The sequence below is a fragment of the Dipodomys merriami genome, unplaced genomic scaffold (assembly GCF_024711535.1).
Source record: "Dipodomys merriami isolate MVZ:Mamm:240054 unplaced genomic scaffold, mDipMer1.0.p SCAF_4, whole genome shotgun sequence".
Classification (NCBI taxonomy): Eukaryota; Metazoa; Chordata; class Mammalia; order Rodentia; family Heteromyidae; genus Dipodomys; species Dipodomys merriami.
Genome location: NW_027205603.1, coordinates 83,948,745 through 84,020,833, shown reverse-complemented (window position 1 = coordinate 84,020,833; position 72,089 = coordinate 83,948,745). Strand labels below are relative to the sequence as shown.

Here is a 72,089-nt window from a genome sequence, read left to right as displayed (position 1 = left end):
GGCTGGCTTCATGATGGAATCTTGAGGTTTATCTTGAATAATAAACAAAGGCACCGGTAGACAACTTCAAAAGTCTACCAACTGTACTCCTTTAGGAGATGGTGGGGCTAAGTAGGTGTCAATCAACAAATCTACACATCCCATGTGCCACACAATCAGGCATACCGAAAGGAAGAGAATGTTTTCCTGCCCTTGAAGTCAACACAACTTCTTTCTTAGAAAGGAAATAGTGATTCCCCAGTATGATATGTCATTGTAATCAGTCTAAAAAAGTATCTAGCAAGGACAGTGAGGTGGAGAAATACTTGGGAGATGTCTCTCTACAAGGCTCCACAGAAGGGATCATGCACACTGGCCTTGAAGGATGGGTGAACTGAATGAGGAGGGTAACACACTGTCCCAAGACTGAGAATGTTGTGAAAGATAGCAATGTTGGAAGAAAATGGGAGGCATTTAGGTGCAAGAAATTCACCTTGACTGTGTGTCCAGAATGGCAGTTGACATCTGGTGATTGCCTCAGCGTTGTTGTTGTTGTTGTTGTTGTTTTAATGAATGAAAAGATAAGCAATGGCATCCTGGTGGAGGAGATCAAAAGGGACAGCTGATGAAGGCTCTGGGCTGCATCATCTTCCTCCAGGGGGGACAAGGAACACATCACATTCTCTTTGAATCAGAAAAAAAATGATGTACAGATTCGAGAAGTGATCCCTGCCGCTGTGTGGAGGGGGAGCAATGGTCTAGGATAAGAGGCAATGGAGCCTAGGCAGGGAGGGAGGGCAAGAGATACTTCAGAGACTCCGTGGGGATGGGTTCCCAAAGGAAGCAGGGGAAACAAAGGGCCAGGGAGGGTGGAAGCCACAAGTAGTGCTTGATCTCATTAGGCACTGGTTGTAGGGCATGGCCTACAGCATTTGACCTTTGACCCAGTGCCTTACGACATACTCATGGGAAATGAAATGTAGATGAGCTTCTATCTGTCATATGTCAGCACTTATCTGTCCAGCAGGAAGCCTTAATTGGAGATGGAGATTTAGAAAAGAGGCAAAGACAGTATTTAGAAAATACCAAGGTGTGTGTGTGTGTGTGTGTGTGTGTGTGTGTGTGTGTGTGTATGCTTAAGGCTGGAACACTTAAGAAATCTCTTTTGGCAGAAGTGGCGGACAAAGAGTCTTGGGAAATGAAGTTCTTTTTAGTATAAATGACTCAGTGCTGGAGTTCATTCATAGGAAAGCCAAGTTCTGGGGATATGGGGTGGAGAACGAGAGGTCCCCTTCTTATGAGCACACTTTACTCAGCTCACTGGGTTTATGGTTAGGGGAAAGGCCAAAGCTGAGGGTGTGGGGAGATTTGTGGGGTCAGAAGTATCCTTATCAGTCAACTGAGGTCCATAGATCTCTCTTTGTACTGTCCCCATGTGTTCTTCTCAAACTGGCAGCTACAAGCTGCGTAAGGGAATTGGAGCCCCCTGATTCTTGCCTCACTGGTTAAAGCATTGACTTTATTTATGCCTTTAATTTTCTTTTTTTTGGGGGGGGGTCTGGTAGTGAGGCCTGAACTCTGGGCCTGGGTGCTGTCCCTCAGCTCTTCAGCTCAAGGCTAGCACTCTACCACTTGAGCTACCGTGCCACTTCCAGCTTTTTTCTTTTTGCTTATGTGGTGCTTTATGCATGCAAGGCAAGCGCTCTACCACTGAGCCACCTTCCCAGCCCATGCCTTTAATTTTCTACTTAGTGAATCATTGCTGCCTTACATTCTGTCTCATGAAATGTCCTGGAATTGAAAGGCAATTCTGCTCTGGAGTATGCATCTGTGGTTGCCTTTTGGCAGTGTCTGTGATATCATACTTTCTGAACTCAGCCCTTTTCTGAAGGTCCAACTTTCCTGCCTGGTGTCTTCCCCTGTCTTCTCTCAACTCTATGCTTGTTCCTCTAACACCTGGGCTGTACCTTCCAGTCAGTCAAACACCAGAGAGACTTTTCTAGAGGGGAAGGAAAGCAAACTTTGGGTGTGCAACCTGGCTTTGTCATGTGAGGGCAAAGCCATATTGGGAAATCACTTAACCCTGTGATATGGGAATAGAGAGTGATTATTTCCATTGATTGTGATGATTAAAAAGGAGATGGAGAAAGAATAAAAATGTGGAAAAGGTGCCTGGAACAGAGCGAACCTTTGGTAAACATTGAGTATTGCCAAGTTTATAATAATTGTAAGTGCGTCAGACAGTGGGGGAGGGCTGGGGGAGGGTTTGGGATTTTTCATGAAAGGATTCTTGGAGGAAGGAAAACTTCCCTTGGATCTTGAAGGCTCGGAAGACTTCGCCGGGAAGAGAGTTCTTCCTGCAAGGGGCTGTTGTTTTAAGGCTCTGTCTGGACCATGGGTATGGGCTGAGCTGTCAAGTGTGGCATGTCGTCTCTGGGAAATGATTCTGCTGTCCAGGCAATGCAGCTCAGGCTTTCTGAAGAGGGGTAGAGGGTTGGAGTTACTCTTCTGCCTCCACCTCACCACTTTCTTCTCTCATGTTACATCTCCTGCCAATACATAGCTTCTGATATGTTCTTGGTGGATCCAAACAATAAGCTCTCAGACCTTAAAATATGGGTGTGTATTGTAGTTTGTTTTTATTGTCAGTCATGGGGCTTGAACTCTGGGCCTGGGCACTATCCCTCAGCATTTCAGCTAAAAGCTAGTGGTCTACCACTTGAGCCACAACACCACTTCCAGTTTTCTGGTGGTTTATTGGAGATAAGATTCTCACGGAGTTTCCTGCCAGGGCTGGCTTTGAACCACGATCCTCAGATCTCAGCCTACTGAGTAGCTAGGATGACAGGCGTGAGCCACCGGTGCCCAACTATAGTTTATCATTATCTTTTCCTCTCTTCCAGTTTTCTATCTTCCCTCTTTCCCTTCCATCTTTCCCTATAGAGTGGGACACACTTGGCTTTGGATTTTTTTTTTTTTGGTATCTGAAGACTTTAGATTCCCTTTTTGTAAAATGAGAAAAATGATTGCACTTCCTCTTAGAAATTTAGGAAAGATTAAATTTACTAGTACACACCAGCATTCTGTCCCCAAATCAAAAGCTCCTATAGTGACTAATCAACAAACTTCATTGAAAACTTATGTCTATATATATACACACATATATAAATACAAGTGTATGGATACATACATACATACCCAGATAGATAAGTATTGATAGATAAGTATTGATAGATAAGTAGATATTTACAAGAGAAGAAGATCTGAGGCCATCAAAGTCCCCAGGAAGGAAGCTACATAGGGTGAGAATCATTGCTTGCTCACACCATACTCTTCCCCATGAGTGTCACACTTACTAACCTTGTCTCCTCACACATGCTGCCAATACTTCCCAGCCTCCTTCAGCTTTCCATCACTGCCGAAGCCTGTCCACCCTTCTTCTCTTCCTCCATAGTGCATAAACCAGCACAACTCTTGCAAATAATAGAATTCCCATGAAAACCTCCCCAACTTCATGAATAAAGCACCAGAAGTAGGAATCAAATTGCAGAAGATTCTATGTTACATTGGATTGATTAAAAGGTCTTAAACACATCCTTTCTCCCATGTTTTCTAGTAGAACTCAAAGCTGTGCTGCAAAGGAATTGTGATAGGCTAGTTGAGAGAAAGAACAAGGAAATTTTAGCCAAGAAAATCCCAGGATCGTCTCCGAATCCACAATGGACAATAGCCTCCATTCTGTGCCATTTTATGTTTTCTAGTAGTAGGATACATTTTATGTGGAAGAAGATACCATTTTCCCAATTATAACGTTCATTGCTGTATCCTGTGGACTGTGTGGATAGCCCTCCACACTCAATGTATTGCCAATAGACTCTAGCGAATGAATGAATGGATGAATGGATAGAATAGGCAGCTGGAGGAGAAGGAACTAGGCTTAATAGAGCTACTGAATTTTCAAAGCATCTTTATGTGTTAAACACTGTAATTGCAGTTGACTATCATAACAGTACATTGCGTGTACGTGAGGATGTATAACAATAAAGCTCTTCTCGTTGCACAACTAATATGTGTTAAAAATAAAGCGAATATTTGGAACAAAAGGACATCACGATAGGTTAATTATTCTTTCCATTTTACAAATGAAGACATGAGTACTTAGAGAACTTAGACCCAAGACATACAATCAGGTCTGCTGCTTTTTTTTTTTTCTTTTTGGTCAGTCCTGAGGCTTGAACTCTGGGCCTGAGTTTTGTCCTTTAGCGCTTCAGCTCTAGGCTAGCTCTCTACCACTTGAACCATAATGCCACTTCTCATTTTCTGAGTGGTTTATTGGAGATAAGAGTCTCACAGCCTTTCCTGCCCTGGCTGGCTTGGAACTGAGATCCTCAGATCTCGGACTCCTGAGTAGCTAGGATTACAGGCATGAGCCACGGGTGCCTGGCAAGATCTGCTGCTTTTAACCAACACAACGTACAGCCAATCTCTTGCTGGACTTTCACCATGTGATAAAAGAAAGAAACATCCATTTCAACATTGCAATTCAGTCTAAACCTGACCAGCTCTCCAGGGGTTACACAGTGTGCCAGAAGATTTTTTTCATACTCCATAGGGCCCTCCCTCTATTACTTTATTCATACTTTTGGAAGTGACAAAGCTTATCCCTTCTCCAGGAGGCTGTGTGATTGAATTAGGGCAATGGTTATAAAAATACTTTGAGGTTGGGAAGTGCTTATTAATATCAGGGCTCATGACTCTGTTTCCAAATAGGATATCCTTGTCTTTTAGAGCCAGTTTTCTGGGATGAGCCCCAAAAGTCCGCCCAGAGGGAATGGTAAGGGAGCGTTAGCATTAGACGCCTAACTCGGTGCATATGTTTTGCAGTGATTCAGTAAGTGAGGAGGAGAGCAAATCATTCCACTGCTTTAGCATTCAAGTGTGGGAACATTTAGAGTTTGCTCCTTAATGAATATAACATTTAAGAATTTTGGCACCTTTTCTTCCTGACTTCACATTATGAAACCCAGGGTATGTTGAGTAACAGGATGTATGTTCATGCCATTTTTCAGTTTCTTTGGGGGTTCATTTTGGGAAAACTTCCTTTAAGCTTGTTCGATTCGGAAGAGCCCTTTAACCCCAGGTCTGTTGCCTCCAATGTGGTACAAAGGTCCTGATGTGTGGAGTAACATTTGGATTCTGTTCCTCATGTATTAGGAGTCATTGCTTGCAAATGTACTCCCTAATGAAAAAGGATTAAATCTTGGACAACAGGGAACATTATGTTCATGTTACAAAATCTTGATTTGATCTGGCTGATGGGGATTGATAAACCATTCTTCTTCTTGGCAGAAAGTGCCATTGTAGAACTCAGTACTCCATGATAGTCCATCCCACCCTCTTGTTCTTTACAATAAAGGAGTACTTAGAGAAATCTCTTTGGCTCTGTTTGAGTCGAGACCCAGGTCAAAAGACAAATTCTGCTTCTCTATGTGTTACTTGGGCAACTTGTTTTAACTCTGCAGCCTGTTTTTTCTCATCTGAAAATGGGAACTTTAGTATACATCATTTTTTTTAATTTCACAGAGCTATTATTATGATTAAAGGAGTCTATCTCTTTACATTTATCTATCTATGCAGTTACTCAGAGACATGGAAATGGAAGGCAGTGTAGAATGGCCACTATGATATGGATTCATATTCCACATAGCCTTGAGAAAGTGACATGATCCTGTAGGCCAGTTTCTTCTGGAAATGAAGGGGAACATGACAATACCCACGTCAGAATGGGTGAAGAACTTAACACAAAACTGGGCACATTGTGACCTTTTAATAAGTGTAGTCATGGTCATTATCTTCATCGTTATGAGGTGCTATTTAGAAAATTATAAAAATATTACCATCCTTCTAAAATTTGCCCTTTGGCTGACAAAAAAGCAATTCTAAGGCTTACAAGTCAATCTCTGGGAGAATAAATTATTCACCATGTCGTTGACCTTAGCACAAGTCATCCTCAGCAGGAACCAAAGAAATAAAAGAGCTTCTGGCTGCCACAGTGGGCTGCTTAGAGGGGTAGACTTGAGGAAATTTGGCACAGTGAGAACCTAGCTGAAAATTGTTTCTTGAGATTAGAATCCATACAGCAAAGATGCCTCAAAAGTGAATCTCTGTTATTGCAATCTATCTTTTTATTAAATTTTATTAAATTTTCTCATGAGTATACAAACATGTTTATTGAGAAACAGATGTTAAATATACTGGGAACTATAATCAATAATGTCAGTCACTTCTTCGATGGATAAACGAATAGTATGTGCTAATAAGCCACAATTGGACAAGAGGTGGGCTTTCCATTCCATGTGGCATCTTAGCACCTACAAGATATAATTTCCATTGACAGAACAGCACAGTCACCTCTGTAGATCTTAAAAAATAGTTGCTTTTATACCCGAAGGAATGTATTTTGGCATATAATAAATAGACCTGCGCAACCATGTTTTTGCATCACTATTCATAATAGCCAAGCTATGGAATCAGCTGAGGTTTTTACCAATGGCTGAATGGATTAAGAACACATGATGCACATACCAACAAAACACTATTCTGCCATAGAGAAGAAGGAAATTATGCCATTTGCAGGAAAATGGATAGAACTGGATATCACCATGTTTAAAAAAAAGCCAGATTCAGAAGTACAAAAACCACCACATATTTTTGTTCACAGGCAGAATCAGCCTTGACTACATTTTATTGGTCAGTCCCTCGTTTCTAGCCCTTACTTTAGAACTGAGTTTTCCTTTCTGTCTCGGACTATCTAAGCTAATGAGAAGGAGATGTGGAGGAAGAGAACAGGTGGCGGGAGCATAGAGATGGGAAAAACAGAGAACCCTAATTAACATACACAGAATAGTTTGAAGAAAATGAAATAAGGTTATATTTTTGGAACAGAAAAGAAGCAAGTTTTCAGCTAATGAATATTCAGACACTGAATTATAATGGCTTGACATAAAAGTTTTCTATCTTACTCATGTGTGACTTGTAAGCTATGATTGCTTAAAAGAAAAGGCAAAGCAATGTTTGCTCTAAGTATTTCCTGTCCAGGGGATAGAAGGATTGAGAACCACAAATGTGATTTCCCTGCAGAGCTCAATGGGCTGTCTGTATACAGGTACAAAGGACATCTCCAAGATGGTTACCATCATCACTGTTGCTCATCCTGAGAGATGGAGCCTTAAATCTGGACTGACACCAGAGATTGCTTAACTAATAGGATGTGGCAGAAATGATGCTTTAGGGCTTTCAAGGCTGGGTCAGAGAGAGCCTCACAGCATCTGCCTGCATCTCTTTAAGCACTCTCTCTTGGGGTAACTTAGAACTTGGCTGTTGTACCGGGAGAAACCCAAGTAACACGGACATGACATATCTAGCTTTGCTTGTTGACAGGCAATAGCCAGTATTAACTGTTAGCCATATTAATGGTCCATTTTGGACATTGCTGTTCAAGTTAGCCCTTCGAGGACTGTAGCCATGTTGGCATTCCAATAAATATCATGTTAGGCAATAGTCTACCCAATAGACTCATTTGATTGCAAGAGATAATCTTACAAGTCTGTGCTATTAAGTTTTGGGCTTGTTTATTGCACGGCAGTAGATATACGTGGAAAGAATATGCTTGTTACCTACATTTGAAAATAATGGTGATAGAGGCTGGGAAGGTGGCTCAGTGGTAGAGCGCTTGCCTTGCATGCGTGAGGCCCTGGGTTCAATTCCTCAGCACCACATAAGCAAAAAAGAAAAAAAGCCAGGAGTGGCACTGTGGCTCAAGTGGTAGAGCACTAGCCTTGAGCTGAAGAGCTGAGGGACAGTGCCCAGGCCGAGTTCAGGGCCCACAACTGGACCCCCCCCCCAAAAAAAAAAAAGAAAAGAAAAGAATGGTGATATATTGAATTAACTGATTTAGGATAATCATCATCCATCCATCCATCCATGTATGCATCTATGGAAAATGAACTGGAGAGCAGAAGACTTGAGTAAGGAAAGCAGGAGAGAGCTAGTAGCATTCATTGGCTGCAGTAGAGGTGGTGAGGGAAAGTCCTGATGAGAATGTATCATGGAGGCAAAATCAACAGACATTGCTGATGCTTTGGGTGGGAACTGTTAGGAAGAAAGAATAAGAAGAAACAATTAGTACTGGAACAAAAAAAAAGAGAAGAAATAATTACTACATTTTATGGTCTAGGCTGTCTAACTGCATTTGAACCCAGTACCACAAAAAGTAGTTCTTAAATTTATTGATTGAGCAACTGGGTAAATAGTGACATCATTAAAATTTATGGGGCAAAGTTAGAAGCAAGTGTGAAGTGGAGGTGGGAAAATTCTGTTTGGCTCTAGAATGTTCAGTAAGATTACTGGATATGCCAATGGATCATCTGCAGACTCAAAGCAGTAGATGAAGTGAGTTGTAAAGTTCAATAGACTGTCATGGGTATGTTTCCTAGATACACTTAGTGTGAGAAGCAAGCAAAGCAAACAGATGTTACTTAATAGGTGTAACTGATAGGGATACATAAAAAGAGATTCAGACGGAAGAGCAGAAGCAGGAGAAGGTGTAGTCCCAGATCCAAGGAAAGAAAGTGTTCCAGAAGGGAGGTGTGCACACATCAAATGATGCTTAGAAATGAGCATCACGAACACAGGGAATCTCCCATTGGATCAGGCAAGATCGAGAATGCAGGTGAATGGATTAAGAAAACATGGTACACATACCAATGGAGTACTATTCTACCATAGAGAAGAAAGAAATTATACCATTTATAGGAAAATGGATAGAACTGGATATCACCATGTTAAGAAAGAAAAGCCAGATTCAGAAATTTAAAAAACACATATGCAGAATCTGCCTTGACTACTAATTTTATTGATCAGTCCCTCTTTTCTAGCCTTTAGAACTGATTTTCAGTGGATAGTGTAGACAAAATTAATAAAAGTTGGTTAAAGGGGGAAAGGAAGTGAAAAATTGGAGGCAGCATAGGTAAGCTTTTTGATGAGTTTGAAAAGAGCAAAAAAAATGAGACAAGTTTTGAAGGAACACATGCATTAATGGAGATACTATTTTTCAAATGGAGGATAATATTGACCTGTTAGCATGTTTGTATGTTAATGGAGTGATCATTAAGAGGATAAGTTGTTGATAAGAGGACATAGGTGAGATAGTCTCCAAACAATATCCTGCAACAAGAAAGGATGGAGTCCAGATTATGCATCATGAAGCTGGTCTAAATAAGAGCAAAAACCTTTTGTACCAGTAAACAGGTAAGAGGGCACAGGGGTCAGAACAGAAACTTGTAAGCTGAATAACCTGTAAGTTGTAAGTTGTAACTTGTAAGTTAATGAGAAGAACGAACATTTCTTATCTGATCTGACCTTTCTTCTAAGTATTCTTGCCTTTATAGAAACTCAAATAATTTACCTGGGAGATGAAAGTATACAGGTGGAATAAAATGGGAATTCATTAAGAGGGGACATAGGTTGCTTCTGAAAGATGCTTTAAAACAATAGATTTTTAATTTGTTTTTGTGTCAGTCATGAGGATTGAACTCAGGCCCTGGCACTGTCTCTAAGGTCTCTGCACAAGGCTCCTACCTCTTTGAGCCACAGCTCTATTTCTGATTTTCTGGTCGTTAATTGGAGATAAGAATTTCATGGGCTTTCTGTTCCCCTCCCCCTCCCCAAGCTGGCTTCAAAGCATAATCCTCAGGTCTCAGCCTCCTGAGTATCTAGGATTACAGGCACAAGCTACCAGGTTATTTTTAATTTTTTAAGTTTCAGAAGTTTCAGTTAGAGTCAGATGGAGTCAGGGGACACCCAGGAGATAGGTGATGATGGGTGCTCTGGTGTCAGTCCTGTGTCTCACCACACATCAGACCTGCCTTGCACAACCCTGGGCAGCTGGTTAAATTCCCAGGGTTTGCTTTTCCCACATGGAGTTGACCTGCCTGCTTTGACATCGGCCCTGGCTGGAAGAGCCACACCCACGGAGCATGACGCCTTTCTCCTTCCTGTGATTTCTTTCTGTTTGGTTGCTTCTGTATGGATCCTTAGACCTGTGCGAAGGACTTGTAAGTTTTATTATCTTCTCTCCTCCTCATGAGTCCGGTGCTTGGTGATGGGGAGATGAGCTGTTTTTATCATGGCTGTTTTCTAGTCACCATCTTGCCCAACTTCCCACTAGACTCGGAGGGAAATCCTTCTCTTACAAGCATTGGGTGCAAGGAGACGTTATTTGAAAAGTTGCAAGGAAATGGACTCAACTATAAAGAGATTGGGGGAGGAGGCATGTCACTCCTGGCCTCAGGGAGAAAGGCTAAGTGCAGCTGGAGAGAAAGTAAGCCTAGCACTGGTGTGAGGGACCTGGAACAGAAACTGTGGTTGTCTTGGTATTATCATTCCCTCTTAATGTATCTGAGTTTTAAATGTTTATGAATGGTCAATTATATTTGATTCTTTGATTTGCTATCAATATTAATGAGAGGGACATCATGCAAGTAAAGGGAAAAGCAAAGAAGGAGAGAGCATTTTCCCAAGCGAGGGCTAGAGGGACAGCAGAGACTTGTAGGGGAAGCCCAGATTCTGTGCCCAATGGAGCAAGTGTTTTCTGTGGGCAGAAAAAGTGGACAAGAGTAGTCTATGCTTTTGCATAGATGAGGTGACTAAGAAATACTCATTTCTGGGGCTGGGAAGGTGGCTCAGTGGTAGAGTGCTTGTCTTGCATACATGAGGCTCTGGGTTTGATTCCTCAGCACAGAAGCAGAAAAAGCCAGAAGTGGCGCTGTGGCTCAAGTGGTAGAGTGCTAGCCTTGAGCTGAAGAGCTGAGGGACAGCACCCAGGCCCAGAGTTCAGGCCCCATGACCAACCAAAAAAAAAAAAAAGAAATGCTCATTTCTGCAATAAAGCAATGAGAAGTCTATGCCATCAGAATTTAGGTTACACTAGTATGGTTTCATTGATTTGACTCAGTGATAGTTGATTGGGAATGTCCTGGTGTGTTCCCCTGGAGACATTTGGCAATGTCTGAAGACCATTTTGGTGTGGGGTTAGTATTGGAATTCATTAGTTACATGCTCCCAAGTATCCTTCAGTGTCCAAATCTCACACTAAAAAAGAATAATACAGCACCAGTGTCAATAATGCTGCCTTAAATAGTTCCTGACTTGAAAGAAATGGCATAAAGAGAGCGTTGGGGTCAAGGTGGATTCAGCTGCCTTCGATCCATTCATGAAATGTCTGCTCAGCCTCTGTCATCCCCCACAGGCTGCAGAAGACGTTGCTTCTTAGGAAATTTGGCTTCACGATGCCAGAACTGAATCTAGAAGCTGCCAAGCAGAGATCCGACCTTGTTTACATTCTTGTTGGCAGCCAGCGAAGAAGCTGCTGTGTACGCAAGCCATTATCTGAACCAAAAATAACACATGAAAATGATTAATTTCATCTAAAAATAGACAAGCTCTACACTATGTCAACCGTGATAATCAGGCGCTGTGCGCAAGGCGCCGCAGCACTGGAATAGAAGCTAGGAGCAGATGAGGGACACAGCAGAGCTCACGGCAACTGCTGCTTTCTCCTGCCTTCCTGTTTCATTTCCTACCTTATTCCTATTTTGCTCTCTTCTCCATATGTTCTTTTCCCCATGCTCTCCTTGTTTTCAGGATGTTTTTCTTCTCTCTCTCTCTCTCTCTCTCTCTATCCCTCCCCCCTTTGAAAAACACCCTTATTCTGGGTTCACTGTCACCTGTACCCTTTCCTTCTCCTTCACCTGAATGGATGGATCTCAGGTGTTCTCAGCACAGTTTCTAATAGCAGAATTGGTGTGAAATTAAGACCCAGGGAAGTGGCACCATGACTCAAGTGGTAGAGTGCTTGCCTTGAGCTGAAGAGCTGAGGGACAGCACCCAGGCCCAGAGTTCAAGCCCCATGACTGACCAAAAAAAAAAAAAAGACCCATTATATAATACTAGGCAGTACATGGGTTACCATTGTTAAGAATCACAGTTATTTTAGCTAATGCTAGTGGTTTACATCTATAATTCTAGCTACCTGGGGGTCTGAGACTGGAAAGAATTGTTGTTCAAAGCCATCCTAGGCCGAAGAAAAGATTACTAGACTTCATCTCCAAAGTAACAGGAAAAATGGGTCTAGAAGTATGGCTCAGGTGATAGAGAACCAGCCTAGCAAGTACAATGTTCTGAGTTCACATACCAGATACCAGTACTGCGAACAAGTACAAAAGAAAAAATCAGTATATTAACCCATTATCTTATGGAGGTTAGTGCTTAAAATGTGCCAGAAGTTAGGTGTTGAAGTTTTAAAAAGCATTTAAAGAAAAAGGGCTAGGCAATTGTTATACTAGTGTATATGTTGGAATGAACTATATGCAATTTGCTGATTTTTACTTATTTTCTATTTACAAAAGTAGCAATCTCATGGGGTTGGGAAGGTGGCTCAGTGGTAGAGTGCTTGCCTTGCATGCCTGAGGCCCTGGGTTTGATTCCCCAGCACCACATAAGCAAAAAGAAAAAAGCCGGAAGTAGTGCTGTGGCTCAAGTGGTAGAGCACTAGCCTTGAACTAAAGAGCTGAGGGACAGCACCCAGGCTCAGAGTTCAGCCCCCACGACCAGACCTCCCCTCCCCCCCAAAAAAGTAGCAATCTCATGTGCTTTGACTGAACAGAATGATCAGCATGCTCCTTCACATATTTAAAGTCATGCTTTATCATGCTCCAATTTATCTTCCAGTGGTGAGTTTCCAATTTTCCCACCAACGGACCTTCTGCTCCACAGCTCGTCACACAGTTACCAGGGGTCCATTGTATACTAGGCACTAGGTAAGGCCCTAGCAAGGCAGGTGTGTTTGAGACCAAATTCTCATCTCCTAAGGGAATTTTTGTGGCTAAGAGGAACTCACGGTTTCTAGCCAAGCTTTAGGTATAATATGTGATTTTTAACTGAGTGTGGGGACTTGTCCCACGATAGGATGTACCATTTAGATCTACAGAATGGGAGTCAGCTATGATAAACTTCCTGACACCCACTGTAACGGGCCTGCTTAATTGCCAGATAAATCACTGGTCAACCTTGAAGGACAATGGAAACCCTATGAAGGCACTGATTAGCTCTCCTGGGAGCAAAGAGGACTAAGAGACAAGATATCACCAACTTTAGGAACTGAAGGAAATCTCTTTGAAGGATATTGCATCTTGACTGAATCATTTGGTTTGTTACTCAGAGAACAGAAGCCTTTTAGGTATCAAGAAAGTTAAGATCCATCAGGTGGTCTGTCAGTCAAACTCTTTCCCTTTTCCTCATCTGGATTCCACTTAGTGATGTCATTGTATGCATCTACTCCCCTGTTGAAGAGTTCAGCTCAGTCTACAGAAATTGCTCTTATCCTTCAATAAGTGGCTCATGGTGTATATCCTTTATAAAATTCCCTATTGACTCAGTTGGGAGTTATTTATTTTCTAGGTGTCTAGAACACAAAGGAACACACTTGCACGTCTTCCACTTCATCTATTGGGTTGTAATTTCTGTAGAAGGAAGTGATGTTTTATTCTCCTCTTCATGTACTTGCCAAGTGGCAATTGATTATAATATTTAGCATCTCTTATGATATCTCATGATGAAACAAATTCTGTTCCTTTTTAAGCATAAAACATATTTGTCAATCTTGCTCTCAATGATGAAATTTTTACAAGTCCTCTAATGTTATTGTGCAGGTCAGTAGTTCTGAGAAGGAGACAATTTGATGTCCAGGGAACACTTGGTGGTGTTTGGAGACACTCTGACTCCTACCCCACACCCCCTCCTACGCCTACCTGCTGCCTTTTTATCCAGTGGCTAGGTTGTTTTATCTCATCCATGACATTGAATGCATGAAAAAAAACTCTCAGATCTTAATATGTTACCTATTCATAATTAATGAAATCATCGCTGCAGAGCAGTGGAGAGATTGTAATAGGATGCATCAAGTCACTTATTCCTTACCTGAACTAGGTGAGTCAGGAACTGCTCCCATTTTATATATCAGGCAACTGAGCTGCAGGGAGATAAACATGTTTTTATCAATGCATCACAGTTAGTTAGAGAGAGAAGCTGGGATTGGAACTCTGTATCCGTCAGAGTGCTTTGCTCTACACTAGGGGAAGTATCTGCCACATGTTCTTTTCTCTTCCCCTTCCCTCCCACCATTTTCTTCCTCTATCCCCCACCATCAAATGGTCGCAAGATGCTGTGGGGAGAAGGTGCCAAGCACACTGCTTACATTTCTCCTTTGTCCACTCTCATTTTGGCCAAAGGTGGGTTTCCAATCGCAAGATAATTTCTTCTCCTTCTCTGAATCCATAAGCCCCAAGCTATAACAATTGCAGCAATCCAAAAGATACTCAAGGATAAATAACCATCTCAGATTCACTCATTAGCCATAGGGTTGGGGAAGTATACATTTTCCTGGGGGCTGAATTATACCCAAACACTACACACTGACTGGCTTAAAAATGCAAGACCTTATGATTCTGAAGACTGGAAGTCTAAAATCAAGTGGTCAGATAGGCCCTGCTCCCTCTGATACTTGTAAGAAGAACTTTTCTTGGACTTCTCCTAGCTTCTGGAGGTCCTATCACTCCGTCTCTGCTTCTGTTGTCATAGGACGCTGTCTTTCTTGCCTGTGCTATCACATGATATCTTGTGTGTGTGTATGTGTGTGTATGTGTAGGGATGTGTGTCGTGTGTGTTCCTCTTTTCATAGATTAGATGAACAGACCACCTGACACTATTCTAACTTCATCTTAACTAATAATGTCTATAATAATCCTGTTTCCAAGGAAGATCACATTCTAAAGTTCCAGAGTTAGGACTTCAGTATATCTTCTTTAGGGTTGATATGAGAAAAATATGATTGAATACATCACTCAGGACAAACTTCTCTTGCTCATGATCTGTCCCATGGGAGCTGGGCTCTGCCCCAGGCTTGGCCACCTCTGAGTCTCATTCTGCTCTCCCCAGAGGACAGATACTGCAGCTTCTTAATCTTCAAGGAAATGAGGTATCACATGTCCTTGTCAGAATCCCTGCTATTTCATACATTAGTTGATCCAAATAAATGAGCCTTTGAATAAATACCATCTGGCCCTGCTGAGTCATTTGCTCAGTGGCCCAGTGTCTGCCTCCCATCAGGGGCATCCGTCTCTATTGATGTCACGATTACTGGAGTTCATGGATAGAGCCTAGCTTGCATCTTCTGAGGCTCCCTGCATTTCAGGCTCAAGAGATACTCTCAATGTGTAAGGTCTAGCCTCCCCCAAACATGGTGCTATTTTTTCAAGGTCTCTAAAAGTGATGATATTAAAAAATAGGATATATTCTTCTTCTATCTCTATCTCTCCTTTTGTAGAAATGCGAGCTTATTAAGTAAAAGAATGCATTTTTTCTTATTACTACAAGTTTCATAGAAATTAAAACAGGAAAATATTCACTCTCATTATCCCTATGCCTAACAGAAAAGAACTGTTAGGAAATTCATATCCCATGTTTTAGTCAGATGCAGGAATATTTTTGCATTCATTATAACACATATACAGTGGTTTGTCCTACTTTACTACTTGAAGATTATTTTTACGTAAGGAGCTTTTTTTTTGTCTCCATTGCATCAGGGTCATTTTAATGAATGCAGGGTATTTCCATAAGATTAGTTTATTCAATTAATCGAAACATCTTATCAGAAGTTTATTTAAGGTTTAAGGGTTTTTTTGGGTTAAATAATAAACTATAGTGAATTTCTTTGGCAAGTCTTTATTCATTGCATTTGTTTTTTTGAATGTGTGTCTTGGATGAGTTGCCCCAGAAATTCTTTTGCCAAAAGGCATGTTGATTACTCTGGTTTGAAACAAACAAACACAAGGTTGGAAAGTGTGGCTTAATGAGAGGTGATTACCAGTAGGCTTCTTCCCAGGAACAAATTAATGGCATATTTCCTATGTATGTATGTATGTATGTATGTATGTATGTATGTATGTATGTATGTATGTATGTATGTATTAGTGTCCCCAGTCACAAACCCAAATACCCTAGCATCAAAAGGAAGGCATATGGAGATAGAATACAGTCATACTATTCAATGTACACATATAAAATTGGAACCAGGTAGCCTGAAGAGATGGATGAAGATGAGATAGATGAAAGGGAGTGGAATGGGTGGTATTGTTTATGATGCATTGTACTCATAAGTTGATAAGTTGAATCGAAACTCCTTTGTACAACTATCAAATGACAATTATACACACAAATATATCACAAGTTGATAAATTGAATTGAAACCCACAATTACTCAAAGATAACAATAAGTCAGCAACACCAGCAACGAAAACCAGAAGGGAAGCATATGATTTCCACTCAACTCTAGGGTGAACACAAATCTATAATAAAGCTTTCCTGAGAAGAAGGAGGATGAAGAGGGTGAAGGACAGTGTGACAGAAGGATCTAGGTAGATACTGAACACTTGGTTCACCAGGAGTCCAAAATGTTTCTATAGAGAAGAAGACAGTTTGCTGATATCTTGGTGTTATACTGTCAGAGAAGAAAGGATGGTTTGTGGAGTACATTTATATAACCATACCAGTATAATAAATGGAAATAGCACTGCTGTGATTAAAAAGGGAGACTATCTTTGCTTCTTGGCCTCTTCTCTGCTTAGGACCCTTCTTACCCCTAAGACAACCTCTGGATCACATCTGCTTGTGGATGGCTGATGGACTTACAGATCCTGAGCCTGTCACTCCTCTGCTGATCTGCAAGCTTTGCTTTCCATTGCTGCTCACTAAGTCCATTAATTGAATTAATGGGTAGATACCCATTCAACAAGTAGTGAGATCTTGGAGAAGTTCCATAGCTCACTGTTTCAATGTTTTATTCCTTCAAGATCAAGTTGGAGGTAAAGAGGAAGGATGAAATAATCTCTGACATGCCTTCCTTCCATTCTGTGATTCTAAGTTCTGTACTTTTCCAATATTGGAAAGGTCCTGGCTCATTAAATTTGATACATATAAAGCACAGCCTTTCTTCACTCAATTAATTGGTACTTTTTCCCCTCAAATTCTTGCTGTAAGGTTGATGAAACGTAATTGGAACTCACGTAGGGAGAAACAGTAGGTGTGGTAATAGGAATGTATTTGAAGCTAAATTACGCAGCCGTTATTTTCTTATTCTATTAATTGAAAGCCAGAATGTTTCTTCAACTGAAAGCTTAATTCCATGAAATTATAAACAATGCACTTTTCCTTTTGCATATTGCAGGTAAGACTGTGAGCATAGTAGGTGTTCAGAACCATACCTAATCAACATTTATGATGATGGCTACACCTCTACTATGGCTGAGCTAGTCAACTTCCTCTTCTTCAAACTCTCAAGCACATTTCTGTCTTTAGACCTTTTTGTTTCCTTTCCCAGGAACTCAGGGCTCTTTAAAATCATTATGTAGTTGACTGTTTATTTAGCTTCATTTGCATGTTGATTTTCACAGCAGTCTCTCAGAATGCTACACAAAAGAATCACCTACATTTCTTGTCATTACTATGAATGGCAGGCAGCACCCAGTGATCCCGTGGACTCACACCCTCCTGCTCCCCTCCCACAATGACTGAGGGGTGGTATGGGCTACAGCACATTGCAAAAGTGAGTAAGTCCTAAGATTAGGTTGTAATTGAAGACATTGGGGTGTACTCATGACATCACCGAAGAGGGCTGTGGATAAAAAAGTGGGGTACCCAGACTCCCTATAGTAGGTTTCAGGGGAATGTAAACGGCCAAGGTAAGTGCAATATCACTAGAATTATAATCATAGAGAGGATGTTTTTACATTAAAAAGTTATTATAAAAGTGACTTTGTTCTCCAGAACGGCAGGAAGTCTTCCCAGCACACTTGACAACCATGTAGGTGATTTCCAAGAGAAGGAAGAACGCAGAAAGTTCCAGGCAGAGGGAACTAGGTGAGGGGAGACCCAGAGGTGAGGGGCCTGCTGTGAACACACCGAAGGGTCATAAGGTATGGGCCGCAGCAGGCAATGAACCTGGAAATGTAGGTTGGAATGAAATTGCTGCAGGCTGGGCAAAGGACCAGCATGTGAGCATCAAGATGAGCCCAGACTTCTCTGAATTCTACCGTTCCGAGTCCAGATGGTACCATGGCACGCATCTCTGAAGTGGCAGGGTAGCACCTGTAATGGGAGGCCACCCAGGTGAGGGGGGGAAGGCGAGCTGTCCTTTTCCCCTTCCTTGGCGAGGGAGCTTGCCTTTGTCTGTGCAGATGACAGGCTCTTCCAGTCCTTCAGGCAGGAATCGCTGACAGGTTTAATCACAAAGGGCAAGTTGTTGTTGGGATTGAGAGACAAAGAAACTTCTTTCCTTGTGCCCAGAAGGTAAATCTTGCTTCTCACAGGGAGATTGCTTTTGCCCTTGTGTCTCTCCCGGGCACGCTTTTCTGCAGCAGGAAGGAAGCCTTCCTTGCCCTTCCATCTTCTAGTCATTTGACAAGACACATTTGATGTTGCCTGGCCTTTGGACTGGAGAGCTGGGATTGACTTCTCACAGCACAATTTATGCATCCTGCCCATTGCTGAAGTCACTAGACTAAACCATCTATTGTATTTGCAGACTGAGGTACTAAGCATAGCTCAGAGCGAGTTTATGCCACAGGATTTGTCTTTTGCATATAGGTCTGTGGAGTTGTGTTCCTGAGGTGATACCTGCTTTCTTTTTTGGTCACTATTCATTTATGGAGATGCTTTGTGTCCCAGGATCTAAACCATACACTGTCTCTACATGCTTACTGAAAAGACAACAGACTACCTGACAATAAATAAATGGGTGAATAAGTGAGTGTCATGGTAAAGAACAAAGTTTGAATGATGGAGCCAGAAAATAACTAGTGCTTGTCATGTACGTAGTTCACATTCAGTATGCTCGAATACGGCCTTTTAGAATGTCTGTTCTTTGTAAAACAGTGCTTTTATTTTATTGGGAAAGCTATTCTTTTTAGGGAACAACAGATGAAATCAGACATGAATGTGCCTAGCAAGAAATGTAGCATTTGGTACCATCTTCAAAAGGAGGAATTCTTGGTAAGACAATGGTTTTCAACTTTGGCTGAACATTCGAATCGCATGGGGAGATTTAGAACCTACTGATACCTGGATGGCACCCTAACCTTGTTGTATTGGAATGTCAGTGTGGAGCATTGTCATTGGCCTTCTCCTGTGGTGAGTTGTCTGCGTGAGCATCATTTCTACCACTGGTAAGTAGGAAAGGTGACTGGCAACCTTGGCCACACAGGAGAATCCCCTCTGAAAGTTCTGAAAGATACTAATACCTGGAACCTTCCCATTAGGATCTCCTTCAGTGCTCTGTGGTAGGAGTTTTGTCATTAGAATCATTTCAATACTGCCAGATGATGCTAACATACATCTGAGATGGAAAACAACTCTCCTTCTTATTTGTCTACTCATGTAACATAATTCACTTTGTGACAACAAATTAATAAAATTATTCACAAAGCAAAACCAGTTTTTCCATTTTAGCTCTTATAACATTATTTTCACATAGAGTTTATAGACACTGTCTTTAGAAGGTCATGCCTATTAAAATTGTGAGCTCCTTGAGATAAGACATGTGCTCTTTGTCTCTCGAGGGCCTGGGATACGTGAATAGGTAGGCATTCATTATTGCTTGTGGATTATCTGAGTCCAGGTAGACTTCACAAAAATGTGATAGTTGTTCTTATCCATACATGCAAGAGGAATGACAGAAACCTGAGCTATACTAAGGTTTCTTTTCTGAAAAGAAATCTGTTAGGACTATTTGTATTGCAAGTGAAGAATTTTATATAGCTCACTTAGCATGTGTGCACACACACATACACACATATATGTGTGTATACATAACCATATGTAAATGCAAATAGATATAAAAGATACACAGATAGCCCCAGAATAGTGTCCATTTACATTATTTCATTTAGAAACTGAAATAATGTTATGACAGCCCAGTCACTCTTTAGTTCTCTCTATTCTCTCCCTGTCTCTTCTCTCCTTTCTCTCATTTTCTTTGAGATAGCATCATTCTCATACCAATTTTTTCCTCACCATGGTAGAGAAATTTTATATTCTCTCAGGTTTACTTTCAGAAGAGTTGGCTGGGTGCCAGTGGCTCACACTTGTAATCCTCAGGAGAGAATTGCAGTTCAAAGTTAGCCTGGGCAGGAAAGTCGCTCAGACTCTTATTAATTAATCACCAGAAAACCAGAAGTGGTGCTGTGGCTCAAAGTGGTAGAGCACTAGCCTTGAGGGTAAAACTTGGCACCCAGACTGAGTTCAAGCCCCATGACCAACAGCAACAACAACAAAATTCTGAGTCTCTTAGAAGTCTAAGCAAAATTTGTGTAGTATCTTATTGGCCTTTACTGAATCACCATCCCAGAATCAACCACTAGGACTGGGATAAAGAAACAATGTGATTGTCTCAGCTGGTGACTGAGTATATCTCTACAAGTCTGAGGCTGCTAGGGAAGATGATTTACTAGAGAGCCATCTGAACATGAGTATCTGAAAGACAACTGGGTAGTGAGTACCAAAACTAGGATAGTTAGCACTCTATTTTCTGATCAAAATCTATTTTGATAATTCATTTAATTACAACCTAAGTAGAAAGCTTAATAATGTTTTAACTCAAAGAATAAAGGTTTTGAATTATATAATATTGGCTAAATATTCTCATATATGGTTTACATTTTAATATCAAAGCGAAGTCAACATATAACTTCCTCACTGACTACATGTACACTTAAAAACACCATCTACCACTATAATTCGGTTATTAAAGACAAGGTATAGTACTAAGTCTCTATTCTTCCTAATCACTGTCTGTGTTTAAGGGATCCACAGACCATGTGTGATTTTAATTCTTACAGAGTACAAATGCAATAGATTAATCCATCCATCCCTCCATTCATCTTCCAACACACATGACCATTTATTTATTTAATGAAACTATATGTTTGGGTTTCTCAGGTTTCTGAGACAAAAAATATAATTCCTTTCCCGGAGAAGCCGAATCTCAAGGACTAGACACTTGTGAACTCACCACAACAGAGTGTGATAAATGCTTTGCCCAAGGGATAAACAAAATTCTTTGAGAGCACAGATTCAAGTGGAAGGCTTGGTGAGCAATACAAATGATCAACTTGGCTCGCTGAGGAACAGCTGCTGAATGAAAAGGTGAGGATGTGACTCTGTGTAATGTCTTACAATCTCCTTAATGTGGGGTTCACTTTCCCCAGGAGAGCTCTAGCCTTCGCTCACCCCATTAACTGACTTGTCCCTGCTGAACTCAGAACCTAAGCAAATTAGGCAGAAAATGAGAAAGATGGAAGAAATCTTTTATCAAAGGAGTAACGAGTACAAAATACATACCGCCGGCAGATTACACGGTTTATGTTAAGTCCTAGGATGTACTTGAAAGAAATCAGAGTTTATCTGAACACATATGTGGTAGAGATAGCAGGGACAGAGGATCCTTCTTGTGGATATACATACCCACAACATGATTTTAGAGGATGAGAAAGGCTAATTCCTTAAAGTTACTCCTAACCTTAAACAGCTTCTTTAATATATTGATGTATTCACAGTTGTGCCTGGAAGAGACAGTGCTTTAAATGTCTTATCAGTCATTTCTACTGTAGTGTAACTGAGCGACCAGATTAGAGGGGAGTTTGGAAAGGAAGAAATGTTTTTATTCTACTCAGTTAACATTTCCTTTAGTGCCTTCTAAGTGTTAAACCTTGTCTAAAATATGGAAATGAATAAAATATAGCTGTACTCTCAAATAACGGTTGGTCTGATGTGGAAATTACAGCACAGTGTTGGTAGGTGATAAGATAGAGGTGACCCAGTGTAGTTGCAGGGGGACTTGTCTTCTGCCACAGGGCTTGGCTTATTGAAGCCAGTGGAGTAATTACTTGTCAACACTGCTGGTGGTTCCCCTACCATCTTGTTGTGGTTGAGCTTTAACCATGAGCCTGAGTCCCAGGCAATGATTTGTATAATTTTAGAATTTTTCTCAAGGAATGATTGGGGTTTTCACATATTTTATTCACAGGTGTGTTTTTCTGTGAAATAATCCTGAAAATGATGTTGTAGTGATGTATGCAAATATTAGTAGATTGGAGGTTTTGACTAGTGAAGTCACGTTATCAGATATCAAGATGGAAGCAGAACTAAAGAGATATCAGAGAACCATTTTTAATAATTTACAAAGCTTGTCTTTCCTTAGTAGAATATAAAACCATCCAGATCATATGGGGAGATGATTAGGTGTGAGGAGGGAAGTTTGAGATGACTGATGAGAAGCCATGCATTCTTTTCTAACAAGGTAGGTTGGTCCCTCGTTTCAAGCCAAATGAGAGAATGTGTTCATGAAAGTGTTCAGTATGTATCCGGGGTGGGGGTTAGGGAACAGCACTAGACTGATATATGATTCCTGTCAGACAATTCTAGTGAACAGGATAAAAAGACTTGAATCTGGTTAGCCTCAGCAAGGAAGAAGCGTCAGTGAATTCCTTAGTAGGTGTGTCTGAGTAAAGCTTACAAGAGAGTTGTCTGTGCCAGATGAGGCATACAGGAAAGAGCTGGCTTTAAGCAACTTTGCTATTTACTCATGGACCTACCTCGGTATGTGTGTGAGAGAGATTGGGAGTAGAATGAAGGAAGGGTGTAGACTCTGTCTGTATGCTTGGGTGTAGCCAAGTCTCATATGACCAGTATATAGAAAAGCTAACACAATTATGTTCTTTTTTTAAAAAATATTGTAAAGATACTGTACAGAGGGGTTACAGTTACATGAGTAAGACAATGAACAATTATTTTCTTTTTGGAGTTGGTCTATGGTTATGTTTTGAACAGGAAATGTTCCTACAGGCCCATATAGTGCATTCTTGGTCCTCAGCTGAGGATGCTATTTTAGGAGGTTCTGAAAACTTCAGGAGATGGGCACAGTTGGAGAAAATATGTTGCTAGGTGTAGGATCTTGAGGCGATCTTGTCCCTGGCCTTTCCTCTGCTCTTTTATCTCTCTTTTTCTCTTCTTTCTGTCTTCCATGAGGTGAAGAAGTTTCTTTGTCGTGTTCCTACCACCATGATTGTTTTACCCGATTGCACAGGACTTAACAACCATGGACTGAATCCTCCAAAATAAATCTTTCCAAAACACATCTTTCCTCCTTTAGGTTGCTTTAGGTTAGGTATTTAATTATAGTGATAAGAAAGCGAACTAATGCAGAACACTGGTAGCAGAAAAGTAGGACGCTGTTGTGACTACCTGGTTGTGTGGCTCTTAAACCTTTGGAGTTTGTTCTGGGAAGAATTTAGAGGAGTTTGGAGAACGGGGCTGGGAAAAGCCTAAAATACATTGCTTAATGGGTGATTCTAGTAAGAGCACAGAAGGCCAGGCTCATGGCGTTTCAGATGGGAACAGGCAGTGTATTGGGAACTGGACTAGAGGTCATACCTATTACATTCTGGACGAGATCTTGTTTACATTTACTCAGTGTCTTGAGACTCTATGTGAGGTGCAGTTTAAAGGTGACAGAAGAAATTTTAGGTAGTTCATAATTATGGCTGTGTCATGGCTATTGCCAGCTCTTCTTTAGAATAAGAATTGGGAGAAAACAAAACATAGTGTAAAGATTTGAAGAACATGCAGTTTGGTAAGTAAAACTATGCAGTTCAAGTTGCAGAAAAGGAAGGTAGTTATTAAAGAGTTACTATAGTTGTTAAAGAGATTAGCACTAATAAAAAGAAAGCAAGTGCTTCTTTACTGGGGCAACAGAAAAATGACAGAGGACATTTCAGGAAATTTCCTGACCTCATCCATCACAGAACCACGGGTATAAAGGTTTTAACTCATTTAAAGACTGTCTTCTGAGAGGAGAGCTCCTGAGAGCCATATATGCGAGAGGCCGCCAAGAGATGTAATTTGCAAGATGCAGCTTTTTAAATACTCAAAGGCTATTGAAGGCATGATCCAAAAGATTCTAGCTACTGTTTGAACTGGTAGCAGACCTTGTTGGATTTGGAGTTTTAATATCTGAATGGGGATTGTACGAGAGTAATCTGAAAAGCTCAGGAGTGATCTGATCTTTCACCCAGTATCAGGATAAAAATGATTTCCATTGGGCAGCTATAGAAGGTAAATTGGAGACAAATGCAACAAAACAAAGAAACAAACAAATAAATCTGATTTTTTTGCTCCAACTTTTGCATTTAGAATGTCCAGTGTTCTCTACACATATTCCCACCCGCTGAAAGAGGACCCATTAGAGAATTAAAGTTGCTCTGGAACACCCACAAGGACGCCCATGTGTAATGAATGGTGGGTGGGAGTTCATCTGGACTGCATTAGCTGACTTGCAGAACTGAGCACTGGAGCAAGAAGTGATTCTTAGAGCTACCTCCTGGGGAAGCTGTCCAGAGAAGGAACTCTTCAGGTTACCCAGATTATCTTGACTCCATTAACAGCCAGCTCAGGTCTTCCTTGCCTGAAGGGCTTTCTCTGAGAGGAGGAGATTCATAATTCATGCCGCTAGCTCACGTCAGGTTTGTCATGCAGAATATTAGACACAAATTCCCCATTTCTTTCAGAATTCCTGTGCCATTCAACACAGAGAAAGAGGAGCCATTCTCCTCAGGGTAGCAGATTTAAATTTTTAGAGTTCATCAGTATCAGATGGTGATTTTGTTTAGGTCAGACATGGTATTCTTTTTATTTTTTTAAAGACTTTGTTTTTTTTAACAAAGTCTGGACTGAAGCTTTATAATCTGTGTTAGTAGCAAGTACTTCTGCATCAGATGGCCTGGTGACCGCACCTTGGAAAAACCCTGTCTACAATCTGGGTCCTGAGCAAGTGTAGCTGTAATCCAATTGGATCTTATTTGTAAAAAGTTGTGACCACAGTAGAGCCCTATTGTTCAGAGGACATTTCCACTCTCCTTCCTTATTGATCAAGATAGGGGGACTGCTATTCCCATTCCCAGTCCCACTGTCAGCAAAGATAGGTACTGTAATGATTTGTAGAACAATTTCTTGTGCATGTAACCATCACGAGAGATGTGGGATGCTTTATGATACAGAATCTTTAATAAACTCAAAACCCCTGCCTTTCCCTATCTGCAAGGTTCTTAGTTTTTACTATTGTAATGAATTGTAAAGAATGGGTACTCATGGTAAGTGAGGAGTTTCTTCATAACCTAAAATTAAGAAAAGTGATGGAAGGGTGTGCTGGGGGGGGCGGTGGGTGAGAATGCTAAAAGGGGTGAAATTGATCAAGAGGCACTGTATTTATAAACTGCTCGTTGAATGGTAACTCCTCTGTACAACTGCCTAAAGAAAATGAAACTTTTCCAAAAAAAAGAATACACAAAAAACAACAAACTTGTGGGTGGGGATGTAAAGGAAAAGCTGGGAGAGTGTGAGGGGAAGGGATGACATTGTCCGAAAGGAAATGGACTCTTTACCTGACTTATGTAACCGCAACCCATCTGGATGTCACCTTTGTAATAGCAATTTAAAAAATTTAAGGAAAAAAAGAAATACCTTCAAGACAGTCTTTCTTTTTTTTTTTTTTGTAACCTGGATCTATGGTGTTTTATTTCTTTAAAAATATGAAGCATGTGGTAAAATGTTAGGAATTGATGGAGTAATACAACACTTATTTTGTTAGCTTTTGTACATTTGTATAGATCTATTTAAAAATCTAATATTTATTTATTTATTTATTTATTTTTATTGTGAAAATACCATACAGAGGGGTTACAATTACACGGGCAAGGTAATGAGTACATTTCTTATCAAGCATTGTTGCCTCCTCCTTTGTTTCCCTTTCCCATCCCTTCCCATCTCTCCCCCACCCCATCCCTTCCCATCTCTCCCCCACCCCATACCCCGTGCGCCCTCCCTCCTCCCCCCTCCCACCCCGGCTCCAAAGTCTTGTCTTTACATTACTGTCTTCAGAGCCCAACACAGGATGTTAAACTGGAAATTCTACAAGAGCCATGGAGTGCACAAGTGCCAAGGAATGAAAACAGGAGGTGGTGGGCTCCAGTGGGAGCCTGGCTCACTTCTCGAAGGCAGCTCCTACCCAGTCAGTCCTTTAGCTGCCCTTCAGAAATGCTGGATTAGTGATTAAAATATCCATGAGATAGTTTAATTAAAAACAAACTTGATTTTATTTATTTTTATTTTTTTAATTTTATTTTATTTTATTTGTGAACATACTGTACAGAGGAGTTACAATTACATGGACAGGATAATGCATACATTTCTTACCAAGCATTGCAGCCTCCTCCTTTGTTTACCCTTCACATCCCTTCCCAGCCTCCCCCCTCCCCCCCAATCCCAATCCTTCTCCTTCCCCCCCATCCCCCCCCCCACCGACATTGTAAAGCTTGTTTTGGACATGACAACTTGTACTTCTCATTGTTGCAACAGGTCCACCTGTATCCTTAAACAACTGGTTTTTCCCCATCTCCTCCACAAGTTATACTGACATCAAATGTAGTGAAAGCAGGGGTTATACTGTGGGGGAGGGACATACAAAGCAACAAAGAGATAATCTTATAAATGCGTTAGAAACAAGTGCATGAAAGAAAAAAACATTAAAATACACATCTAAGGGTTCATTTTCCTGACATCACATTATCTGACCTTTTCCACTTGACTCATACATATACTAGATATTACAGATAAGGGAAACCATGGGACCTATGTTTCACAAACTTGATTTTAAATATTGGCATTTTCCCTAAATTTTTACCTTCTCCCCTCCTCCTTCCAACATGGAGCAGATGAGCTAAACAGGCCACAGGGATGAAGTCTAGAGCCATACTGGTATTTAAAACAACCATTAGAGTCTAGATCTCTGAACAAGCACATAGTAGGTGCTCTACGGTTATTAGCCACGGGAATTGCACGTTTATGCTGTAGATGGATCTGGAATTCAGTAACTGTGCCTGGCACGGGACAGTCCGTCTTCTTAAGGCAAAAACCCTGCTCCTAGGCACTCTGGCAAGCTCTTTTGCTCACATTTCTCTTTCATTAGAAAGCTATTGACAAATGTTTTCTCAATCAATTACTGTAATCAGTCAACTGTGACATTTACAGTTCAGAAGAGCACATGGACAACGGTCAGTAGGCCAGACAATCACAATTCCAATTTGTCAAATGTGCAGTCTTCGTCCATTATACATGCATCCGACCCACAGAGTGGGACCTTGGAAACAGAGGGATGCTGCAGAGTTCTTGAAGCAGACAGGAGATGAGATTATGATGAACACGGACCCAGCTAAACATCTCGTGTCATTCAGCTGCGTACAACAGTGCCTAGTAATAGAGTGATTAACACAGGCAGTGGGATTTTACAGGACTTATCTGACTGTCTCTGTCACAGAAGAGTAATATCCAGCACAGGAGACAATTGTCTCTTAAAATGCTCAGATTCAGTAGTCTCTGAGCACCTACCAGCCTGTCACCCCTGGCTTTACTGAGCATCCACAGTGAAGAGGTAGGAGAATGGAGTTGGCCTTTTATTCATCCTGCACACATGGGAAGCTTTCAGACTTGCCTCTCTCATTGGGTAACAGAATTTGCAGGGAAACCATACGGTGATTATTAAACATTTATATAATGCCATCTGTATACTCAATGTGTCATGAATCATAAATGAAACAAGATCTTTTCTGAGCAAGCTGAGGACTTCTGTGAAAACTAGGCATAGAAAGTAGATGGAGCCTGAGCTAGCAGATCTGTCAAATGGGACAGGAATAGAACAGAAAGAAAGTGATGGACTGTCGGGGAAATCAGAGAACAGGAGCTGAGCGGCTTTGGTGTTATGGGAGGGGGTCAGAGAATCAGCAATCAGGATAATAGTAATTATTGTAGTAATTTGTATATATCTATGTATACTGCATATATATAATATACATACGTATATAATACATACATACATACATATGTATATATATATTTATATATATATATATGCATTAGTATTTACCTACAGGCTGATGAAAAGAGTTAAATGCTTTGTGCTTACAGTTTTGATTTATCATTACTACCAGTGTATAAAATAGGGATCATGGCTTTATTTTGTACATGAGAAAAATAGTTCAAAAATTACATGACTTGTTTAATGTCAAGAGATATCAAGCAGCAGAAATGAAATTCCAGGGACTGCTGGGTCGTTTGGGTTCTGAAGACCTGGTGTGCTTCTCAATCCTCTTTGCCCCATGCCAGTGGAGGCTCCATGACTATGACACAATATGAGAGATGTTCCTTCTTTGATGTTCTCTCCTCCCTGAAACTTGGGGTATCATTTTCTCTTCTTCATGGCTGCTTATTGTCTAACAGAATAATGAAGATATTGATAACAATTACAGAAATAGTCACAGCCACTATGTATTGGATGTTTACTGTGTACTGCGAGTTGTGGTAAACACTTTGTATATATTATATTGATTAGTCTTCATGAGAATTCTGTATGGACACTTACCCCCACATTACACCTGGGGAACTGGGACTCAGAGAAGAACAGGAAATTGTTAAAGATTTTGAATTTAGATTTTCCCTCTGCACTAACCATTGGACTACAGGATCATTGAACTCTGTAATTATCAGTGAAAGAAGTGAATATAGAATTCAAATAAATCACACAATATAAGGATTCCAGAGCGGGTAAGGGATTTGTGAACGGTTGCAGAGTAGAGAGGGACAAATAAACTTGGGGCAACTAGATCCTCTCTTTCTTCCCCAGTACTGCATATTACTTTTTTTTTTTTTACATCTTTTTTCTTTCTTTCTTCTTCTTTTTTTTTTGACCTTCAAGATGTGCAACTGTTTTTAAGGGATAGAGCAAAGTAGAAGTCAAGAGCTGCATTGTCATTTAAATAACCAAAAAATCTCAAGGTAACTAGGATGATGTTAAGAAGATTATGAAAAGTGGATCTGGACTTAAAAGCCATATGAGATCTCAGTTTGCAACTGAAATAATGCAGGTCATTAGGTTGGGCAAATAAATGACTGGACAAGAAGCAACAATACCCAGTGATTAAGTGGTAGCAGATAGACACAAACCTGCGTCAGTTTCACTGAATTCATTTTCCCAAGGAAGAAAGCCATCAGTCTTAGAGATTTCTACATCCAATATGAGACTCTCTAATTTATTACATATACATCTTAGGCTGCAATTTTAGAGTAATGTGATTTTTTTATTTATAGGGGAATTTAAATATGGCATTTTTCAAAGTGTAAACTTCGGATCTACCCTATCAGCTGGAGTCATCAGTCACTGCTGCTTCATTTCCAAATCATTAGGGAAACTGAAAGCTTAAAGTATTTAATTTATCCCAACCACAGGGGGTAGTTTATCATGGCATATGATGCATCATTTTTTTTATTTCAATGCTTACTAGTAAAATTTTGAACAAATCACACTGAGTTTTGGGGGTGTATCAAGACAATACACATCTTTTTTTGTTTTTAATATACAGAATGAAATAATGAGTAATGAATATAATTCTTTTTGAGACATGTCTCACTTCTCCTCATTATCTCCCACTCTTTCCTTTCTGCCCCACCCATCAGATACCCCGTTCATTGTCCACATGGTGTCTAGGGTCGCTGTTGTATTGGTTCATCCCTGTTCTACCTTTTCTGTGACCTCCCTTATCCTGGAAATGATAAGTTGTATAGGACCCTCGTCGTTAACATACAGAGACCAAAGGAGACTATGCATACACGTGGTAGACAAATGGCTATGTACAGATGATCATATAAAATAATATTTTATGAAATGGACTTCAAGAAAAGGAAACAAGGGACATTCTTCAGTTGCCATTGTTTCTTTTCATCTTGTCTTGTTAATACAAATCTTTTAAATCTTCAAGGATCAGGTAACTCGAGAACCCCTGTGAACAATGTGCAGAAATGGAACTTTGTACAATATTTCGGAGTTCTCCTTAATGTGACAAGATAAGACACATTTGAATCAGTTTTCCATGAAATGATTTTAGGCTTTTAAAAATTATGTTTTAAGTAGTTGTACAAAGGAGTTGCTGTTTAACAAAGCCGTTGGTGAGTACAATGAATCTTGACCAATGCCACCCTTTGCACATTCGCACCTATTCCTCCTAACCCTACCCCTTCCCTTGCTCTTCTTAATCTTGTAACATATACATTAAATTCATGATTACATTCTTAAGACAGAAGAATGTGGTGATTTAAAGGCTAGAAATGAATAAAATGTAGGAATAAGATAGAACCAAATGGGTTAGTCCTTAAAAAAAAAACACAAAACAACAACAACAAAAACCACAGCCAGGCACTGGTTGCTCACTCCTTCCTAGTTACTCAGGAGGGTGAGATCTGAGGGTCATGGTTCAAAGCTAGCCTGGGCAGTAAAGTCTGTGAGACTCTTATCTCCAGTAAACCACTAGAAAACCAGAAGTGCTGCTGTGGCTCAAGGGGTAGAGCACTCACCTTGAGCTGAAGAGTGTAGGGTCAGCACCCAGCCCAGAGCTCCAGGACACCCCAAAACAACCAATGAACCCCCCCAAACCCCTCCACATTTCCCTCATTTAAAGTTTTTTTGGGGGGGTCCGGTCGTGGGGCCTGAACTCTGGGCCTGGGCGCTCTTCCTCAGCTCTTCAGCTCAAGGCTAGCGCTCTACCATTTGAACCACAGTGCCACTTCCTGCTTTTTTCTTTTTGCTTATGTGGTGCTGAGGAATTGAACCCACGGCCTCATGCATGCAAGGCAAGTGCTCTACCACTGAGCCACCTTCCCAGCCCCTCATTTAAAGTTTTTGTTATAAAAATGCACCCAAGAAAATGTATCCCACAATTCTTGCCTTGAAAATTTTTATTGCATTAGCAGGGATATGTCTCAGATTCCACGATGAGTAGGTCTATTTTATTTGACTCCAATTTTTTATCTGGCCTCAAGTTGATGACTTGGTAGTGTTTTTAAGGCTAGAATGTAGGTATTCTTTGTTGTGTAGAATCAGCAATAGCAAAACCCAGAATATGTGCATAGAACTTCCTTGGCAGCAAGCTTCCAAAGTGAGACAATTTCAGCACTATTCAATGCTCTACCTTTTGGGGAAGAACAGAACAACTCCAGGAGGGATTCAGCTACCGTGAGCCTGGGCTTCACCTCAGCCTAAAATGGGCCAGTTTGTCTTCCAAGAATGACTGACTCTCCAGGGAAGTTTTGCGTTTTAGTTTTCGTTTGTAACTGAACTTGTATGTTTACTGAAACCCTCTTCACGGTTGCATCAGAGAATGGCTCAGGTGGGCATCAGTAAAGGAATGGCTTTATGTATGTGGCGTATGCCTATATATACATGTCTATGTATATATACAATAGTATTTAACATGAGAAAAACAATAGAAAATTTCTGCCATTATGACAACATTGATAAGCCTGGAAAGTGTTCTGCTAGGCTGCTTGAGTGGGGCACACAAGGAAAATTCACCGAGGCAGAGGAGGAAATAGGGTCTGCCATACAAAAAAGAGTTGCAATTCAACTGGTATAAAGTTTCAGTTAGATGATTAGGTTTTGGAGATTTGCTGTACAATACAATTAGTAACATGGTACGAAACAGTTAGTACATGGTCGTGAAAATGTGTTGAGAGGATAGATCGCATGTTAAATGTTAGTTATCATAAAGCAGCTAAAAAGGACATAAATAAATTGTGAGTCTTCTACCTTCATGGTGGTAATTGAATCTGCACATATCAAAATATATACATATTGATGGAGTGTTGGTCTACTTTGTATGTAAATAATACTTTTCCAAAACTGTTTATAAAGATGAAAAGTTTTGAGACCCTATGTTCAGTCCCCAGTATAAAGAAGGAGGAGGAAAACAAGAAGAGGAGAAGATGGGAAAAGAAGGAAGAAGAAAAAAGAAGGAGGAAGAGGAGGAGGAGGAAAAGGAGGAGGAAGGAGGATAAAAAAGAAGAAGAAAAAGGAAGAAAGGAGAAGAAGAAAAAGCAGGAGAAAGACAAAGGAAGAAGAGGAAAGGAGGAGGAGGAAGAGAAGGTGTTTTAGGATCTCTGCAATGAGTGTTTTTTAAAGATTACTTCAGACAAAATAATTTAATAAAAATTATGTGTAGATTAAAGGATCCACAAAGTCGGCAGCTCTAGAAGCTGTAAGCTGTTCAGAGTGCCCCCCTTTCCTAGTGTGTAAAGGGCCTTCACAGACTGAACAGGAAGCAAAAGTGCAAAAGTTATTTGAGCCAGGTGCCGGTAGTTCATGCCTGTAATCCTAGCTACTCAGGAGGCTGAGATCTGAGGATCCCGGTTCAAAGCCAGTCCTGGCAGGAAAGTCTGTGAGACTCTCATCTCCAATAAACCACTCAGAGAACTGGACGTGATGCTGTGGATCAAGTGGTAGAGCGCTCGCCTTGAGCTGAAGAGCTGAGGGACAGTGTTCAGATCCAGAGTTCAAGCCCTTGACCAACCCCCCAAAAAAGTTATTTGCTGGGTTTACACCTAGATCTTAGACTTATTTGGATATGTCCTAGTAGAAAGTCTAAGTCTAGAGGCCAGTGGATGATTCCAGTTGCATTTAAGTTTGATTTTCCTGCATATATCAGACTTCGATTTTGCTTAGTGAGGAACCCAAGACATCAGGGGTCTCTCAGACTAATGACTTCTCTGTAGTGTGATTGAGATCTAATGACTTTTAATATTGTTTTCACTCAAATTTGGCATAGACTGGACCTGCAGTTTCTTTCCAGTCTTCTTCTTATTTATTTAGGTGACTCCAAAACTTTCTCATGCAAAACTCTGTACTTAGTATTTATGACTTTTTTGGTGGAACTGGGACTTGAAATGAGAGTCTCATACTTCCTGGATCCTAAAGCCCCATTGCTCACTTGTTATATTAACAAAATCATGATACTTTTCTGTGACTCAATTTTCTTACCTGGAAAATGGAAAATGAAAAAAAACCAACCCTCCTTCATCTCCAAGTTAGGATGAGATAGGGTAATGAAAGCAGAAATAGAAGGAATAGTAATAGGACTCTCATGATTAGACTCAAACTTAACAGCTAACTTAGCATGATGCAAAAATGAAAAATCCAGGAGTTTCTGTTCACATTCCCTTCCTTAGAGCCTAAAGAAACAGAAAATATTTTTACTTCTATTTTGCAGACAAGATCATTCTAGAACACCGGGCTTCAGAGAGGCTAAGAACATGCTCAAGATCACGGCCTGTTGGACACAAAGGGGAACCTGACAGGGAGACAACTGTGCTGTCGATAGTCAGTTACAAGAGAAATTGGAAGATGCTCTCATCTGTCCTTTTAGCCTGGGCTCCCTGTTCCCACCCCTCAGGTCCGACATTTCCAATTGGAAAATTGTCAGTGGATAAAGTATGGCAGCTAACACTATTCCATTGTAAGGAAGAAAGGAGAATATTCACATTTAACAGACACTTCCATGTGAAAGGCTGTGCTAAAACCTTGATGTGTTTTACCTCATTTCAGCTTTATAGCAATATTGTAAATGGGTGCTGATATCCATATTTATAAGTGTAAAAATCGAAGTGTGAGAGCTTCTTATACTTTCATTTATAAAGACCCAATAACATTCATCTACACATTCACTTAATAGAAGAAGAAAATATAAATAAATGTAAAAACAAGTTGTAATCAAGGAAAATATGGGGTTAGAGTGAAAGTGAAGAAGTAAGGCTAAGTTGAAATTGATGTAGATATGATGGCGCCAGGGTCTCAAGGGAACATAAACTGAATAGTATAAAAACTTGTGGGTTTCCTGGGGGCTAGAGCAAGAAAAGGAAATGCATTCAGTTACAGGATTTGTCTTGAGCCTGTGCATAATGAGAAGGTAGGAGGAAGGACCTTGTGTACTGTAAGGAGCAGTAAGGTTTTTCCTGGGAAATAAAGTTGCAATTTACACAGGGCAAAGTCAAGATAAGGTGATAATATTGACTATGGAAGCCATGGCTCTTCATCTCACAACTCCATGGCCTTGCTCTAGAGAAACAACCATCTCTACTGTATCAGGTTTGGGAAAGAGATATGTTTATTATACCTGTAGTCAATACAGGTTTGCCCTCAGCATTCATCTTACTTCAGTATAATTAAAGTCTTTTTTTTTTTGCTGTGGTAGAAAGCTCATACCTTAAGTAACAACTCCTTATGTGGCTTCCTCTGGGCAGGTCTGTTTATTTCCAGTCCCTGCCTAAACTGGACACATGAAAAAATGAGGCTGGTGGATGGGGAGAGAGGAGACATTTCACAGCAGTGCTTTTACAAAAGAAATGTGTAGGTGCCTAGGGATGGCTAGAGCACTGAGAGGTGTGACAGACACCCTAAGGATGCAATGAGGTGGCCACATCTTTGTGGCCCAATTGCTACCCTAAGGAGAAAAGGAGGCAGCAAGCAAGACCTCTGGGTGTTGGTCCTTGGTGGGAATAATCACAGTCCACCTTGGGACTGTGCAGAAGCTCAGCATTCTTCCCTATTGTCCTCCACTAGCTTGAGGGCAGAGCCCTCTTCCCATGGCTGACTTGCTCCATTAATGGCTCAGGATGGAGTGAACTGCAGAGATGATCACATCTTACTCCATTCCCAGATTCACTACTGAACCTTGTGAACAGCTTGCTGCCACCCTGTACCTCTAGGTCTCAGTCCTTTCTCTTAGCATCCCCTGGCTTTCCCAGAGTCAGTGTATTTAGAAAAATGGAAGGCTGATACTTTCTTTCTTGAAGATATAGAAAAGAGTGAGCCACAGCAAGACTGTGCAGCTGATCACAATTGCTGCCTACTTGGAATGGGTTACTGTTAGCTCTAGGAGAGGGAGGGAAAATAAAAGCAATGCTTAGATTTTCCTCTCAATGTTCTTTGGTTCCAAGCAAGATCACACATCTGACTTACTCCTTTTTCCATGCACTCTTCAATGTTCCATCTCATTCCTCTTTACCTTGAGTTACAGCTCCACTTCCTATCTTCTTCCCGGGTGGAGAGTCATCGAAGGACAGGCATATCTGACCATATCACTTCCTGGTCAAATTTCTTTGTTGATTTCTAATTACCTTGGGGGAGAATAGAGTCCAAATTCTTCTGTCACCCACAGTGTCACCCACTTTTCCAGTGACTGACCACAGCACTGTTTCTATGCTGCTGAGCTACTTGCGTTGGCACTTTTGCTTCTCTGGGATTTTGCCGTTTCCATCTATTCACCTTTCCTTTCCATTATAAAATTTAATTCCTGTTTTAAGGAGTAGCCCCACTGTCTTCTGGGTGAAGGAGTCAGTCAATTATCTCCTCTGTGCTGTCGATGTAGATCATTGTTATCATTTCCCCTTTTACTTGTAGCATGCCTAGACTGACCTTACCAGGAGAAAACTTGGTATGTGTCTTTTCTACTTCATTAACATCCGTTCATGAGCCTCTGTCTTCTCCATCCGTGTATCCTCACCATGGTGCCTGGTTCCTGGCAAAGATAATGTATTGATCGATCGTCTTAGCATTATTACCAACTTCTTATTTTAACAGAGAGAATTTAATTTCAGGAACTAGTTGAATCTATACAAGAATGAAAAGGTGAAAAAAATATTACCAGTGATCAGCCATAGGTGTAGCACAGGATTAAAGTTATCAGAGGAAGGTTGGAGCTGGACCTCTAAGGTGTGAGGAGACAACACCACCCAGGTTACAGGGCCGCTGCTTCTTTTGTTGTCCCTGAATCTCTGCTCAATACTTGCCTTGTTGATGAGGCTCCCTTGAACATTCCATTCAGAGTTACACATGCTTCCCCTCAGGCTTGCTCTATTAAGCTCTCTTTCTTCCTTCCTTCACTATCAGGACCCTCAAATATATGAATAATGACTTGGTGTGGCTACCTTTTTTTTTTTTTTTTTTTTTTTTTTTTGAGTCCGGTCGTGGAACCTGAACTCTGGGCCTGGGTGCTGTCCCTCAGCTCTTCAGCTCAAGGCTAGCGCTCTACTACTTGAACCACAGCACCACTTCCAGCTTTTTTCTTTTTGCTTATGTGGTGCTGAGGAATCGAACCCAGGGCCTCAGGCATGCAAGGCAAGCGCTCTACCACTGAGCCACCTTCCCAGTCCCCAGTGGCTACCTTTTATTGTAAAAATAAATCCTGGCATTTAATCCTGGATTATTGTTTTACTAGCTATGGGCCTTCGAACATTTTTCTGAACTTTCTTTGGCAGTGAAATGTGACAATAATATACAGGTAAGGCTTGCACATTTTTGTCAGCTTCTTTTAAAAGAAGTAAATAAAACAATTTCTAAGCATTCCAAACAAAGGGGCCTACATACCTTCGAGTCAATTAATATTGTTTTCTACTCTATTGAATGAATTCCACTTAATTTGGTTTGGTAATCATTTACTGAATTGTATTTGTAATCAAACAAATGAATTCATGGGTTATCTATAAAAGCATATAAATCGTGAAGACAGAATTAGTTCTGAAGATGAATGTTTACCTAGGAATGGGAATTGCAGCAAATTACACCATGAGTAAACATACAAATAAAATTAGTATGAGAGAAATCTAAAACACAAAAATTTTAGTTACTTTCAACACACAATGCTAACATACCTCTCTTCTACTTTTTGTTGGCCTATATTTTGACCATCCTATATGACAGCAATGGTCTATTATATATAAATATATAGATAGATACATATTTGAGAGAATTATAAGCTGGCTTAGACTTTCCTCTCACATGATTGAGTGAAATTCATTGTTTTATTATTGATAGTTGAGATGCATAAAACATTTGACATCAACTACAGAGAAGCACTCTGTAGCACTGCCAGAGATGTGTGCCCTATATTCACTAGACTGCTGATACACTTGAGTTTGCAATATAATATTTTTCTAGGAAAAGAAATAAGGACAGACTTGCAAGAAAAAGTAAATGCTATGTACATTTTCCACTGTCAGAAAGGGGATTCTACATGTCCAGGAAATAATTAAATGTATGATGGCTATATTGAATTGCCATCACATTTAAATCCACTACTTTAAAGAGTGTTATAAATACCAAGATTTACAAAATGCAAGAAATTACTTCCTTTATCACTTTAATGAAAAAAGGCACTAGATTTGCATGTAAAGATGTATGAGGAATTTTTAAAAAATATAGCATTAGGATATGTCAGTAACTCATTAGTAGTGACTTCCTCCCCTACCCCTGCCCCAGAATTCCATATTCTAATCCTTGGAAGCACTGTCTAGGTTGGGTTAAATGATAAAGAAGAATGTTGTTAATCAGCTAACTATAAGACAGTAATACTGTCTTGGTTAATCCAGATCCAACTGTAATCACAAAGCCTTTGTAAAGCAGAATAAGGAGAACCAGAAAGAGGTGAGCTGACAAAAACTCCACTGACCATTCCTGGCTCTGAAGTTGGGTGCAGCTTGAACCCAAGAATGTGGCCAATCTCAGGTGCTGGGTAGGCTAGGAAGCAAATCTTTGATTAGAGTTTCCAGTATGCTATAGCTTGAGTTTAGGGTAATGAGACCCTTGGATACTTTTAACTTGTGTTAAAATGGTGCTGCCTTTAGGTGTTTGTTCCAACTGCCAAGGGAAATATACACCTGTTAACTAATGTAAGTTTTAACATCAGATTTCAAAGAAAAAAAATACTCTATTTCATTCCTTCCAGGTCATGAGGATACTGACTTTGTAAGAACTGAAGGATTAGTATTTGTTAGTCATTCACGTTCATGTATACAACAGACTGAATGTTCTCGAACAATGCTTCTCAAACCTTGATAGGAATTAAAGTCACGCAGACAGCTTGCTCCTACACATGTTAGTCTTTATCCACAGAGTTTCAGTGAGTCTGAGCTGAGGAGGAAACTTGGTTTTTGGGTCATCTCCCAGGTGTGGCAGAGGATCCTGGTGTGTTGAGTGCCAGAGGTCAGAGGATCTAGGAAGTCAAACCCAGGTTGGAAATTCTATGAGGTAATACTCAGATGCTTTGTTCACAAAATTTTCTCTTTAGCACCTACTTAGAACTCATTGGTACTGTTTGAGGTAAAAACAAACAAACAAAAAAACCCCACCATGCTGTTTTATACATAGACTCTAAGAATAAATGACAAGCAGAAGGGAGCGGCATTTGCTAGATGCGAGAACATTTGTACCAATGATGGAGGAAAACAGGCTGCCTGAGAAACTGGGGCGGGGGGGAATGTAAAGTACAGACGCATGAAGTTAACATATTTACATATTTGCTTCCATTTACTGATGGGACCCTCAAGCATCAATATACTCTTTTGTTGCTCTGGAATTGTGATGTCTAATACAGAAACTACTATCTTCAGCAATCAAAACATAGCTAGTTTGAATTAAGAATTCTTTCTATATAAACCCGACCTGGGGCTGCAAATGCTAATATGAAAAATAACATAAAATATCACATTATCAATTTAAAAAATTTGATTCCATGTTGAAGTGACAAAACTTAGTATATATTAGGTTTATACATATTCTTGTGCTATGAAGAGAAAGTAGACCCGTTTCCTTTTATTTAAACATTGGTCTGGAAACACCCAAAACTGTGAAAGCAGTACACATTAGAATTCTATCACATAGCCACTGGAGTATGTCATTGTATTTTAGCATTCACAGTAGAGACCCAAACCTTTTCATAGTGCATGGCCTGTGGGAAGTGTTTATTTTATATTTGTCAGAAGAATGAATAAATGAATAAGTGAATGGATAAAAGGGTAAAAATGTTTGAAGTATTCTGTTAAAGAAAATGGGAGACTTCTTTCAAAATTTCCAGCGAAAGTGGGTACGATTTTAGAAATCTTAGTCTTTAAAGCTCACAGTAAGCTTCAGTTTTCTGCAAAATACATGAACATGAGCTGCTTCCTTTCTAACCATTCAGGACAGATGATCTACTACTGTCTTTAGCCTTAAAATGCTTCTTTTCTTCCAAACAACACATAAATATTTAAATAACAATTGTACTGTAAGTTAGTAGCTCATGAATCATTTATTGAATGGGCTTGGATTTGACATACTTGCCATACTTGAATTAGGAAGTGGTTAGATATGAAGTAACATGTCTCAGACTTAAAGCTCAAAGATTTGTAGCCCAGTCCCTCACATCTCCCGTTTACTAGCCACGAATGCCTTCACATTATGAAAGGTTCTAATTGCACCAGAAATACATTGTTCTACAAGGTATATGCTATAATTTTAAATGTGGGGGACATTTTCTTTTTAAGTATGGAAGCACAACATGGTCTTGTGACCAGTTGCAAGCTGAAAATAAGAATGCAAATGAGTAGAAAGAGGAGAAGCCATCCTTTTAATTTTTTGCTGCTTGAGTTTTTTTTAAATCAGTTATTCTGTACTATTTCTTGGCAAGTCCTTATTTTGTAAGTTATAGTTAAGACTGAAAGGCAGGTAGATGATAGAAAGAATTCATGTAAAATGACTTAATTATATATATATATATATATATATATATATATATATATATATACACACACACACACACACAATATGAAGGCCAACACATTTCTTTCATTGTACGTGAATAATGACAACCATTTTGAATACAATATGCAATGCATGTTAAAGTCTCTGTAGCTGATTTTTCCAGTCCCATAACTTGGATTTCATATTGTCAAGGACTGCTCTGTTGGATAATTAATCTGCACAATATGTCCACTATTATGTGTGTCAACATTGGATGGTGATAGTTTATGCCATTGTTTTTATTTCATGAAGTACAGTTTCCTTTTTTGCCAAAAGAGGGAAATAATAATTCAGTTCTTAGTTACACAGGAGATACATGCTTACAAGTGCTGTTATCATTATCTTAACAATGAGAGGAGGTTTAGAGGTGAGACTCAGTGGTAGGCAGATGGCTGGATGTTTGTTCCATACATAGCATATAACTTTCTTTGGTGTACCAGGTACATCCCTGAAGGTTGGCCAACAACTTATATACAGGAATAAAATGGATGTCTGTATTGTACCACCTCATAATTTCTTGATTTACTTTTTCTTACTCCAGCAACAACCAACTCCCATGTGGACCAAACAAGAGCCTCTAGACTCCAGCTGATGCCAGGCATGTTACTTTTGCCCTGGGCTTCTGGGACCTGGTCAATACAGAGTATCTATAGGAACTCCCTCAACCACAATGATGCATATGCAAATTCTAAAGTAAGTGTAAAAGGGGTAGCATTTTCTAAGAAAAATATTTGACTGGTGGAGTATGTGAGGAAGTAAATAAATGCTCTAATTCCACAGCCCATTCTACCCAGGGTCTTTTGAGAAGATCCCTGAGTCAATCCAACTCTGGTAGGACACAGTGTTGTCCATTCAATTATATGCGTGTGTATTCCATTTCACTCTTCCAAATCTTTTCTTTGCTCCTTGGGTCACTTCTCCAAAACAAATTCCCTGAAAGCCCTTTCCCTAAGCTCTATGGTGAAGTACTTGAGGCTAAGACAAGATTGTGGGATGGTTTCCTACTTTTCTTTTACAAAATTTGCATCAGGTCATTTGCGATTTAGAATTTGAGTCCATGTAGAATAAATTAATTCTGCTCAATGATAAATCTACCATGCCAGTTATCCTGCCAATTCTTACTTATTTTATTTTTTTATGTTTTCTACAAAAAAAACCCCAGGAGGATTAGAGATTGGAAAACACAGGGAGATTACAACCACCTCTGTGACAACTGGGATTCCTTATGATGATAGTAAAGTCATACTTTTAGTGAAGTGTGAGAGTGTTCCCAGAGCTGTGCATACCAGCATAACATGGTGGAATAACAGGAATCAATTTGTTTCCCATGCCCCAAGTAGTTTATGAAGAATTTTAGGACATGAGTTTTGATACCAAAAGACTTGGCTTTCATGATCTTTATCTGGAACTAAATTCATTTCCTTCCTATTTTTATAACTACTCATGTACAAAGTCACCAGAAAGCTTGGCGAGCATAAGAACTATTCCTCTTTATTCAGCAGCCTACCTCAGACCCAGGACAGTGCCCAGAACTTAGAAGGTGTTCAGTAAATATTTGCCGATTTAATGAATGACTAAGAATAATATTTGTTCAGTTTTGACTTTATGCTAGGCCAGGGGCTGGCAAATAGTCAGTGGGCCAAGTTTATCTCATAACCAGTTTTGGGGAAGTCAAGTTCTACAGAGACACAGCTCATTTATTGTTTGCTGCATTATCCATGGCTGCTTTTGAGCTACAATGGCAGAACTGATTACATACAGCAGAAATCATACAGCTATGCAACCACACATGTACTAATAGTTTGGGCCCTTAAAAAATACTGCTGGGAGGGCTGGGAAGTTGGCTCAGTGGTAGAGCGCTTGCCTTGCATGCCTGAGGCCCTGGGTTTGATTCCTCAGCACCACATAAGAAAAAAGAAAAAAGCCGGAAGTGGTGCTGTGGCTCAAGTGGTAGAGCACTAGCCTTGAGCTGAAGAGCTGAGGGACAGCGCCTGGGCCCAGAGTTCAGGCCCCACAACCGGAACCCCCCCCAAAAAATACTGCTGGTGGCTGGTGGTTCATGCCTATAATCCTAGCTACTTAGGCTGAGCTCTGAGGATCATGGTTTGAAGCCAGCCCAGTAGAAACATTTGTGAGACTCTTATCTCCAATACACTACTTAGAAAAGGCCAAGTGGTGCTGTGGCTCAAGTGGCAGAGCGCTAGCCTTGGGCACAAAGAGGCTCAGGGACAGTGTCCAGACCCTAAGTTCAAGCCCCAAGATAGGATATATATATATATATATATATATATATATATATATATATATATATATATGCATCTATATACACATATATATACATCTATATACACATATGTTACATACATATACATATTTGTATATATTACTGATACTTGTATTGGATCAATGATGCTATATGCAGAAAACTTTTGTGTGTATACCATGACATAGAATTCATGCCAAACATAGAATATTTGGATGCTGATACCACATTAAACAACTATGAGATAGAATCCTTATTCTAGAATCCTGAGCACCAATGTGTAGAGGATTGTTTGTTTACAGTGTTGGAAGATGTGGTCCAAACAGAACTAAGAGCTCTTAGCAGCAGTGTATTCACCAAAGATCTGGACAAGCATAGTTCTCTTCTTGGTGCTGTGTTTTCATAGCTCTAGCAGGGAGCACAAGAAATGACTATTTCTCCTCCATATATCTTTTTTTTTTTGGGTCCGGTCGTGGGGCCTGAACTCTGGGCCTGGGTCCTCCCTATATCTTCTAGTCAGAATATTTGAGTTCTATTCTGTTTCCACATGAAAATGACAATGACCAGTTTACTGAGAAAGCAAACTTCACTGTGAGCATATTTTTTTGTTGTACCTACACTGAATCCAGGCCCCAGGACAATGCTTGTGATGATTTAAAAAATTTTTTTTTGTTGGTCTGGGGCTTGAACTCTAGGTCTGGGCACTGTCCCTCAGCTCTTCAGCTCAAGGCTAGCGCTCTACCACTTGAGCCACAACACCACTTCCGGTTTTATGAGTGATTTTTTTGGAGATAAGAGTCTCATGGCCTTTCCTGCCTGGGCTGGCTTTGAACTGTGATCTTCAGATCTCAGATCTCCTGAGTAGCTAGGATTACAGGCGTGAGCTACTGGCGCCCAGCCTATGATGATTTTGTTTATGGTGGGGACACGGTTACTTTCATATGGACTTGTAAGTGGACAGTGGGAGAAGATTCAAACTCAGATCCACCTGACTCAATTCCTGGCTTTTCTGCCCCTGGGTAACTCTGTTTCAAACAGGTCCTTGAGTGTTCTAGAGCTTACTTTTCTTAAGCATAAAATGGGAATTAACTGGATGATTGCTGAACTCATCTCTTAATTTTAGGAGGGACTACAATTATACCAGCTATCAATTTCAACCAGGAACTGAAAAGACTGGTTTGATTTAACTGAGATGAGCAAGTATTTCCCTTTAAAGTAGGGGAAAAGTGAAGGAATCATCCTGAGGTTGAACAATGTAATCAAATGATATGTTTATTGAGCTTCAGTTCTCCTATGCCACAACCAGGCCAAAAATCACTTGAGTAAGACTTAAAAGTTCACATCGGCAAGAAAATAAAAATCAAATGGACCAAGTCACAGAGGCGAAAGCCCACTTTGCCTTCAAACTAATCCCCTCTGTTCCGAGCTGGAATGAGCTTATCGTGATTGCTTCATTTTGTGACAGCACGTTGGTGTTCCCAGTGCAGTAAATCTTCTCTCCAACTCAGGGTAAATTTTCTTCTAATTAGCATGTTTTCCTCCCCCCTTTAATGACAAAAGTCCTTTTCTTCCCCAGCTCATTTTCAAGTTCAAAGACATGCTCTTCACAGTCTTTTGAACTCAGGTCACCGTATCTGTGGCCTGTCATCTCATCAGCTTTATTGTCAGGTCCTCCTTGTGGAGCACATAGCTTATTTTCACTTTAATGTCCTAACTTGCCCTGGGCTGCCCAAGTCATTCAGAAAAAGGTGGCCCAGGGACAGGAAGACCATTTTCCTTCCTTAATTCCCATAATTAATTGCTTTTTAATGAGTGGCAATGACTCTTTTTGGCAAATGAGCCTGCCAAATATTTGCTTACTCCCCTTGTGAGTCCTTCGGCTTCAGCCACTGAAACCACATAGTTAGTTGCAGATGTGCAGTGAGGAGCTAGCTTGGGACAGGAAGCCAGACCTTGATTATGCAGGACTAGAGGGGGCTATTCACAAATGACAGAAGCTTTTCTGCTACACCATGGCTGTTGTGCTTAAAATCAGAACTGAACAAAATTCTTTAAAACCATCACTAATTCATTTTTATTAAATATATATATATATTTATTGTAAAAATACTGTACAGAGGGGTTACAGTTACATGAGTAAGGTAATGAGTACATTTTCTATCGAACATTGCTACCCCCTCCTTTGTTTTTCCCCTACCATCCCTTCCCTCCCCACCTCTCCAACTCCTCCTCCCTTCCTGGCCCTCCCTCCCCAAGTTGTATAGTTCATTTTCAACATAGTGTCTTGTACATCTCATTGTTACAATGGGTCAACCTGTATCCTTATTTCAGCATTTTGTTACTTCCCTTCCCCTCCCCAAATTAGAAAAATGTATATACAAGATGCAGGGCACCGAAATCAAATACAGTGAAAACAGGGGTCACCTTCTTCAACTAATTTTGATGGTACCTTCTCATTTCAGTGTCAGAGCTGTGACGCATGACCACTGCCTTCGTCGGCGTTCTATGGTGGACACACAGCAAACAAATAAGAATTAAGGAATTTGCCCAGGAACAAAGGCTGGGTGATAAATGAATGCTATGCAGGGAATAAAAATAGGAAAATAATGAAGGAACAATAGGAACTAGGGATAAAATATCTGCAGGAAATAAAAGAGAGTAACAAGAGGGAGACTGGCGTGTAATGAATAAGGAAGATAGACAAGTATGTCATCTCCCATAGGTGGCACTGGGGCAAAAAGAGCCATCCGTGTGAAGAACAGGCTGGAGTTGGGGTGATGTGTCCAGGTAGAAAGTAAGTAGGAGTATACATTCTGAAGTGGGAAGGAGCTTGGTGGGCTCAAGCCCAGTGTGGTGCAAGGTGAATTAAGGCTGGTGAGCAGGGACCAGATGCTGTTGGGTTTTGCTCCTTTGGGAAAGCACAGACAGGCGCCAACTGTGTGCTAGGGACTGTGCTGAGCACCAGGGTATAAAGACCGAGAAACCACAGTTGCCCCAGGAGGCCTCCATCATCCCATGCAGGCCCTCAGTTGTCACTTACCAGCATTGCAAAGATTCCCCAGGTGTCACTGTGCTTCGGTAAACCTGCCCTATCCCAGGACGGTCACCACTAATGCTCCCAGACTGCTAGGCCTTGTCTTTCACCACCTTCCTACGCCTCCCCATCCTTCCGTCCTTAGTAACCATCAGAGGTCAGAGCTTTCCCAATCCAGCTCTACTCCTATTTCCCCCAGCCTTCCTGAATACCTGCTCCTCTCTGGAATTTATAGGGAGCTATGGCATGCCTTTCCCTCCTCCCTCCCCAACACACAGACATGTTCCCAACTTTCTCTAAAAAGCCTTATTCCATCCTTGATCTAAATAAAGATGTTCAGTCTCCTGATGAAGAGCTGCTCCTTCACTGAGGACTGTTTTATCTCTTACACCCCGGATAATGTAGGGTCCGAGGGTCAGCAGGTTATTTCCTTTTCTCCTGATGTCTTCTTCTTTTTATTTCCTACTTCAAAAGTCCCAGCTGCTTTGAAGCATGTCTTTAGACTTTATTACCCAAAAATACTTGGCATGGAGAGTGCTTTCGAAGTGTTAGCCTTAATTACAGATTTCCTATGTTATTCTTGTTCTGTAGAGAAGTCAGGCAAACACATGGTTAAGGCACAGACTCTGAAATTAAATGGCCTGGGTGGGATCCAGACAATTCCCTTTACTAGAGTGAGTGGAAAGAAGGTTAATTAATGTCGTTGGGACTCAGTTGCTTCATCTTTATAATAAAAGCTGGGCAGCTGTGAGTATTAAATGAGGTGAGACCTGACGTCCTTTGAATGGTGTTGGCATAGTCTAAATGTCATAGAGATATTGGTTATGTGTTATTATAATCAATTGATTGCTAATTTGAGCATCTAGCTTGCCTCCTCTCCCCGTCTTCTCTGCCTCATGTAACCCTTGGCAAATCCAGCACTTGTGAAGGTGGGATCTCATTGACTTTGACCTTTCAGCCCTTTGGGGTCCCTAACTCTAACCATTTCCTCCTCCACCTCACCTCAACCACCTCTTCATGTGGTCATGCTCCAGACATGGTTGTCTCCAGCAATTGCATCATTCCCCAAAGCTGATTTCATTTATCCCACTTAGGCACTGTTAACTATCTACCTGCTAACTATTTACTCCAATATGTGGCCTCCAAAGAATGACATCAGTGATCTTCCATCTAGTCACCCATTGACAACTTTGTTTCTACGGCCCTCTTTCTTCTTCACTTCTCCCATTATTCAGTTTCTATTTCATTGTCCATCCTTATTATCACCGCCTTGAAAAACTCTTATTGTTTTTCTCCTTTTCCTATTCTTGCCTAGCAAAAGATTGGATGAAACAAACAAACACACTAAAACACCACTCACTTGAGTTGCTCCTGAAAAATGGAAAATAAAAGAGTGATTACTAGACTCAGTTCAAACATCTGACTATGAAGTTTAACTGTGGGATTACCTATCAGGAAATTATACATTTCTATGTTAAATTCATGTTGCCTTTGTCTGAAATAACTTTTGCTTATCTCTCTCTTTTGATTTCCAAACTTCTCCCCCTAGTTGATGCTCTAGTTTTATGATTTTCTGAAATATTAGATAAAATATTATGTCAAATAACCCCAGGGCTTTTTGTTGTTGTTGTTGTCAGTCGTGGGACTTGAACTCTGGGTTTGGGTGCTATCCCTTAGCTCTTCAGCTCAGGGCGAGCTCTCTACTGCTTGAGCCACAAAGCCACTTCCAGTTTTCTAGTTGTTTACAGGAGATAAGAGTCTCACAAACTTTCCTGCCTGGCTGGCTTTGAACCATGATCCTCAGATCTCAACCTCCTGAATAGCTAGGATTACAGGTGTGAGCCACCGGCGCCCGGCCCCCAGGGCTTTGTTTTAGCCCTAATCTTTCTCTGCCACCATTGCATGCCCTCATGTCCTCATCTAGTTCATGGCTGAAGATACCATTTACACGTCTTAGTAATTTTTTTCCAGAACTCATTCTCTCCATTGCATATATATAGGCAAAAATTTCCAGAACTCATGCTTTGCATTGTATACATATATGTAAGTACTGAGCAGATACTTTCACTTAGAAATTCAATGTTCATCTCACATTTAGATGGCCCAATGTCACCAATGATCTGATTATTTTTGTTCTTTCAGATGAATCTGTTTCTTTACAGAGTAATCCAGTGGCTGTAGGAATACTGCAATCTACTCAGCTTCTCATACTAAAAATTTAGGAAACAATCTTCCATTTCTAATATTGCATGCTCAGTCCATCAATAAACTTATCAATTATGCCTCTAAAATATCCTAAATCTAATATTTTTCATCATCTCTAACATTATACTCAGAGTGTGAGACATCATCTCTTCTCTCCAAGGTTCTGGAAATAGGTTCATATCTGGAATTCCCAAACTCACTCATAGAAATCCAGTCTTTATACATCTCAGTCAGAACAATCACCTGAAAGCACCAGCAAATTCCTCACCGCAAGTTCACTAGAACTCTCTCCAAGCTTTCATGATAAAATCCAGCTTTATATTATCATAGCCTGTATGATCTTGTGCAACTTGGCCCCTGACTGTTTATATCCATTCCTCCACTTATTTTTTTTTCACCAGAATCTGGAAACACTGAGCCTTTGTGTATACTTTGAAGATTCTGAACTCACCTGGGCATATCCATTTGGGCATTTTCTCATGAGGCCATGTATTTAAGATAGCTTTCCTCATTTCTGCCTGACTTATTTCTTTCCTCTGGCAAAATAACACTCTTCCCAATTACTCCCAGTCCCAGCACTCTGTATTTGCCTCTTCATTAAATGCCTCAGTGCTTAAAATGATTTAATTAAATTATCGGTATGTAATTTAATCATTGTCTCTTTCCATAGTTGAAAAAATAGTCACTCTACAATTACCCCCACCTTTAGATTGTTGGTGGCACATGAGACTTGTTTAATAAACATATGTGGAATGAGTAGAATGAAACAAAAAAAATATGTTACAGAAGCAATGAGAGTAGACTCATTTCAGATGGGGTAATCGATGAAGCATTTTCTGAGAATATGACATTTGAGCTGAAAAGTGAAAGGTGAGTCAGAGCAAAGCAGGTAAAATGTGGGGGAAGAGGAGACAGAATGATACATGATTGGAGGCCACAAATGACTTGTGCATTAGAGAAGTGAAAAAAGACCAGTGTGTATTGTATGGAGAGAGGGTGGCATGAGATAAGTTTGAAGGAGTAAGTAGAAGCTTGTTTATAGTAGAGCCTAGTAGAAAAGTTTTAAAGCCTAGGATGGACAAAAGAAGAAATGCACAGGGAAGGGTAGCTGCTGGGGTAGGAGGGGTGAAATTTTAAAAAGAGAAGCTTTCCAGAAATAGACATCGAGGCAGGGGTTTGCCAATGGATGGGAATGGAGGAATGAGAAAAGCTTACCAAGGGGACATAACAAGTCTGTAATGTAAGAGCCTTGGAAGCACACAGTGTGTCTAGCAAGGTAGAGAAAAAGGAAAGTTTGCGGGGCACTGGTGGCTCATGCCTGTAATCCTAGCTACTCAGGAGGCTGAGATCTGAGGATTGTGATTCAAAGCCAGTTGGGACAAAAAGTCCATGAGACTCTTATCTCCAATTAACCACCAGAAAACTGGAAGTGGCCTTGTGGCTCAAGTTGTAGAGCACTTGCCTTGAGCTGAAGAGCTCAGAGATAATACCCAGGCCCAGAGTTCAAGCCCCATGACTTGAAACTAGAAAATTAGGTCGAGTCATATGAATTAGTTAGAGGCAAGAGTTATTTTTGTATCCTAAATGTCTGTTACTTTAACATTGGACATTTGACTAGAAAACATGAAGAAGATTTGGGTAGGGTTGAGATAGATGGGTGGGGGAGAATGTTGGAAGGGGTGACACTCAAGATATGTTGTGCAAATCAACTGACATATACAACTAAAGATTCTTTTTTTTAAAAAATGAACAATAATAATAATAATAAGGGTTAAACTATTTTCAGTCTCCCCTGAACAACACATTTACCAACGATTGGTTTGGACATACTAATTATATTTCAAGATTCTTTAGCATTAGCTAGAATTATAATAATCCAGTGGGTAATAATTCAGCATGGATGGTTTTAGCTGGCAGTTTCTCATGGTAAAACTCTCTCTGCTGAGCAATGTCCCTGCATTAAGACTCCTACTTCTCCAGCTACCCTCAGAGGACCCGAGGTCAATTTTGTGCACAAAATAGCAGCCACTAAGCTAATAGAAAAGTACTTACCCCAAGGCCTCTGTTTGCTGCTTCAATATCATCTTGTTGCTTCTCACAGTGGCTAACACTGGAACCAGTGATAGGTTTGTGGTAACAATATTGGAGCTCGTCTTTAACAATGTCTTAGAATTTCCTTTCTCTTTTTCCCTGGATTTGCTAAATCTCTTTTCTAGCTGACTGATTTTGACAACACGTTGCACCCAATAGCTTTCTGAGTTAGAGTGCCTATCATGCAGTATTTTGAAAACTTGAATATCTAAAAATACCTTTGTTAGTCCCTCATGCATTAAATGGTTATGAGATTCCAAGTTGGAAATGATTTTTTGCTCAATATTGAAAATATTATTCTATTGTCTGCCATTCTTTAATGTTGCTGTCATGTCCCATGCTATGGTAATTCCTCATCTGTTCTAGATGACTTAAAAATCCATCCCTTTGAGGGTTAGTATCTTTTGATATTTTGAATTTTGCATTTTTTGACATAATCCTCCATGATGTAGGCCTTTTCTCTTCATTATATGGAATACTTGTTAACTCATGTTTGCCTGAAAGACTCATTTATCTTGATTCGGTATAAATTTCAGAAGGTGCGGAGGGAAGGGATGGTAGGGAAAAAACAAATGAGGAGGTAACAATGCTCGATAGGGAACGTACTCATTAGCTTACTCAATTAACTGTAACCCTTCTGTACAGTATCTTTACAATAAAAATATACATACAAAAAAGAAGTAATTCCAAGTTAATTTTCCCATCTAATCTTTCTACAATTTTTTCTAGAACTAATATTTATTGCATGTTAGATTTCCAGTATTTCTCCAGCATTTTCTATCATCTCTAACGTGCTTATTTTCTAACTATCCAGTTGTTTAACTTGCCAATATTATTTTTCAATATTCTAAACAATTCTTTGATTTATTCTGATCATTAGATCTTTATTTTTTTTGTTTTTTAATAAAAATGTTACAATATTTCTTAATTTAAAAAATTCTTAAGAAATTTTCATCTCTAAATGTGTATCTGGGCTTCTGTTGTTTTGGCATGAACTTTTTTTTTTTTTCACCTATGTGGTACTGAGGAATCGAACCCAGGGCCTCAGGCATGCAAGGCAAACGCTCTACCACTGAGCTCTCCCACCTTCCCAGCCCTGCTTCTGTTGTTTTGGGTTCAATGTTTTCCATAGTGGTTCTTTTGCCATATGGTTCTAGAAACCCTTCTAACAGTTAAAGTAGGGCACTGCATGGTTCATTAGAGGTGCAGTATGTGTGGCTTTTCAACTGGTTGTCCTCTCTAAGAGTGATCATGAAAGGATCTATCATTTACTGGACAAGAATTGTTCTGTGTGTCCAGCTTGTGAATAGACTGTGTGTAGGAAAGATCATAAATATCACTTTTCAAAGCATGTATGTCACCTGTGTTTCCTCATTTTCAGTATAATTTCTTATACCTCAGCCAAGTCTAGAGCTTTCAATTCCTGGACTTCCTTAGTACAGCTTCTATAGACAGCAAATGGCCTATGCTTTGCCAGCTCAGAGAAGAAGTTGTGTGTTTGGTCATTAGGGCTGGACAGTGAATCTGTGGTTCGAACTCTTCCTTACACACATCTTTAATCAATTCTCCTACTTTTTCTTTGTCAGTTGTGGGACCTGAACTCTAGGCCTGAGCACTGTCCCTCAGCTCTTCAGCTCAAGGCTAGCGCTCTACCACTTGAGCCACAGCACCACTTCCAGTTTTTTTCTGTTTATGTGGTGCTGAGGAATCAAACCCAGGGCCCCATGCATGCAAGTCAAGCATTCTACCACTGAGCCACCTTCCCAGTCCAGTCTGTATCTTTTAAAAAATTTTTTTACTGATATTTTATTGGTTTGTACAAAGGAGCAGAGCAATCGCATAGATCCAAAGGGCCACATCGAATGGACATTTTCTGGGCTAATATTCTTAGAAGAATTAGCTTACTCAGTTCTCATATGAGCTCTAGGGACTGGAAGCTGCTACTGTTCCCTTCTTAAAGACAAAGAACTGACACAGTTCTAACTTAAGCACCAGTATATATCATTGCGATGTCTGATGACTTTTTTGAAGGTCAGGTTTAACACAACTCTTTGCCCATGGCCACTTCAGTTTGAGATCACCTCCCTTGGGTTCAAATCTACACGGCAGTTCTTCCAGTGCAGCAAATGCCAGGCCCTTCTCCTTCCTCTCTCTCTCCACTCCACTATGGATGTTTCTACAGGGATCAGGGGCCTCGTGCCCAGTAACCATAGTATTCCTGAAAACTGACTCCATTCAGAATCCTCAAATTCCATCTTTCAACAACTTGTCCTTTTAAAGATCTGGTGTTTCAATACTCAAGAGTTTTACTTATATTATTTTCCTTGAGTTATATTTATGTTTCATATTTCTGCCAGATTCTATATGAGAGCCTCATTTGCATATCTGTAATTTGCTGTCTTTTCCTTGGCTATAGATCATACTGCATTTCTAAGGTGACACATCTTCAAGCTACCTGAAATGAATATTTATTTGGTTTCTCTCTCTCTCCCTCCCTCCCTCCCCCCCCCACTCTCTCTCTGTGTCAGGCATCGATATCTTCAAAAGGAGTCATTTTTAAGTACAGTCAGCTCTCGTATCTGTGGGATATGCAACCAACCACAAATGAAAAATATTAGAAAAAAAAGTCTGGCTGGCTACTGTAATGAACATTTAGACTTTTCTCTTGTTATCATTCCTAAATAAAGCAGTATAGCACTGATTTTCACAGCATTTGAATGGTATTATAAATAACCTAGAGATGATTTAAACTATATGGAAAGATGTATATAAGTCATATGCAAATATTATAGCATTTAACATATGGACTTGAGCATCTGGAAAGCTTTGTGCATGCTCAGGGTGTCCTGGAACAACCTCTCTAGGGAATGATTGGACATATGGAAGAGGAAGCATTATCACCCTGAAGAGCAGAAAGCACCAAATCTGGAGTCAGTCTTGTTATATTCTTGTATCTATCAGGATTTGCTGCATGTCATTTGATAATATCTATGATTTTTTTGCCAGTACTGTAGCTTGAACCCAGGGTTTTGAGCTTCCGTGACAGGCTTGCTTAGCTAGGACTTTACCACTTGAACCATGTCTCCTGATTGACTTTTTGCTGATTATTTTAAAGATAGATTCTCATAGACTTTTCTGCTTTGATCTATGATCCTTTGGCTCCGAGTCTCCCAAATAGCCAGGATTACAGGTGTGAGACACTGGCACCCGATAATTCATATGACTTCCAAGTTCTAGTTTTTTTGTCCGAATAGTGGGTTGATTAATCATTTACTTCTTATTATGGGATATCAGAAGAACAAACTTTTGGGAAAACATTCTATCATTTAAAAATTGCTGATGCCACGCTGTCAGCCATTTACAATCATGAAAGTTTTAATCACATCTACAAATCACCTGCACTATTATTTAACATATAGCAAATATCTTTTATTTAAATTCAATCCATGTTCTTGTTGTTTAAATAATTTTTAAAGGGGAATTAATGGAAAAGAAATATGAACACAGGGACACATCATAGAAGGAAAAAATTATATTGCAGTGTTGATCATTGAGGTGATTGATAAGAGGACACAAACAAGTCTTAGGCTAGGAGACCAACTGGCATTAGTAACTGGATATAAAAAAGATCTGGGTAATTAGTGGAATGAATAAGGAAGACAAAGACCTAAGGCAATGGGTTTACCCACTGAGAGAAGAGATCTTCAACTTGAGAAGGAAGATTGGGGAGGAAAGGGGAGAAGCATCTTACAGAGCAGTAGGGTGAGGCATGTGGGTAGGAAGAGATGGAGGAAGAGGAGGTATTTAAAGAACACAGTTTACAAGGTCATTTAAGTCTCAGAGCTGAGGGACTGAGGAAACTTTGTTTGGGGAAAAGGATAAGTTGGGTAAGTGAAGCAAAGGAATATCTAGGAAAGATGAATGAGAGATGAGAAAAGGACTCAAGGGATGGAAAGAACCATCTGAATGACATTATATTGAACAAAAATGCAGCAGGGAAGCCCAGACTCCAGCAGGGAAGTGGGCAGATCCAATATGGCCTCATCATTGAAAGTTTCATAGGATTTCTTCCTTACACTGGATGTTTTGAGCACAGATCCTATCAGCAAATGATATGGACAACTACTTTATCACACACAATGTGTGTACCCACTACTGTGTGTACCTGCATCATGCTTTGGAAAATCCTACTTTCACATTCATGATTGTATGGAACTATTCATAATCGGCTCTCCAAAATACTATTGGCATTAGAATACTGTTTCATTCTCTCCTGATAAATATCTCTGTGTCTAGGAAGTAAAAGTGATGCCATGGGTATAGTTGGCTCTGTGTATATATGGTGTCTGGGGAAGTGGGAGGATTGGTGGTGGCAAAATTATAAAGGTCAAACTTAGAAGACCTTTTGGTAATGTAAACCCACCCCGGCCCCTTTGACTTTTACTTGGGTGTTTCTCAAATGGAGATAAAAATTCTCACTGTAACAATTTTGGCTTAGATAGGAGAAGGTCTGTAAGGAATGTTGTGGAAATAGTTATGTCAAACTATTTCAAAGCCTTCCCTAAAATGGGAAGTCTGGGAGATAGCTCAGAGCTGCGTCTTGTTGGATTCCCACTCTGGAAGCCTGGGACAAAGAGAGGATTAAGTGTTCTAGGCATTATCTTGAACCTAAGTTTTGAGGCCCAAGCCAGAAGCTCTGTCTAAGCACAGACAACAATGGCTCATAGCCTGATGCACACATCTTTAGTTAGAGCAGTGGTCATTCTGATTTTGAGCAGTTGTAGCAACAGAAGGAAATGTTTCAAGAAGAGAACAAAAGAAATGTCTATTAGGATCTGAGTTTCCTCATCTTTTTCTCCTCTCCCTTGCTTTCTCTTTTGCGTAGAATTCCCATTTTTAATTTGGATTCCTGGCAGATTATTGTAAATGACTACTTGTTTAATCAAAACCAATCACTGCTTTTGAACAACCGTGATCAGAGTGTGGGCAGGGAGGTGGTAAGATTTTGAGGCTAGAGAGGAAAGTCAGAAGTCATCTAATTTAATCCCCTTCCTTGGAAACTTTCAGGCCAGAGAGGTGAAATCATGTACCCAAGGTCACCCAACCGGCTAGCAGATGCATGAGGGCCAGGTCACAATCTCCTGCTTCTGTGTGTTGTAAATCTTTTCAGACGGGACTTTGTGGCAAGCTACCAGTGAAGCTTATTGGAAAGCATTTAAGGACATTAGAGCGTCTGCAGATGTGATTTTCAAGGTTATTTATTTGTTTTACTGCAGATCATGACTTCCCCTCCATCCGTCTTCTTGTTCCCGGGCCAGATTCTGCCCTTTGATGTGCATTGTGGCATTCTTGTTGCCTTTGGCCTCAGTCTGAAGTAGGGCTTGACCTAAAGCTACTGGTGCCTTTGTTAGCTCTCAGAGGACTTCCCCTCCCTGTGGGTGATCCTAAAAAAAAAATCAGTTGTCTTAGAGTTCCTTTCTACACAGGCACATCCTGCTGTGTCTGTGTCACAGAATCTTTAAGCTGGAAGAGACCTCTGAGGTCATCAGTCAAACACCACCCCCCACACCCAGGTCAGGCCTGTCTTCCAAAAATTCCTTGGCATATGGTCACACAGTCCTATGGCTGGAAGAAGGTACCTTGGGGACTGAAGATGACCCAGATTTCTTTTATTTGTTAAAGCAGTTGAGATTCATCCCCTTGCAGCTGGCCAAGCTGAAATCCAAATTTAGGTTCCAAATCAGACTCTGCCCTACTGTCCTCCACATATCAAACTCCCATGTTCTAAGCACTGTTTAATGAATCATCCATTCACTCATTGGTTGACTATAATTAGTTTACTACATTGTTATTTTACCCAGTCCTGATGATTATGGCCAAGCTGACATTTTTGCTATAGGGGGAAAAATCCAACTAAAGAGAATCATGCTTTTCCAGGTTGTATTAATTGTGTAAGGCTGATATAGCAAAGTATTATAAACTTGGTTTGAGACCACTCAAATTCTTTGGAGAACTAAGAACAGAAGGGATGTACTTCAACACACTAAAGAGTACATATTTGTCTTTTTCAAAATTTTCTATCTCTAGCTGAAGTGGCTCCTCATCATTGTTCTAAGACTAGGGACTTAAAGCCTTTCCTACAGTGTTCCTGATTCTCTCTGAGGATCCATAAGTAAATTTTTTATTTTTGTTTCCCCCAGAATTCTCATCCTGCAATGAATCATTCTTGTGATTACTTAACAGAGGCTGTTTCTGGGGCATCTGTCCTACATGAGGTGAAACTCACGTTGTAGCTCATCTTGGAGAGATTTTTCTTTTGATTTGGGGTTAATTTCCTGTTCTCTGATTGGTTGCAAGGGGTGATGTACTTACAGGTTGTTAGCACTGTTGTTTAATATTTTTAGGAATTCTGTTTCCTTCCTTCCTTCCTTCCTTCCTTCCTTCCTTTCCTCCTTCCTTCCTTCCTTCCTTCCTTCCTTTTCATTCTTTCTTTTATTTACATCCTAGAATTCTTTTTGATTGTATTCATTTTCACCTTTGTTGAGGTGTAATGGACATACTAATATTGTATATATTTAAGGTGCAAAACTTGATGCCATGATAAACATTGTAAAACAAGCATGATAATAAACATATCAATAATTAAAAAAATCTGTCATTTCATATAGTTGCCTTGTATTTTCCCTCCCTCCCTGCCTCCCTCCCTGCTTCCCTCCCTGCCTCTCTCCCTCCTTCCCTTCCTTCCTTCCTTCCTTCCTTCCTTCCTTCCTATGTTCTCTTATTTCCTCTTCCTCTTTCTTTCTATTTCTTTGTCTTTTGTGGTGAGAAAACTTCAGATATACTCTCTTTGCAAGCTGTACATCATTCTTTTGGATGGAGTCACAGGTGCTAGAGGAGAGCTACATGGAACTTAATATCTTTCATAGTGTGTTTTTCCAATAAATGCTTTTGTGCATCTGTGATGCCTAGATCTTGCCTTTAAGCAGCTCATGGATTACTAGTAAGATTAATTGCATCAACAGATAAATTTTGAATATCAAGTAAGTGCTAAAATAAAGGTTGCCTGTGTTAGCAAATGAGGAGACTAAGTAGGTCACATCCCGGGTAATAACCGAGATTTCCTAAGGGAGATGACATTTGCATTAGTTCTTAAAATAAAAACACTTACCCAGTATAGAAAGCTGAATGTGGCCTGTGAAGAAGAAGGAAGAGTATATTTTGAGTTGGAGAATCAGCCTAATTTGTGTTTGAAAAAACTGAATGTACAGAAGAATGGTACACCCCATTCATAGGATCTGTAGTTAGCAGTTTGGTAAAAGGACATTGCCATGTCTTTTTGTTGCATAAATGTATTTATTTATGCAAAATAAAATAATATAGTATATTCTAAAATACTTGATAATAGCTTCCTAACACAACGATGCCGAATAATTCACTTCTACAATTGCTAAACATTTGGCTTATTTTTTAAAAATCAGTTTTATAAATGAGATTGCTATAAATACTCTTTTCATGGAGTAGATGTCAAGCAATTCTTTTTGGATTACTCTGTTGGATATATTAATATAAAGAGATTTTCCTTTTTGAGGGTGGATACTGAGGTTTGAACTCAGGACCTGGTAATTGTTCTACCACAGCCATTTTTTTTCTTTAGTTGCTTTATGCTTGAAATAGTCTCATCTATTTGCCTGAGCCAGCCGGGTTGCAATCATTCTATTTATGCCTTCAGCTATTCTGGAGGCACACACCATTATGTAGAGCTGCATTGGGGTGGAGGGCTCACTAAGATCTCATCCAGGCTGGATTCAAATGTAGATCCTTCTAATCTACACCTCTTGAGGAGCTGGGATTACAGATGTAACCTACCATATGTAGCTAAATTAACTCAATTTTTAAAAAGTCAATGTAATGCTATTTTAACCTATGAAATCAACCAAGATTTTTCTTTGTCTTCTTTACTTTCCTTTTTCTTTTAGAGCAAATGCACAATGCTTGTGAGTACATGATGAAATGAGTACTTTAACAAAACACTGGGAAATGAAATATTTGTTGGTATGAGCCAAAAAGAATCAACATGGTGATATCTAACTGGGCAAAGGGTATGAAAAATTCACACAAGATGAAGTAAAAGGCCTAATTAGTATTTTAAATTGAGAAAGATACTCATATTTAAATTAATTCAAACTTTTTTTTCTTTTTTTATGTGCCAATACTGGGGCTTGCTCTCAGGACCTCATGCTCTCCCTGGGTTTTTTCACTTAAGGGTGGCAGTCTATCATTTGAGTTACACCTCTACTTCTGGCCTTTTTTTCTGATTAAGAGTCTTTCTGATTTATCTGTTTGGGCTGGCTTTGAACCATACTCCTCAGACTTTGGGCTCCTGAGTAGCTAGAATTATAGGATGAGCCCCTGTGCCCAGCTCTTTTATTTTTTCCCTTCTGTGGTACTAGAAATCTAGGGCTTGAACTTGCTGGACAGGTTACTCAACCACTTGAACAGCCCCATCCCCATTTATTTTTTGAATAATTTCTAACATTTTAAAAGTTATGATCATATATTTGTTGGTTCTAAATATTTCAGAAATCTACCTTTGAAAACTTCGATCAAGGGTACCAAATTCTGACTGCACAAATATTTCCCCTGGAACTTTTTTTTTTTAATGCACATTTTGCCCTTTGGGCTCTCTGACCAGCACCATGGCGATAGGAAGAAAAGCTCCTTACAAAAAGGGGCAAAAAGGAAGCCAAGAAGGAAGCAGTTGATCCATTTTTCTAAGAAAGATTGGTATGATGTGAAAGCACTGGCCATGTTCAATATAAGGAATATTGGGAAAACAGTAGTCACGAGGACTCAAAGAACCAAAATTGCATCTGATGGCCTCAAGGGTCGGGTGTTTGAAGTGAGCCTTGCTGGTCTGCAGAATGATAAAGTCGCACTTAGAAAATTCAAGCTAATTACTGAGGATGTTCAGGGCAGGAACTGCCTCACCAACTTCCATGGCATGGATCTCACCCGAGACAAAATGTGCTCCATGGTCAAAAAGTGGCAGACCATGATTGAAGCTCCTGTTGATGCCAAGGCTACAGCTGATTATTTGCTTCTGTTCTGTGTTGGTTTTACTAAAAAAAAAAAAAAAAAAAAAAAAGCAAAGATCAGATCTGTAAGACCTCCTATGCTCATCATCAGCCTTCCACCCGATCCGGAAGAAGATGATGGAAATCATGACCTGAGAAGCCCAGATCAATGATTTGGAAGAAGCAGTTAATAAATTGATTCCAGACAGCATTGGGAAAGACATAGAAAAGGCTTGCAGGTCTATTTGCCCACTTCATGAGGTCTTTGTTAGAAAAGTAAGAATGCTGAAAAAAGCCCAAGTTTGAATTGGGAAAACTCAGGGAAAACTCAGTGAAGGTGGTAGTTCTGGAAAGCTACTAGTAACGAGACTGGTGCTAAAGTTGAGTGAGCTGATGGATATGCACCAGCAGTCCAAGAATCTGTTTAAAATTCAGAGTTTTAATAGTGACAAATAAAAGGTCTATTTGTGAAAAAATGCATATTTCTGGGTTTGATCAATAGAAAATTTGATTCAATAGCTTTGTGTGACAATCCAGAAGATTCTGACATCTCAGCCTGTTCATGCCAGCTTTTGTTTTTGTTTTTGTGCCATCTTTAGTACCAGGCTGCACCTCTTGGGTTCTGCTTCTCCCCCAGGATAAACTGAAGTAGAACTACTTCTAGAGAAGAAGAGTGGATTTTCATATGGCCATGGTTTAAATCTCAACTTTGACACTTGCTAAGCTATGAGGCCTCATGCAACTTTCCTCATCTTTAATGGGACCTATGAGTACTTTATTATCAAACTGAAGACATCACTTAGGAAATGTTAGTAGTGAGTGCACAATGACATAATAAGGACCTGAAGAAGGAGGAAAGAAGAATGGATCTACGTGGCATTATGACAGGTACTCTGACCAGTACCAACTCTAAGATAGGTGCTAAGGTCATTTTCAAATGAAGAAACTGATACAATGGTTTAGAGTTATGACTTGCTAATAACAAATAAACAGATAATAGAATGCAGTGATAGCATTCCAATACTTAGAAGACTCCCAGAAGAGAGCAGGTGCAAGGTTGAAGGATACTCATTCTATACAGGTGAAGTTTCAGATGTCAGTTAAACATCAAGTACAGATAGCAAAAATGACAGTTCGCGTGTAGGAAATGTACCAAGGGGAAAACTGAACTGCAAGTAGTAGTGATAAAAAAGAGAAGGGAATCTGAGGTCTGAGCTCTAGAGATGGTATTAGAAGACTAGGAACAACTGTCCAAGGGGATTGATAGAAATTGGAAAGTGAAGAAAGGGAAAATCCAGAAGAGAGTGGTGTGGTGAAAGCTGCATGAAGACAGGATATATCTTGATAAATATTTGTGGAATGAATGGTGAGTCTCAGTAGAACTCAAACCCGGATCTCCTTGACCTAAGAACCTATACATTCCTGGGTAATATACAAGGCATGGACAAATGTTTTTTTTTAAGAGAGTAAGAGAGTAAATATTTTAGATTTTTTTGATCAAAAGGCAAAATTAAAAATGTAGTGGCTCAAAACCCTCAAAAGCATTTTAATTTCAAGGGCCATAAACAAACAGTCAAACAAAGAGCAAAAGGTCCTTGGCCTCCATATCCACCTTAGTAATTAGTCCCTTTAATTCTAACTCTAGAAACATTTAATACCAAATAATATTCAGGCATCATATTAATCAGTTGTCTTGGTAGCATGCACTATTCCACAATCACCCTGATAGATTCATCTTAAGAGTAATATAGTTTAACATTTTTTTATTTCTTTATATTAAGGTGTCCTGTATATAACCCAGCAACTTTATTTCTCCCAAGACACTATTTCCTGTTCCATTTTGCTTAGCTACATCGTTGGTAAAGAAATGGAGCATGAAAGCCAGCAGAGAATTTGCATGAGTGTGTTTGTCATAGACTGTGACCTCTAAAGTGAATTTCTTTCCTGGTAGTGTCAGGAGTAAGGGTATTTCCCTCTCCTCTGGTTTTCTCTTTGAATGTCAAAAGTAGATCTGCTGAAACCCAAAAGAAGGCACAAATCTTTTCCCCGAGGTCATGGCAAGGGTGTCATTATGACTCATTACTATGTCACATGAACCCTGCCCACAGACGCACTGTTTTTAGGAAGGTCAAGTTCAAATGCGGTAATATTGATTTGTCTTTCTTTTAACTTTTTTTTAAACCAAAAACCAGTTCAAGGACCTGAAGTCATGTATTGTGTTTACTCTCCTCTTCTGTTGTGCCTTCTGTCTAGCCTCCTACAATCTTGTCCAAATCTTCTAAACTGACAACTCACAGATAGAGCTTAAGATCTTTGAGCCATTTGTGTTTCCTCAATACTGCTTCCCCCTATATTATTTTACAAGAACAGATAGACTCATGAGGGGAAAAATCATCCATCCACATTTCTAATTCATCTATCAGCACATGCATACTTGCCAGTTTTTCCAATCAATTATAAAGTGGTGATTGCTGCTAGAAATTCATTGAGAAACCAGCTATCTTAGAATTGTTCCTATTAGAAAAATTAATCATCCAACCCAATGATCTTTGTTGGGTGGTCTCTACATACAGATCAAAGGACATTAAATTCCTGGGTTCAAGCAACAGGCTATACCCCTTCCCCACATCAACCCATATTGGGTACCTGCAGTTATTGTATACTCTTCCTGGTCCATGAGGTTCTCTTGGTTTGGGTCTTTGGATGGAATAAGAGCTGGGGACACTAGATGCTCGAGTACATTAGTCTTTGCCAGAAAACACACACACATTCAGGTACAAAGAACAAAGAAAAAGTTTATAGCCAGCAAAGGGACTGGCAAGATCCCTTCTCACAAGGGAGAAAGTGAGAAGTGCCGGCTATTGTCTGAGGTGACCTATATAACCTACTGAGGCTAGGAGGGGCTAGAAGGGCCTAGGAGGCAGAGACCCTGGTGTGAACGTGTGGACCAGGGGCTTCATCATGGTGGACTAGGATTTATGGCTTCTGCTCCAGCAATAGATAAGGGGCTCTGTAGCTGCCCAGACCTGAAGGTCACTCTAAGGGGTTCTTGCTGCTTTATTTGGTGGCAGCTGCCCCAGAGGAGTGCTGTCTCAAGGTAAAGGGGGTTGGAGGCTGATTATTTACTGCCTTTACTATATGGGTCTAGCGTTGCCTAGGAAGGGAGCATTCTAAGCTGTGGAGAGGGGAAGGATCATGCTAAGCTATGGGAAGGGAGTTCATTGGGCTAACATTAGATACCACACAAATCTCTATTAATGATCAGCACACTGTCTTTCAGAAAATTCTTCTTCCTGGGTCTGAAATGTTTCTTTTGCACAGACTTTACATGGACAATTCAAGTGAATTTGGCTATTAATCTTGAAAGCTTTATAACTTAAAAAATCCTTTTGCAAAAAATGAAGTGTGTAGATTTACAGGTTTTCTTTCTCAGGATCTAAAACAATGCCTGGCACAAGATAGATAATTGGTATGTCTTAAATAATACTAAACAGATAGCTCATTAATGTTGTTTGGTTGACAGGTTTGACAAGGTCAAGAAATGGGTGGAAAGGCCAAGAAGAAGGGTTGGACCACAGACTGTGAGATGTCTTTTGGCAAAGGTCAATGCATTATGACCCAGTGAATGATGTCTGTAGACCTAGTACGGTGTTATTGGAGGTGAATTGAAACAAATGTCTCTGAGAAGCATAGTAGAAAGAAATATCAAATAAGGAAGTAGACCATACATGGGACAACTCCCAGGTATTGATCTGGTGATCAGAGAGAGAGGCAGATGATAGAGATGGAAAGAGGGTTGGAGATGGAGAGAGGGTTGGAGATGGGGAGAGAGAGAGAGAGGAGAGAGAATTGAGAATCTGAAGAGACATTGAATCTGGTCTTACTGTCTTCCTTTCTCTTCTTTTTGATTCTGGTCAAACTTGACAAGCATTCACAATCACCTGGGCTTCCTCACTATAAAAGAGACACAACAATTTCTTTTACAGAGTTTCTAAAGGAATTATGATTATTTTTCTCTTGTCCTTTTGGTATTATTTAAAGGCTGATAAATATAAAAAATTCCTCACAACCAGGCAAACTTCTAGTAAGGCAATTTTGCTGGGAGAGAATCCATTTCTAAAAATCACAAAGTATTTGTAGGACCTGAGGGCTGGTAACATGTACAAAAGAGCATTGTCTTCTCAATCTGCTTGTAATCTTTGCAGAAACCCATATGTCACTTTTAAGGGTTAACAGGAAAGTAGATGTCATCTTGTCAGCCCTTGTGATTGCTTACAGCTGGAAGTCATCTTGTTCTGCTCAGGCCACCTCTGAACTTTTCTGCCAGCACATCTCCCTCTCTCCCTGGGTATGAATGTGCCTAGTTTATCTCTTCCTTTAGAAGGTGAGCAGCTTGGAAGCAAGAGCCATACTTGGGTCCTCAATAGATTCTTCCAAGTTATTAGCCTGTCTTGCCATGGTAGAGGGTTATATTTATTATTGAGTAACTGGGTAGATGGATGAAGCTGGTAAGTCTAACATCAGTCTTGTTCAGCACTACATTGGGAATCCAATAGAATAGACAGTCAAAAAACACTACTCATAGAATGGATTTTGGACCTGTGATATCCTCACTGATTCATTTAGCTAATGACTGACTTACTGTGTTTCTGGACCACCCCCGCCATACACCTATCTTAAAAAGAATGGTAATAAGATTATTTCACACTATGAATTCCTTTCCAAAAAAAGCAAAAGAAATGAACACTTGAACTTCATCCTGTCTCCTTTTACCTGGCCCAGGGGTGCTTCCCTAGGAATCTGTTTTAGCTCTGGTGCTCCTCTCCTGGGCCCCCATCTCATGCCATGCTTTTCACCTCCTGCTGACTTTTGTTTCTAGGTCGGGCATGGTGGCATTTCCTTGAACCTCTAGTTTCTAAAAACCACAGACCATGGGCTAAAAACCCAGTCCACAGCCACTTGCTGCAGTAAATAAACTTTAACCCGAAGGAAGTTGGAAACGTGATTCTTTTTTTTTCTTTCAGCAGCCTACACCCAGATCCTTGTTTTTTCTCAGTTTTGTCTCATGTGAAGATGCCATCTCAAATTGCCAATTTGCCCTTGTGTCCCCTCCCCCTGTTCCCTCTCCCAGCCATATTAACCTTCCCTGCCTCCTCACTCTTCCTCAGACCTCGGCCCAAGTCGCCTCAAATTCTTACCACCCTTATGTCAAGAGCCTGTCTGTTCTTCATCATGTCCCTCACATCTTGGTCACCTCTGTGATCTGGTTGTCCTGTCACAGGATTGTACTGTCTGTCCTCACCTGGCTGAGGTGTGGCTTTTTGGCTCTGGCATCATATGCCACACACTTACATGCCTCCTCTCATTCCTAGGCGGGGCATGGTAGCCTTCCTTAGAGACATTAAAATGCCACTGCTGAGGACATTTGCTGTTGTGGCTTCTCTTCAGTAGCCTCTAAGTCTCATTTGAAATGTTATTTTCTTAGAAAAATCAGTTCTTGAACCCCTACTCTTAACTCTAACCCTCCACCCATGTTTTCATCTTCCTTTTCTAAGGTAGTTGTGTATGCAATTTATGTAACTTAGAGTATGATGATGTCTTAATGAGTTCTTACCTGGGAGACAGACAGCTTTATAGAATTCTACAATGTCCAAAAACACTTCTATACCATAGTAGCAGGTGCTTCTTGGATGTGGTCCAGAAGGGATCAGTGCATGGTAATTGAACAAAGCCAACTTTACTTTTGTGACTTAAAATGATCATATTGAGGGTAGATTGGCTAGCAAAATGCCCTAAAATACACCAACCTTGAAAAGGTATCTACCCCCAAAATAGATAGTATAGGGGGGGCTTTTCTCTAACAGGAACACCTGATTCTATCCCAGAAAATGAAGAAAAGGTTTTCTTAGTGAACATGACAGTATTGTTCTTTTCTAATAAACAGAGCCATTGATCCTCAAACAGGAAAATGACTCTATGATTCTTTTGTTGAGAAGACACAGGGTACAGTCTAAGAGTGGAGATCTGAAGTGTGGCTTTCTCCCATAGGCAAAGTGGGGTGGAGAGACTGACATTGTCTCAGATGGCTTCAGATCATCGTCTTGTATGTAGGAGTTTTGTTCCATATATAATCAGATTCTAAAGGCCTGTGAGGTTTATTTATTTATGAAAATGAGGACCCAGCATCTTTTGAAATAAGTGCTTTTTAGGCAGCAGCGTTTGTACGCCAGTGCACATTACTCTGAAAAATAACGACAAGGCTTCTTTGACCCGGGTGAAGTCACAGGCGGAAAATGCTGATTTTCCAAGGAGCATTTATTTTCGGCTGGTTTAGAACAGCTTCCCCTTAGGAATCACCTTCAGCCTGCCCCAGAAATGCTGATTTGCGGATCGTGGAATGTCAGCCTCCCTGTGCAACCTCTATCTGGAAGGCATTCCTTTAAACAGGGGCATCCAGCCCGCCCCTTCCCATTTCCTGCCTCGCTCCTTCTGGAGAACTGAAACTTATTCCTGCCAAGAGAATGGAATGACAGATACATAGGACATCCTCACACAGATGGGTCTATTTCCCAGGCAGAGCAGGAAGGATACTTGGTAAAAGAGTTCGATTTTTTTTTTTTTTCCTTTCTACTGCCCAGGCCCCACTCCCAACTCCTTCCTGCTCAAGTTTATGTTTGCTGAGGCCTCTTTTTACTCAGCCTTACTTCCTGGGCTGCTTGAGAAACAGGAGAGAGAAGAGCTTAACAAATGTTTCCGTGTTTGCTTTTCAAGCAAGCAAAGGTAAGAAGGGGCCTATTCACAAGAGCTCTGGTAAGCTGAACTAGCAGGTGGCGGCCGGGCGGAAAGAAAGGAAACCCTAGAACATTCTGGTCCTCATGATCCTATTATCTACCCTTCTGATCAGAAACGTGACTCCTGATTGATTTTGAGGAAAGTTCCAATACCTCAAGCTATTTGCATCTTTCTCTTTTCTCACAGAGTTTGCTCATGTGTGTCTGCTCATATGGTCTCTAATCTACACCCAACTCTTACTTCCTCTTTCTCAGGTGGCGAGCAGAAGAATGGCATGTCCTTCCCATGAGGACTTCCTTCCGATCCACCAAAGCTGAGCAGGAGAGGAAAGAAGTCAGAGAGAAAGCCTTGGCCTTGCCCTCATCCAACCGTGTGTGTGTGTGTGTGTGTGTGTGTGTGTGTGTGTGTGTGTGTGTGTGTGTGTGTGTGTGTGTGTGTGTGTGTGTGTGTTATATCAGATTGGCCTTGCCCTCATCCAACCGTGTGTGTGTGTGTGTGTGTGTGTGTGTGTGTGTGTGTGTGTGTGTATTATATCAGATGTGGATCCAAAACCTAGCTACTTGGGCTTATTTCTACATCTCTCTTGGTCTCAGTTTTTCTATCTGTTAAATGGACTGAACAGTTCTCATTTGTTACTTTACAGGCTGAAATGGAAGTGATATAGGATGACAGTGTGGAGGATGGATTTTTTTTATTGCAAACTCTGTGTTTATACCCTGCTAATAAGATCAGGTGTCAGAAATTGACATGTTGAATGGTAACCTGTTAAGGACTAAACTCTAAACCCCGAACTACTTAAAGATAATAAAAATATAATTTAAAAAGCCAGGTGAGCTGGACACTGGTGGCTCACGCCTGTAATTTTAGCTACTCAGGAGGCTGAGATCTGAGGATCATGGTTCAAAGCCAACCTGGGCAGGAAAGCTGTGAAATTCTTATCTCTAATAACCACCAGAATACCAGAAGTGGCACTGTGGCTCAAGTGGTAGAGCGCTAGCCTTGAGCTGAAGAGCTGAGGGACAGCACCCAGGCCCAGAGTTCAAGTGTCATGACCAAAAAATAAAATAAAATAAAATAAAATAAAACCCTGGTGTCAGTGAGTAATGTAACTGGTGTGACACTGTTAAGCAAGGGGGAAGAGGACTCCTTGTCCTTAACTGGTAAGTCAGTAATAGAGTCTGCTCTGGGTTTTCCTTTTTAAATTTAATGTTCCTTGAGTGATTTTTATTCTGCACTCAGGATTACGAGCTGCTAGTAAACAAAACAATTATGAAAGTTGAAGGAAAGAGGGACGACTTCTAGATGTTAGGTGGGTTGGCAGAAAAACCCTAGAAGAAAATCATAGTGACTTGAGAAGTTGAAGAGATTCATGCCAAAGGGATGGAGCAGAGAAAGGTGAAGAGAAGGGAGGAGCAGGAGGAGGAGGAAGAGGAGGAGGAGGAGGAGGAGGAGGAAGACCAAGAGGAGAGGGAAGAGGGAAAGGGGGAGGAAGATGAGGAGGGAGAGGGGGAGGGGAAGCTGAGATGTCAGCCAGTCATGAAGTAGGCAGTGAGTAGACCTGGGAAAGTCGTGTCTTTTTCCAGGAAGCCTCAGGACTCCCAAGTTCTCTCCTGGTGACCACACACTACCTTGCCTTTCCCTCCCTGTCTCTCCGCTGACATGTTGTTTTATAATTGCTAGGGTTGATGGTGTTTATCTGCTTCCCCAACAGAGCAAGAGTCCTTTGAGATTTCACCATTGAATCTTAGTACACAATGAAGTGTTCGGAACAGGCAAGAGCTTAAAATGCATGATGTTATCTAAATGACAGGAATTGGCCATTTGCTAAGGACTTATTTTGGGTTTGACTCTGTCACTGATTTACTGAGAAGTCTAAGGCTCACTTTTGTGTCTCTTTGGGTTTCAAAGTCCTCCCATTGTGTGACCTGAAGGCTGGATGAATTCAAGCATTTGAGTGGCACTCTGTTTCACATCAAGTTCAGTGAGGTTCGCATAACTAGAACACATTCATTTAGGTCAATGCTTCTCCAACTTTAATGTGCATGCTAAGTAAACTGGGGATCTTGTTAAAATGGAGATTTGAATCCAGTAGCTTGGGGTGGACCTGATATCATGCATTTTTATCGAGATCCAGACAATGCCACTGAAGCCAGATGGGCCAACAGTAGCTCTCTTGCCAGGTGGGACCCACAGTGTTCTACCATGAAACTCACTTGGAGGACACACAGGCTGCGCCCACGTGGTTTCAAACAGACCTGAAAATTTCTTCATACAGACCTTGAAATGATGATACTCTTTTTGATCCTTGGAAGGTATTTCAATTGGTGTTTTGATAGCTAGAATCTAATGGAGGATTTAACAAACTTGAACTCAAAGACTGACACCTTCATTTCCTAATCATGTGATTTCAGGCAAATTGCCCCAAACTCTTTGTTTTTATGACTTAATCTGTCAAAAGGGATGATGACAAAGTCAATCTAGGACATGAGTTTCTAAAGGCTAACTCAAATCACACAATACATAGGATAATATAGATCATACAATTTACATGCCTGCATGCTTAGGACATGGGCAGTTCTTTTCTCCCTGACTCAGCAACACAGGAAGTGAAGAGGTTTCAGGAGCTGTAAGTTTCATATTCCTCTCACATCTAATAGGAAAGTTATGCCTTGGAGGAAATGCAGTCCCTTTCACTTCCTTTCTTTAGGGGGCTTTACCCCCCAGGTGCACTTTAGTCTACATCAGTGGAAAGACGAGAGTAAAAGTGAGAAGTTCTCAGAGGGAGCTGACTCACAAGTCCCATAAGGAAAAGTAGCTAACTGGTGAGGCTGTGTGGGAAGGAGGCTGGGGGCTACCTACTGGAAACAGAAGGAAAAGAGAAAGAGAAGAGTGTAATAGGAATGAACCTCTGCGACTCACCTTACAACACAAGCCTTCTCCAGTATACACTCTCATTTTTTTAATTCCATGTACAGTGTGATTTTACTTATTTATTTTTTGGTTTTCTTCTTCCTTCCTTCCTTCCTTCCTTCCTTCCTTCCTTCCTTCCTTCCTTTCTTTCCTTCCTTCTTTCCTTCTTTCTTTCTTTCTTTCTTTCTTTCTTTCTTTCTTTCTTTCTTTCTTTCTTTCTTTCCTTCTTTCTTTTTTCTCTCTTTCTTTCTTTCTTTCTTTCTTTCTTTCTTTCTTTTTTCTCTCTTTCTTTCTTTCTTTCTTTCTTTCTCTTTCTTTCTTTCTTTCTTTCTTTCTTTCTTTCTTTCTTTCTTTCTTTCTTTCTTTCTTTCTTTCTTTCTTTCTTTCTTTCTTTCTTTCTTTCTTTCTTCCTTCCTTCCTTCCTTCCTTCCTTCTTTTTGGTCCAGTCCTGGGGCTTGATCTCTGAGCACTGTCCCTGAGCTTCTTTTGCTCAAGTCTAGCACTGTGCCACTTGAGTCACAGTATCACTTCTGGCTTTTTCTGTGTATGTGGTACTGAGGAATCGAACTCAGGGCTTCAGGCATGCAAGGCAAGCACTCTGCTGCTAAGCCACATTCCCAGCCTCTGGTTTTCTTTTTTAAAAATATTATCTGTAAATAGTTCTATAAAGGAGTTGTCATTTAACAAAGTAGTTTATGAATACAATATATATTGATCAGTGTCATTCCTTTCAACATTCTCAATCATCCTTCCCCTATCCAACCCTTTCTTCTTAATTTTTTTTTGTTGTTGTTGTTGTTGGTCATGGAGCTTGAACTCCGAGCCTGGGTGTTATTCCTGAGATCTTTTTTACTCAAGGCTAGTGCTCTATCACTTTGAGCCATAGTTCTTCTTCCTGTTTTCTAGTGGTTTATTGAAGAGTCTCCTGGCCTTTCCTGACTGGGTTGGTTTTGAACTGGAATCCTCAGATCTCAGCTTCCCAAATAGCTAGGATTATAGGCATGTGCTACCAGTGCTTGGCTCTTCTTAATTTTTCAGGATTCTTGTTTGCATTCCCCTTCTCCTCTCCTTTTCATTCCTACCTTGTTCCCACCCCACCTGCTTCCTGGTGTTTTATTTTGCTGAACTTTGATTTTGGCTTTCTAAGGACTTTCATTATTTGAGATCTCCATTGAATCTACCACATTTCAGGTAATACAATTGTATACACTTGCATACCACCCAGTGCATTTTCTTATGAGTTTGTAGGGTAAATCTGGCTTCTACATATAAGGAGAAAATGGATCTGTTTTCTGTTCCTGGATGGATTTATCTTTAGACCAATTTTACTTGTAAAATTAAGACAAAACATCATGACAACTTTGTATTTTGGCTTTCTGGCAGGTCAGATATGAATACCGGTGTCATTAGCTGACTGGATCTTTACCATAGGCTCTTCTGGTCATCTCCAGAATAATTTTTTAGATGACTAAATAACAAACTCCAAAGTAGATTACTGATATTTAGTGACTTTCTATCAGAAAGTCAATCTTCCTCTGCCAAGTTTGTATCTATCTGTTTTCCAGTTTCTGGGCACCTAGTGATTCCACCTGACTCTAGAAAATTCAAATGATGTCTTTTGGAGACTTCAACCAAAAACTCCAAGCTTAGGTGTGTGCATGCTCCATATTTAGCTTTCTTGGACTTTATATTTGTTAGCCATAAACAAGATTTGGGAAGACAGTCTGGGCATGGATGTGATCCTGTGGCCTGCTGGATTTATCACTCCTAGAAGAAAGTTACATTTTAAAAGGAGCTCCTTAAAGTAAACAAGTCATTAACTTTGTGGGTTACTACAATGGCAGATTAGTATACTTATTGGGAAAATTTAGAAGCCTGAAAGTGGGCAAGCCTAGTAATTTTACACTTTTATCAGCTTTATGACACATGGTGCACTTGTAGTTTAGGAAACTTCCCAGAGGACCTGGTACCCAACCAGAGTTGTAAAATCCTGGCTATTGATAAATACATAAGATATTAGAACATTTTATCCCTTTGTCTATTATGACTTAAACATCCATTAGGTTTCCATTGTAATTAGGCACCAAAAAACTTGAAAATTAACAAAAAATGATACGTCTCATAACTGTAAAAAAGTTCTCTGGGATCTGCAGGTGGTTCTCCTCAGAATGCCAGCTGGGTTACTTACTCTGGAAAATGCTTGGGCTGGTTTAGATGGTTTCTCTCATGTGTGCAGTACTTTGTCTCCTTCTCTGTGTTCAACATCTTTGTGCTTTTCCATAGCATGAGAGTCTCATCGGAGCTGACTTCAAGAATGGAAGGAGATGCCCAGCCACTTAAAAGCTAAGCCTAGAACTGGATGACACCACTTCTACTCTATTTTATAGATCAAAGAAAGTCTACAGTCTACCCCAGGTGTGAGAAGGTAGAAAGCAGTCAGCACATGTGTAAGAAAGAAAGGAATCGAAAGTCTCCCCTTTAGATGCTATGTATCACAACATCTCTCCATCAGTTTGCTAACTACTAGTAGTCTGTCATTTATTTCATCCTTATTGGAAGCAGAGAAGCACAAAAAGACCATTACATTTTAAATAATCAATAACTGTTTTAAAGATATTTGAGGACCTAGGAAATTGCTTTGTCTCTAATATTGTAGACTTGGCGTAATTGACCAACTCTAACAAGAGGAAGCCCAGAAGTCATTCCACATATATGCTGTACCTGAAACCTAAAGAAGTCTTGTGAGGGAATAATATGATCAGAAGAAAAAGATCACGCACCGTGAGCCTAATAGAAATGGCTCAGATTCCTAGAACAGTCAGAGGTTAGACCTAAGGATTCTGTTTTGTCTTCACAAAAGTATACACCAGGCTTTACTGGAAACTCAGGGTGATAGAGACAGATGCTACCTAAAAGCTAAACAAATGTACCACCTGCTACCAAGTTACATTCTTCTTTCTTTCTTAAAAGACATAATTTTGAAGAGATAATTAAACTCATAAGAATAAGAAATATTTTATCAGGTATTGTGAAAGAAAAAGGGGAAAGAAGAGAGAAAGAGAAAGAAAGAGAGAGAGGCCAAATGTTTACTTAATGAGCAAGGGTATATGACTTCAAAAGGTGGAAGTGAATATGTCAAGTGAGTCATTCAGAAGAATTTCTCTGATATTGATAAGCACTGTATGTGGTTTTAGTTCATTTTCCAGAACAGTGACTCCATGTTCTCGAAAGGGTCATGCCTACTGGCAGGTTTGGGTAGAAAGCTTGCAGGAAGCATCAGTCCTTAAAGCCAGTGGCTATACACATAGAATCTGAAGCAACCAACAGAGAGAAGAAAAGAGGAATGGATTACAAAAGATGGGCAAGATGCCTGGAATGTCACACCTATGTCATCTTCTTTGCGGTGAAAGGGGAAATCCAAGGACCTATAGCTACCTTGGATACACCTGTGCAAGCCAGGCCTAATGGAGCAAATATCACAAAGAACAATGCCTACATTATTTCACAAGACTCTCTTTGATCTAGTTTGGAACTCTAGTTTTTGATGCCTCTGTTTAAAATTGAGTACATTTTGTGATGCCAGAACAGAATAGCTGAGACTGGGTAATTATAAGACATTGAGATTTATTTCTTATGGTCCTGGATGTTGGGAAGTTTAAGGACTAGGAAGAACTGAGGTCTTTACTGTTGTGTAATTCCATGGCAAAAGCCAGAGCCCAGGTTCAGGCAAGCAGGTGAGAGAGGAAAGATAGTCCAAGTCATCTTCTTATTAGGACTCATCCTCAAGTAACGAAACCACTCCTGAAATAAGGGCACTAATTCAGTCATGAGAGGAGAGTCTTCAAAACCTAATCACCCTTTAAAAGCCCCCACATCTTAATTAACTTTGTGGCCTAGGGATTAAAATTTCAACACATCAACTTTGCGGAACATATTCAAACCATAGCAGCTTTAGAATTCTTTGTCTTTCTAGCAGGGCTCCCCTTCCTTTTTTAACTCACAGACCAATAATTAATAGTTAAAAAGGAATCCAATGGTCTGGTCTGCAAGAATCTTGAAATAGAAATCAGGAGGCTGATTTCCACA

At 40.2% G+C, this 72,089-nt stretch overlaps 1 pseudogene; it reads left to right on the top strand.

Moving 5' to 3' along the window:
* The first annotated feature begins 47,980 nt into the window (after positions 1-47,980).
* LOC138805532 (small ribosomal subunit protein eS1 pseudogene) lies at positions 47,981-58,729 on the top strand (annotated as a pseudogene).
* Positions 58,730-72,089: the final 13,360 nt, after the last annotated feature.